Here is a 72,089-nt window from a genome sequence, read left to right as displayed (position 1 = left end):
AGTCAAATATCGGCCCAAGGTATGGATCCGGTTTGTTGTAGCCCTTAGGCCCCCGCAGGGACCTGCACAGAGCTGAAGTTTTACGTGACCAACCACCATAGACACTGGCGAAAAAATTGAGGTGTCTCCCATATGGGAGGGGTTATATAGGGGAGGAATTCTCCTTAATTGGGGTTAACCAGTGTCCAATCACCAGAGATGCCTATATAACCCACTATATAATGAAGCTCCTGTGTCCCGTGATTTATGATCAAGAAAAGAGTTTTTGAACAAACCAACATATTTTTAGAATCCATGTTTTTTGTTTGACAGTAGAAATATCCTTTTTTGGGTAACTTACAAAGTTCAACTTTGATAAATTGAAGGCAATAACAGACATTAGTATGTCCAAACTGTGTTGATCTTGCCTTCATCAGACGGGGTGATGTCACCCTGTGAATGCCAAATTTTGAAGATGCACACAAATTGTGAGTTAAAATGGGGATTTCCCTCCTAATCCCATGCCTAATGTCAACATGTGCTAGCTCCCATCATGGGGGATCAATGGATTTGTTTTGGGGGTGTAACCCCTTCCTCTCAGCTACTTTAGTTGCGAGGAAGGGGTTGCATCCTCAAAACACGTACATTGATATACCGTGATGGCAGATAGCACATGTTGACACACTGTGTGCATCTTTAAAATCTGGCTTTCAATATATTTAAAAAAGTTAGAAAAATAATAAAAATATAAACTATTTGAATAATTTTGGTATGTTTTAGATTCTGCCTAAAACATCAAGGATGTTTTTGAGACTTTTTTCACCATCATTGATGTCTTCCTTGATCTTCTGTAAATCCCTATTGCACACCATGATCTCCCAGATGAGGACGTGTGCACTTGTGAAATGAGCTTCTTCTTCCACAACATCCATATCACCTAAAATTAAAAAACACACCATGTATTATAAATATGCAGGCATACATATATTACCTGAAGCTGTGGTCTCAGACACTCACCTTTTGTGATCACTATTTTGCCCAATTCATAAACCTCTGCTTTTTCCACATCCTCTGGTTGATTTTCCCTTCTTCAGGAGTAGTGGGGTCCCTGGTGTCCTCTGAAGTCCCAAGTATTTTCTCCCCTATGTGAATAAAAAAAAAGATATACTTAGCACACAGATATTTACGGGCAGAAATAGTAATTTGAAACATTGCTTGGAAATGTCGTCCAATTGTCTGTTTTGGCAGAGTTCCAAGCTGAAGAAATTATATTTTTCCCTTTCTTAAAGCTGGAATACTTACATTTTTTTGTATCACACATGTAGAGACCCCTAGTATCCACTGGAGCACCTGTGTGGGACACCCTAAAAAAAGTTTGTTCTGGTGTCCCACACTAGTGCTCCTGTGTCCAGATGTGTAAACAGCTGCTGAGTGTCCTCTCCTTAAACTGAATCAAGTTTGAATTGCATTCTAGTTACAGACCCATCTAGACAACAATGTACTAAACTTCTTTTAATACAAATAGGCATGAACAAATGTAGTACTAATACTTTGTTTGCTTACTAATACAATATCTGCCAAAGACATTGTATTAGTAAGCGAACGAACGATTACTGTGCCCATGAACCTGAAACTTGCCATTTCAAACTGTACAACAAGAAAGAAAAGCACATGGAGCAGAATGAACTTAATAATAATAGAAGGAACACACAACAAAATATTTACTTTTTTTGTAGAACTATATTGATTCTTCTGTACTGATCCTGCTCCCTCAATTTGAGGTCTGACCATCTTTTCCTCAGTTGATCCTAGTCCTCAGTTGCATCGTACGTACGATCTGTGAGCGGAGGATGGAGTAGTGCAAGCGCCGATCGTGATAACGAAGGTACAATTTGAACTTGGGGCATCAGTGGTCTATACTGCTTCTAGATTGAGGCCTATTTTGGGACAAGATTAGGAGAGTTTAGCCTGACATTAGGGTTTGTCTTGTGTCTTGCAGAGAAAATGGATTGCTTCAACGATCATGACTTTATCCCTCATTGATAAGTGCAGGGAGCTGCCCGGTCTGTGGCATGCAAAACACCCCTTTTGTAATAAAAAAAGAAAGATGAAGGCTGCGCTGGATCAATTGCTGGAATTTGTGAAGCCGCAGGTCCCCACGGCAGACATCCCCTATTTGAATGCCAAAATTGGTGGCATGAGGCACACTTATATTAGAAAGAGCAAAAAGGTCCAGGATTCCCAGAGATCAGAAGCTGCAGCAGATGACATTTATGTCCCCAGGCTGTGGTACTATGACAGACTGCGTTTTCTGTCAGACCAGAGTTAAATCAGGCCATCACTCTCCACTCTTCCTTCCACTCTTCCTTCCACCCCAACTGAGGCTTCTGACATCCAACCTGGGCCTTCCACCCAGGAAGAAATGGAGGAGCCCTCTTGAGTCAGGTATAGCATTGTTCAACATATTTCTTGTCATAAAATGAATGATGTCAACTAGATGTTATTATTGATCACTAATTTCTGAATTAACAAAGTGTTTTACATATCAATAGACAGTAGTGGCCAAAAATGATTGGGACAAGTGTGAAAAATGCTGGGGTCAGAAAAATAGTCTATTATATTTATTAACATTCAATTTGCAACAGTCATGAGCTGAAAATTGTGTGTGATTGATGACCAAAAAACTAAAACTATGTCCCTTCTTCATACACAGGAAAACCTCAGCCAGGAGGAGGCTGTGGAAAGTGGCAGCCAGGAGGTGGCCAGACCCAGTAGCCTGACTGAATCCCATGCCCCTCCCATCTGCCTTAAAAAAAAAGGCCCAGGAAGGGGAGGAACCTGAAGGAGGCAGCACTTGGGTTAATTTGGCAGGCTACTGCGGCCCTTAGAACCCCCCAATCTTCAAGAGGACTATGCCTGAAAAATGCAGGAAATGGAGGAGGGCCATCGCCTCTTCTGTGAGGAGGTGATCTTACAAGCCCTAAATAAGGGCTTGTAAGAAAAAGCGATGTTTGTGAGTTCGACCATCGTCCTCCTCCTCCACCTCCTCCACCTCCTGCCACAACTCCAGCACCAGAGCCACAGCCTGGGTTCAGTCTGGTCTGGAAAAAGACGCAGGCTGTTGTAAGACCACAGCCTGGGGACATACATGTCATCTGCTGCTGTTCCTGATCTCTTGTAGAGTCCTGGACTGGATTGTGCTCACTATTATATGGACTCCTCAGGCTACCAATTTTTCCTTTAAAATAGTTGATGTGTGCCCTGGGGTACAAGGGCTTTGCCAACCTCACCAGTTTATCCAGCGTTGCCTTCCTCTTTATTTTGTTAGGACCCATAATAAATGTCTATTTTTTTTCACAAATACTTGCCTATGTGTTTTAGCTCAAAAAGGACAGTTTGTTTGTGAGTAGGCAGGTACATTTCAAAAATACAATGTCAAATTAACAAGGGACACCAACACCAAACAACCAAAAGTACAAGATAATAATGGTGTTGTGGTAACTTGACACACAAAACGACAACAAATTTTATGGAGATCACTAGAAAAAAAAAGGGAGATCTTGATAAAAAATGTTTTAAAAAAGATCACAAAAATAAACGTAAGTTTGACTCGAACATCGGCTGTTCGATCGTTCGTCGAAGATCGAACACTATGGGCCTTTCGCGCCAAATTCGAGTGGCGCGTCATGGCCCATAATGCACTGTGTCATCGCAGTGGTTTGCTGGCTGATGATTGGCCAAGCATGCACTATGACCCGCATGCTTTAGCCAATCACAGCGCCGTAAGCAAACAGCCATAATTGGCCAAAGGCAGGGTGCTTTTGGCCAATTATGGCTCAGAGGGTTAAGTACACGCCCAACATAAAGCTGCCTGCATGTCAGCCCTGTGTAGTGTGTTGCTGGCATTATAGAGAGATAGAGAGAGAGAGAGTGTCATTTCATTTACTTTGAGCTGGCAGTTTATTAGTTATTAGTTAGGTAGATCTCACTGCAGTCCGTTCTTGCTGTACTATTTCTAATCTACTTCAGGTAGGCATTTGATCCAGTTTAGCTATATCTCACTGCAGACCATTCATGCTCTACTATTTGTAATCTACTTCAGGCAGGCAGTTGATCCAGTTTAGCTAGATCTCACTGCAGACCATTCCTGTTATTTTGTTCCTAATGTACTACAGGCAGGCAGTTCATTCAGTTAGCTGCAGTATATTTAGTTCTGTATCCCGTGCAGCTAGCTCTCGCTGCACAACGTTCCTGTTGTTCTGTTCCTAATATACTACAGGCAGGCAGTTCATTCAGTTAGCTGCAGTATATATTGAGCACTTGTCAGGGCTGGCTTAGCCCTTCCTTCTCTGGGCTGGCTGCTCAACTGTCAGTTAATTGCCAGCTCTCATCTCTCTCCACAGTTACCAGCTGTTCCTGATCATGCTCGCCTGACCTGCCTACTTAAAGCCATCTAGCTCACTTCACCTCTGCCTTCGCCTTGGTCACATCACAAGAAACCATCTCCTGCATGTTGCCTGACTCGTTTGTTCCGCAGAGTATTCCTGCATTAAAGGTCTTCCGTGGTCTTCTTTCCACTTGGGTACAAGTCCAGGAGGCTTTGCGTCATGCTAATGATAGTTACAGACTCCATGCTGACCGCAGACGCCTGCCTGCGCCTTCCTACCAGGTTGCGGACAGAGTCTGGCTGTCATCTCGCAACCTCCGGCTTCGTGTTCCCTCACTGAAGTTTGCACCTCTGTTTATTGGGCCTTTCCATATCCTTCGCAGGATTAACCCAGTGGCTTATGCATTGGACCTTCCTCCTAGTATGCGCATCTCAAATGTGTTTTATGTCTCCTTATTGAAACCATTGGTCTGTAACCGATTTACTACCCCGTTGCCACGTCCTCACCCTATTCAGGTTGGGAACCATGAGGAGTATGAGGTACAATCCATTGTTGACTCCCGTAGGTTCCGTGGGCGCATACAGTACCTGGTGCTTTGGAAGGAGTACGGTCTGGAGGAACGCGCCTGAGTTTCATCCTCGGACGTACATGCCCCTGTCCTCCTCCGCGAGTTCCATAGATGGTTTCCCCTCAAGCCCGGTGGCAGCCACTTGGGTACAAGTCCAGGAGGCTTTGCGTCATGCTAATGACAGTTACAGACTCCATGCTGACTGCAGACGCCTGCCTGCGCCTTCCTACCAGGTTGGGGACAGGGTCTGGCTGTCATCTCACAACCTCCGGCTTCGTGTTCCTTCACTGAAGTTTACACCTCAGTTTATTGGGCCTTTCCGTATCCTTCGCAGGATTAACCCAGTGGCTTACGCGTTGGACCTTCCTCCTAGTATGCGCATCTCAAATGTGTTTCATGTCTCCTTATTGAAACCGTTGGTCTGTGACCGATTTACCACCTCGGTGCCACGTCCTCACCCTATTCAGATGAGCATACAGTACCTGATGCATTGTAAGCGGTATGGTCTGGAGGAACGCGCCTGAGTTTCATCCTCGGACATACATGTCCCTGTCCTCCTCTGCGAGTTCCATAGATGGTTTCCCCTCAAGCCCGGTGGCCCTCCGAGGGAGAGGGGTCATTGAGGAGGGGGTACTGTCAGGGCTGGCTTAGCCCTTCCTTCTCTGGGCTGGCTGCTCAGCTGTAGGGATGAGTTTCGTGTTCGAATCGAACATACGTTCGACTCGAACATCGGCTGTTCGCCCGTTCGGCGAATTCCAAACATTATGGGCCGTTCGCGCCAAATTCGTGTGGCGCTCACGGCCCACAATGCACTGCGTCATCGCAGTGCATTGCTGGCTCATGATTGCCCAAGCATGCACTGTGACCCCGTATGCTTGGCCAATCACAGCACCAGCAGCGAGGAGAGCCATGATTGGCCAGTCATAGCTCAGGCTGTGTAGTACACACCCACACTATATAAGGCCGCCAGCGCGGCGGCCTTGTGTAGTGTGTTGGCGTCTGAAGCAGTTAGTGGGTGTTCTGTGTACCTTCAACACAGTATACACCGATCGTTATCGGCCGATTTTCGATCTTGCTGTTGTGTAGTGGTTGTTGTCTGCGTGCCCTGATCGCAGTATACACCGCTATATTCACCTCACCTATATAGCTAGTGATCTATCTTTTATAATAGAGCTTGCAGTCAGTAGTGTTAGGAGCTTGTGCGTGCTGTCTGCGTGCTCTGTACCCAGTACACACCGCTATATCCACCTACATAGCTCTTCTCTATTTGAGCCCACTTGCCATCTGCAGGAGTTATTGGAAGTTGTGTGTGCCTCCAGCACAGCACAGTATACATCTGTATATACCCCTTTATCTCTGGTGTTCTATAATAAAGACATCTGCAGGAGTTAGTGGGTGTTTTGTGCCTCCAGCACAATATACACCTGTATCTACCCTTTATTGCTGTTCTCTAATAGAGCCATCTGCAGGGCTTAGTGGGTGTTGTGTGACTCCATTACAGTATACCCCTTTATCTCTGGTGTTCTATACTAAAGGCATCTGCAGGAGTTAGTGGGTGTTGTGTGCCTCCAGCACAATATACACTACCCAACTGCTGTTTTACCCAACTCCCTTCAGGCCATTACCATGTCTGGAAGGCCAGCAAGGAGAGGCAGACAGGCGCGAGCCAATAAAAGAGGGCAAGCAGGCTCTGTGTCTAGAGACAACAGTGCTGATCGTGGACGCGGTGCATTGTCATCAGCACGTGGCCATGGGACACGCTTGTCCTTCTTTTCGGCAGCTGGACATGTTGAACCGCAACATGCCAACGACTTGGTAGAGTGGATGACCAAGCCCTCTTCATCCTCCTCATCCTCTCTCACCCAGTCTCAGGGTACTAGCAAAGCATCTGCCAACGCATCGTCTTCCCTCGTCTCAATGTCATCATCAGTGACTCCTTCCCTAGATCCACCACGTCCGCCTGAGGAGTCTCCAGAACTCTTTGAGCACAGTGTTGGGTACATGCTCCAGGAGGATGCTCAGTGTTTTGTAGGCTCTGATGATGACACTCAGCTAGAGGAAGGCAGTAGCGTGAATGCAGAGAGAGGGGATGCTCAAGAAGGACAGCAATCTGGCAGTCATGTTCCACAAGCTGCAGCATATTGCCAGGTTTGCTACAGCGATGAAGAGGGAGGGGATGATGAGGGCACTGACTCCACGTGGGTGCCTGGTAGGAGAGAGGAGGAGGAGGAGGAGGAGGCACATGTCCAACGAGGCAGGATGCCCTCCGGGGGCCAGCTTAGGGGCAGCACACCGACTGAATCACACCACAGAGCTCCGCCTGTGCAGGGCGCTGCCTCTGCACGTTATTCTAAAAGTTCTTTGGTGTGGGCCTTTTTTGAGACGAGTGCATCAGATCGCACCGCTGCTATTTGCAACATATGTCTCAAGCGTATCTCGCGTGGCCAAAACATCATGCATCATGCCATGCAGCTCGTTGGCAAGCGTACCTCAAAGACCCACACCAAAGAACAAAGCGGACCTCTCCTTGCTCCTCATCAGCTGGCATCTCCAACCCCACTAGACCTTCAGTCCTCTCTGAAACCTGCTCTGAGAGGAATGAAGGTGTAGAATTAGGTGTGTCACAGCCAAGTGCTTCCGGGCACTCTGCTAGCAGTACACCCACGTCCGATTATAGCAGGCAAATGTCCCTGCCCCAGCTGCTGGACCAGCGAAAGAAGTTCACTCCCAGCCATCCACATGCCCAGCGGTTGAATGCTAGCTTGGCTAAATTGCTAGCACTTCAACTGCTGCCTTTTCAGTTGGTAAACTCGGCCCCCTTTCGTGAGTTTGTACAATGTGCGGTTCCTCAGTGGCAGGTCCCCAAACGCCACTTACCGGCATGTGGAAGGCCTCGCTGGACAGGGCGGTCAGCGGTAAGGTGCATATTACCGCTGACTCATGGTCCAGCAGGCATGGACAGGGACGTTACCTGTCTTTCACGGCCCATTGGGTCACTCTTCTGGCAGCTGGGAAGGATGCAGGACAAGGTGCAGTAGTGTTGGAGGTTGTTCCGCCACCACGCCTCCAAAATGCTACTATTGGTTGTGACACACCTCTCTCCTCCACCCCCTCCTCTTCTTCTTCCTCCATGGCCTCTTCCAGTGCTCTGTCCTCAGAACCAGCGGTGCTCCGTAGGCATTCCAGGGGCTACGCAAGCACGCAGGCAAAACGATGCAATGCTGTGCTTGCGCTGGTTTGTTTGGGGGACAGGAGCCACACTGGGGCGGATGTTTTGTCAGCTCTGCAGGGGCAGGCCGAGAGGTGGTTGACGCCACGCCAGCTTAAGCCAGGAATGGTGGTTTGCAACAATGGCACCAACCTCCTCTCCGCCCTCCGACAGGGACAACTGACCCATGTGCCCTGTGTAGCTCACGTCCTTAACCTGGTGGTGCAGCGGTTCTTGGGCAGGTACCCCGGCTTACAGGATGTCCTGAAGCAGGCCAGGAAAGTCTGTGTGCATTTCCGACGATCATTTAATGCCTGTGCTCGGCTGGCTGAGCTCCAAAAGGAGTTGAACCTGCCCAATAACCGCCTTATATGTGACATGCCCACCAGGTGGAACTCAACGTTTGCCATGCTGCAGCGGCTGCACACGCAGCAGAGGGCCATCAATGAGTAGCTGTGCGACTACGGCACCAGGACAGGGTCAGGGGAGCTCGTTTTTTTCTCACCACACCAGTGGGGCATGATCAGGGATGCATACACTGTCCTGTCACCGTTTGAGGAGGCCACAAGGATGGTGAGCAGTGACAGTGCATGCATCAGTAACACTGTACCTCTTGTCCACCTCTTGGAGCATACGCTGCGTGGAATAATGGACAGGGCACTTGAGCCAGAACAGAGGCAGGAAGAGGAGGACTTCCTTGCCTCTCAAGGCCCCCTTTATCCAGACAGTGTTCCTGCTGTGCCACCCATCACACAGGAAGAGGATGAGGAGGAGGAAGAGGAGGAGGAGGATGGTTGTGTCAGCATGGAGGTGGAGGCTGGCACTCAGCATCAGCAGCAGCAGTCTTGTAGGGATGATTTACAGTCCCAAGAAACCCGTGGACTTGTACGTGGCTGGGAGGAGGTAGCTGCGGATCATGTTGCCCTTAGTGACCCAGAGGACTCCGGACCGAATGCCTTTAGCTAACCTACGCTGCATGGCCTCCCTGATCCTGCAAAGCCTGCGGAAGGATCCTCGTATTCTTCGGATCAAGGAGAGGGACCATTACTGGCTGGCCACTCTCCTTGATCCATGGTACAAGGGTAAGGTTGCCGACCTTATCTTGCTATCGCAGAGGGAGCAGAGGATGAGACATCTCCGGGAGGCCTTGCAGAAAGGTCTGTGAAACGCGTTCCCAGAGACTGGGAGGTTACAAACTCCTGGTCCTGGACAACGTGTTGCTGAGGCATCGGTCAGAAGGAGAGGTGGAGAAGTAGATCGTCTGACTGATGCTTTCAGACAATTTTTTAGTCCGCAGCCCCAAGGTATGATCGGTTCCAGCAACCATCGCCAGCGTCTGATTTACATGGTGCAGGAATACCTAGGGGCAAGGTCAGACTTGGACACCTTTCCCACCGAAAATTCTCTGGCTTACTGGGTCTTGAGGATGGATCACTGGCCAGAGCTTGCACAGTATGCAATTGAGCTACTGGCCTGTCCTGCAACCAGCGTTCTTTCGGATTTACATGGTGCAGGAATACCTAGGGGCAAGGTCAGACTTGGACATCTTTCCCACCGAAAATCCTCTGGCTTACTGGGTCTTGAGGATGGATCACTGGCCAGAGCTTGCACAGTATGCAATTGAGCTACTGGCCTGTCCTGCAACCAGCGTTCTTTCGGAACGCACCTTCAGTGCTGCTGGTGGCTTTGTTACCGATCACAGGGTGCGCCTGTCCACTGAATCAGTTGATCGACTGACCTTCATCAAGATGAATCAGTCTTGGATCACCCACAGCTACCAAGCACCTGAAGCTGATGTAACCGAATAATTTTTTTTGAAATATCACATCCCTTCAAGACTGCCTATGCTGATGCTGAGTGACTGTCCTGTTATGTTGATTGTCTATCCTCTTCCTCCTCCACTGATATGTTGGAAGAACATTTCTGGTTCTGGGTGATGCCATCAGCCCAATTTTTCTGCCCCTGTTTAACAGGGGCGTTTAATTACAATTTTTGATGCAATGCTTTTCAGCAGGGCTAATTCCAGCAATAAAAATAGAGTATATGGGAGAGGTTGCAGTGTGGTGGCACCAGCACTAGTGCCTAAGGCCCAATTTTTCTGCCCCTGTTTAACAGGGGAGTTTAAGTACAATTTTTGATGCAAAGCTTTGCAGCAGGGCTAATTCCTGCAATAAAACTAGAGTATATGGGAGAGGTTGCAGTGTGGTGGCACCAGCACCAGTGCCTAAGGCCCAATTTTTCTGCCCCTGTTTAACAGGGGCGTTTAATTACAATTTTTGATGCAATGCTTTGCAGCAGGGCTAATTCCTGCAATAAAACTAGAGTATATGGGAGAGGTTGCAGTGTCGTGGCACCAGCACCAGTGCCTAAGGCCCAATTTTTCTGCCCCTGTTTAACAGGGGCGTTTAATTACAATTTTTGATGCAATGCTTTGCAGCAGGGCTAATTCCTGCAATAAAACTAGAGTATATGGGAGAGGTTGCAGTGTCGTGGCACCAGCACCAGTGCCTAAGGCCCAATTTTTCTGCCCCTGTTTAACAGGGGCGTTTAATTACAATTTTTGATGCAATGCTTTGCAGCAGGGCTAATTCCTGCAATAAAACTAGAGTAAATGGGAAAGGTTGCAGTGTGGTGGCACCAGCACCAGTGCCTAAGGCCAAATTTTGCTGCCCCTGTTTAACAGGGGCGTTTAATTACAATTTTTGATGCAATGCTTTGCAGCAGGGCTAATTCCTGCAATAAAACTAGAGTATATGGGAGAGGTTGCAGTGTCGTGGCACCAGCACCAGTGCCTAAGGCCCAATTTTTCTGCCCCTGTTTAACAGGGACTAGTAATTACAATTCTTGATATAATATTTCACAGGAGGGCCCGTTCCTGTGCCCACCCAGAGTAACTGTGAGGACTTATAGTGTTGTGGCACCAGCACCACAACCACCAAAGGTCAATTTTTTTACCACTGTTCAACAATGGCATGTAATTACAATTCTTGATATAATCGTTCACAGCAGGGTGCTCCAGCGCCCACCAAGAGTCACTTTGAGGGCTTACAATGTTGTGGCAAAACCAACACCTTGTTCCGCCATTTCTGCAGAGCATATAGGGCAGGTCCCTACTTTCAAACATCCAACTTACAAACATCTCCTACTTACAAACGGAAGGAGACAACAGTAAGTGAGATGAAACAAATTATACAGGGGTGATAACCCTTCCCTATGTTTTCCAAAAAGCTTAAAAATAGTTTTTTTGACTGGAGCTACACTTTAAAAATGTACCAGTTGAAAATTACAAACAGATTCAACTTAACACAACAAACCTACACCTGTCTTGTTTGCACCGCCTGTATACTGCTGTTCTGAGTATATAGGGCCTGGGGGCCACACGCATTTACTTTTTTTAATATGGGTACAGGGTTCCCCTTAATATGCGTACAAGACCCAAAGGGGCTGGTAATGAGCAGGGAGGGCTACCCATGCCATTTTTCTCAATGATTTTCAACCATATTGCAACCAGATATAACATTAATACCGCAAGCAGTTTTAAATGATGTTATTTCCGTTTAATGTCATTTTGTGCAGGGACTGTTCTAAACACGGGAAACACGTGGCACTTAACAGGCATACTACAGACACCCCCCAGGCACCATATTTAAAGGAATATTTCACTTTTTTTTCACTTTAATCGTTATTAAAATCAGTGTTCCCGCCAAAACGGCCATTTTTAAAAACATTTTAGGCATTGACCCATGTCCCCTGGGGCAGGAGCCAGGTCCCCAAACCCTTTTTAGGACAGTATCTTGCATATTAGCCGTTAAAATTAGCACTTTTAATTTCGAACGTTCGAGTCCCATAGACTTCAATGGGGTTCTAAAGTTCGTATGAATTTGGGTTCCGTTCGAAAGTTCTGGTGCGAACTGAACCGGGGAGTGTTCGGCTCATCCCTACTCAGCTGTCAGTTAATTGCCAGCTCTCATCTGTCTCCACAGTTACCAGCTGTTCCTGATCATGCTCGTCTGACCTGCCTACTTAAAGCTATCCAGCTCACTTCACTTCTGCCTTTGCCTTGGTCACATCACAAGAAACCATCTCTTGCAGTTCTGTTTTAAGACTGGCTTGCTGACATCCCTTCTGGCTCCTTATCCTGCTTGCTGTTGCTCTACTTGTATCCCTGACCTCTGGCCTGGCTGACTACCCGATCTGGTTATTTAACTCTGGCCTGGCTGACTACTCTGGCTATGCTTTGACTACACTTTTTCTATTTACCTTTTTTTATTAATAAACAAGTTGGAAGGCTGGCCGCAGGCTAGCCTGAATTTGTGGGAGGAGTCTGAGGGCTTTAAATCCCTCCTCCTCCATCAGAGCCTTCGTCGGCTCGTTTTCTGGGTTCAGGAGGGGGTGGGCTGACATACGTCACTTCCGGGTCTTTGCCGAGCTGCGATCTGCTGCAGCGATGGCGGTGTGTCCGCCTGCCCACCCACCTTGCTTCCCCTGGGTACTGCGGTGTAGGTCGGCTGCCCATCAGCTCCTCTCTCCCGGGGCAGATCCGGTGGCGGGGGGGTCCGTATGCTCGTCTAGCTCCATGAGGGAGCCGCCGGCTGGTGCCTGCCGGGGGGATGTGTGTTCCGGTTCCTCTCCCCTTACAATTTTCATGTGTGCGTTGTCTGCCTGGTACTGGGGGGGTCGGCTCCATGAGGGGGCCACGCCGTCCGCCCGCTTCTCTCGCTGTTCCGCTGGGAGGGGGGATTCGGCTGCCCGCCAGCTCCCCTGTCCTGGCTCCACGTGGGGGCCGCCCGCCTGCTTCTCGCGCTGTTCCACTGGGAGAGGGGGGGATTCGGCTGCCTGCCAGCTCCCCTGTCCTGGCTCCACGTGGTGGCCACCCGCCCGCTTCTCCCGCTGTTCCGCTGGGAGAGGGGGGATTCGGCTGCCCGCCAGCTCCCCTGTCCTGGCTCCACGTGGGGGCCGCCCGCCCGCTTCTCCCGCTGTTCCGCTGGGAGAGGGGGGGATTCGGCTGCCCGCCAGCACCCCTGTCCTGGCTCCACGTGGGGGTCGCCCGCCCGCTTCTCCCACTGTTCCTCTGGGAGAGGGGGGATTCGGCTGCCCGCCAGCACCCCTGTCCTGGCTCCACGTGGGGGCTGCCCTCCCGCTGTTCCGCCAGGAGAAGGGGGGTTTTGGCTGCCCGCCAGCTCCCCTGTCATGGGGGGTCTGGCTCCACGAGGGGGCCGCCCGCTTCTCCTGGTTTCCGCCGGGGGTGGGGGGGTTTTCGGCTGCCATCAGCTCCCCTGTCCAGGGTAGATCAGGTGTCACATGGCCACCCGCCTGTTTCTCTCGTGTTCCAACGGGAGAGGGGGCTTCAGCTGGCCGCCGGCTCCCCCTCTCCCCTCGCATGTGCGGAGCGCCAGACGATTCTCTTGGTGGGGGGGAGGGGGAGGTGATCGGCCGCCGCCGGCTCCCCCTCTCCCCTCGCATGTGCTGAGCACCCGCTGTTTCTTCCAGTGTGTGGGGGGGAGGGGTTTGGCCGCCCGACAGTTCCTCTCTCCCCACGCACTCTGCTTGCCTCTGGCGGCCTCCCGCTGATTCTAGGGGGGTTGAATCGGCATCTATCCCCACATCCGTGCCGCACACCTGGTGGGGGGGCAGTGTTCGGTCCCCTCCTGCTCCTCTCCTCTGGCTCCACCAGGAGGGGGGCTGTCGGTGCTCTGGGGGTGAACGGTCACTGACATCTCTGCTGCTGTGACAGAGGATGTCAGTCCACCCACAGCAATCATTATTATGGCAGGTCTGCCAGGGTTGCTGCTGTCTTGTGTATTTGCTTCTTTGTCTATGTCGATCGCAGCCTGCGTTCTGTCCAGGTTTCGGTCGTAAGCGTTTTTTGTGCAGCATTTTCGGTCACAGCGTTTTCTGTCCAACATTTCTGTCAGTATTTTCGGTCACAGCGTTTCTGTCCAGCATTTTCTGTCATAACGTTTTCTGTCCAGCATTTTTCGGTCACAGCATTTTCTGTCATAGCGTTTCTGTCCAACTTTCAGTCGTAGCGTCACCCTACACCCACCACTTGCCAGCCAGTTCACCTCCCGGGAACTCTCACCATGCTCCATGGAGGGGATGCCCATGCTTCCCGGTTTTCACGGGGGGCACTCACCCACCTGTTCACCCATCGGCATTCTCGCACCCCCCCATGTCCAGGCACCCCTTTTCTGTCACGGGGGTTTATCACGGAGTTCGGCTCTAGGTTTCTGTCTCTGCGTTCTTCTGTTATCACGTTCTGTCCAGGGGTTTCCGTCATATCGTTCGGTCCAGCATTTCTGTCAGATCGTTCGGTCCAGCTTTTCGTTCGGTCCAGCTTTTCTGCCATATGGTTCGGTCCAGCTTTTTTCCGGCTTAGCATTCTGTCCAGCATGTCCAGCTTAGCGTTCTGTCCAGCATGTCCGGCTTAGCGTTCTGTCCAGCTTTTCCGTCATAGTGTTTCTGTCCTGCATTTCTGTTGTATCGTTTCTGCCCGGGATTTCCGTTGTAGCGTTTCTGCCCGGCATTTCCATCGTAGCGTTTCTGCCCAGAATTTCTGTCATAGCGTTTCTGCCCAGCATTTCTGTCGTAGCGTTTCTGCCCAGCATTTCTGTCGCAGTGTTCTGTCCAGCATTTCGGTCATAGCGTTCTGTCCGGCATTTCTTTCTGATCCATACGGGCTGAGGTTTGTTTTCATTTTGTTTGTCGTCCCATAATTTTCTCTCCCGTATAACACACATCATACGGTGCACGCTCATTTCTTTGCATTTGTATGGCTACCCACCACGGTTTGTGGGTACACTAGGCCGGAGGGTTGTTTGCTACCTGTCTGCTTTTTGTCATGGCGTTTTGTACGTAGCATTTCTGTTAGCTAGGGCTCATATCCTGGTCTGTCACGCCTATGGACCATATGGGCTGAGGTTCGTTTCAACTGATTGCCGTTCCGCAATCTTCTCACCCGCATACCATACGTCATACGTTGTATGCTTATTTCATCACACTTGTACGTCTACCCACCACGGTCTGTGGGTACACTAGCCCTGAGGGTTGTTTGCTATCTCTGTTGTTCTGTCATAGCTTTTCCGTTCGTAGCTTTATTGTCGTTCGTAGTGTATGTTAGCTGGGGCTCACATCCAGGGTCTGTCCCATCTACGGTCCCATACGGGCTGAGGTTTCCTTATTAATTGATTGTCGTCCCACAATCTTCTCGCCCGTATACCATACGTCATACCTTGCATGCTTATTTCTTCACTCTTGTACGTCTACCCACCACGGTCTGTGGTACACCAGCCCGGAGGGTTTGTTTGCTATCTGTCTCTGCTGTTCTGTCATAGCTTTTCGTTCGTAATTTCATGTTGATGTTCGTAGTATGTCTGTTAGCTAGGGCTTACATCCAGGGTCCGTCACGTCTACGGACCCATACGGGCTGAGGTTTCGTTTTTAATTGATTGTCGTCCCACAATCTTCTCGCCCGTATACCATACGTCATACGTGCACGTTCACCATACCTTTACTGCTATCCACCACGGTCTGTGGGTACCTCAGCCCTGAGTGTTCGTTTTTTAATTACCTGTCTTGGTGCTGCAGGTTGCTCTGGCTCGCTCACTACATACACTAGGGTTGTGTCATTTCTGCACTTACATCCTCATACTTGTCAGGTACATAGGGGTATGGCTGTTTCGTGTGTTGGTTGTCTGTTCTCTTTTCGCTTGTTCTGTTTTCTCTGTTTAGGGTTTTGGGGTGGGTTGCGGAGGAGGCACGTTCATCCCTCCACCGTCGCATGGGGGTTCAGTGCTTGGTAGCACCCCATCTTTAGGGGTGAGACCATTCCAAACTCTTAGCTCAGTTATCGCCGGGGTACCCCTTTCCCAGCCTCAGCTGGGGGGGCAGTATTCAGGTGGTTATTCCCAACTCTGTTCAACCTCTTCCATCCACCAGTGCAGCGCATGTTTCGTGCAGGATTCTTCAACCAGGTTCATGCAGTTTCTCTATGCCCTCTTATTTGTTAGTCAGGATGGTGGGGTTCATAACCGCTGAGGTTTCAGCTGCGGCTCCTGTTCTTCTTAGTGCGCCTTCAGGTGATGTTGGAATTTCTCACAGTGGCTTGTTGAACTGGGGGCAGTGTGGTCTCGGGTAATCAATCTGACCATGGTTCTTTTCCAGATTTTGCGGTGGGCTTCTCACAAGGCAGGATGGTCTCATAGGTTTATGTCTCTGGCTTTTGCTGGGTATTGCTTTAGCAATTTGGCCTCATCTGCCAATTCCATGAAGTATCTATCAGGTGTCCAGTTTTCTGGACCTACAAACTCCTGTCAATCTGTCAATTTTTGCAGCTCATCCTCTCTAAACCGTCAAGGGAGGGAAGTCGGGGATGTTCTCTTTGGCACGGCTACCAGTTACCGGCCAGGTTTTCGTGGTGTTTCAGACTTCCTGTCTCCTTCCCTTGGCAGTATCCCAGTTAGTGCTCTAGGCAGTTTCTCTCTTACCGCTTACATCTTCCCCTTCATTGGTATAGATGGGTAAGCTAGGGGTTTGTGGTCATATTTCTGTACCTTAGTCTTGGTGTCAGGTAGTAAGTTGGCCTCTTCTGCATCATTCCTTGGGTCTGCGCTTTCTCATTCCTCTCACTACAGTTCGTTCTCACGTCCAGGTTGCTTGCCAAATCAGGCTGGTATCCTAACCCCTTTTCTGTTATTCATTGGGTTCCTGGGCAATTTTTTGTAGGTCCCGCAAGGGGGTCCTTTCCTTACATCAGGTTCATGGGGCGCTGGAGATCCTCCATGTTAGCAGCCACATACGTAACCCCCCTTTTCTGTAGTCAGCCAGGCATTCGCATTTTCCGGACTAAACGATTGTTGCGGGCCTTCTTTGGAGCTTTCACATCACACCTACTTTGTGTCTTTTTGCCCTCTTTTAGGCATACTGTCCAGCCAGGGCAAGGCACACCTCAGGCCTTGGTAGTTAGGGTCATCATATTTCCGAATGAAGACTCTGACTACAAGTTGGAAGGCTGGCCGCAGGCTAGCCTGAATTTGTGGGAGGAGTCTGAGGGCTTTAAATCCCTCCTCCTCCATCAGAGCCTTCGTCAGCTCGTTCTGGGTTCCCACCCACCCATTCCCCCATACTTTCATCATTTAATTTACATTTTATACATATTCATTCAGGTTATGCCCTCTTTAAGGTATACTGTCCAGCCAGGCCAAGGCACACCTCAGGCCTTGGTAGTTAGGGTTATCGTATTTCCGAATGAAGACTCTGACTACAAGTGAGATTTAATTGTACTTCTGTCTCAGACTGATTCATGGTTTCTGACAGTACTGTATCCTGCACAGCTAGATCTCACTGCAGTCCGTTTCTGTTGTTCTGTTCCTAATATTCTACAGGTATGCAGTTCATTCAGTTAGCTGCAGTATATTCAGTACTGTATCCTGTGCAGCTAGATCTCACTGCAGACTGTTCCTGCTCTCTTCCTAATATACTCCAGGCAGGCAGTTGATTCAGTTAGCTGTAGTATATGGCATGGACAGAGCTAGCTGTAGTACTATCTTTCATGGCACACTGGGTGACCCTGCTGGCAGCTGGGAAGGATGCAGGATAGGGTGCAGTATTGTTGGAGCTCGTTCCGCCACCACGCCTCCAAAATGCTACTAGTGGTGATTCTGACACACATCTCTCCTCCACCCCTCCTCTTCTTCCTCCATGGCCTCTTCCCATATAGATTTGTCCTCAGAAACCAGCGGTGCTCCGTAGGCGTTCAAGGGGCTACGCAAGCACCAAGGCAAAAAGATGCCATGCAGTGCTTGAGCTGCTGTGCTTAGGGGACAGGAGCCACACTGGGGCAGAGATTCTGTAAGCTCTGAAGGGGCAGGCTCAGAGGTGGTTGATGCCATGCCAGCTTCAGGAAGGAATGGTGGTTTGCCACAATGGCACCAACCTCCTCTCCGCCCTCCGACAGGGACACTTCACCCATGTTCCCTGTTTGGCTCACATCCTTAATTTGGTGATGCAGCAGTTCTTGTGCAGGTACCTGGGCTTACAGGATCTCCTGAGCATTTCTACTGGTCATATAATGCCAGTGCTCGGCTGGCTGACCTCCAAAAGGAATACAACCTGCCCACCTAATCTGTTACTTGCCCACCAGAGGGAACTCAACGTTGGCCAAGTGGCTGCACACGCAGCAGAGGGCCATCAATGAGTACCTGTGTGACTATGGCACCAGGACAGGGTCAGGGGAGCTTGGCTTTTTTTCACCACGCCAGTCAAGGATGCATGCACTGTCCTGTCACCATTTGAGGAGGCCACGAGGATGGTGAGCAGTGACAGTGAATGCATCAGTGATACTGTCCCTCTTGTCTACCTGTTGGAGCACACGCTTCGTGGAATAATGGGCAGGGCACTTGAGGCAGAACAGAGGCAGGAAGAGAAGGACTTCCTTACCTCTCAAGGCCCCCTTTTTCCAGACAGTGTTCCTGTGGGCCCACCGATCACACATGAAGAGGAAGAGGAGGAGAAGGAAATTTGTGTCAGTATGGAGGTGGAGTCTAGCACTCAGCATCAGCAGCAGTCTTCAAGGGATTGTTTACAGTCCCCAGAAACCCGTGTACTTGTACATGGCTGGGAGGCTATGGCTGTGGATCAGGTTGTCCTTAGTGACCCAGAGGATTCCGAACCGAATGCCTCAGCAAACCTACGCTTGATCCTTTGAAGCCTGTGAAAGGACCCTTGGATGCGTGGTATCAAGGAGAGGGATCAGTACTGGCTGGCAACCCTCCTTGATCACGTTACAAGGGTAAGGTTGCGGAACTTATCCATGCAGAGGGAGCAGAGGATGAAACATCTTTGGGAGGCCAGCAGAAAGGTTTGTGCAACGCATTTCCAGAGCCTGGGAGGTTACAATTCTTGGTCCTGGACAACAAGTTGCTGAGGCTTCAGTCAGTCACAGAAGGAGCGGTGGAGAAGGTGGCAGTCTGACAGATGTGTTCAGACAATTTTTAGTCTGCAGTTCCAAGGTCTTATTGGGTCCAGCAACCATCGCCAGCATCTAATTTACATGGTGCAGGAATACCTAGGGGCAAGATCTGACTTGGAGACCTTTCCAACTGAAAATCCTCTGGGGTACTGGGTCTTGAGGATGGATCACTGGCCAGAGCTTGCACAGTATGCAATTGAGCTACTGGCCTGTCCTGGATTCAGCGCTCTTTCGGAATGCACATTCAGTGCTGCTGGAGGCTTTGTAACCGATCACAGAGTGAGCCTGTCCACTGACTCGGTTGATCGGCTCATCTTCATAAAAATGAATCAGTCTTGGATCATCAGCTACCAAGCACCTGATGCTGATGTAACCAAATAATTTTTTTATGAATATGAGATCTCTTCAAGACTGCTTATGCTGATGCTGAGTGACTATCCTGTTATGCTGAGTGTATATCCTATTCCTCCTCAATGTTCATGTTGATAGCTTGTAAGAACATTCTTGGTTCTGGGCACCAACACCAGTGGCTAAGGCCTAATTTTTCTGCCCCTGTTTAACAGGGGCATGTAATTACAATTTTTGCTATAATATTTTGCAGCAGGGCTTGTTCATGCACTGAACTAGGGTATCTATGAGGGGTTGCAGTGTTGTGGCACCAGCACCAGTGCCTAAAGCCCAATTTTTCTACCCCTGTTCAACAGGGGCGTGTAATTAAAATTTTTGCTGTAATATTTCACAGCAGGGCTTGTTCCTGCGCTCAACTAGAGTATCTGTGAGTGGTTGCAGTGTTGTGGCACCAGCACCAGTACCTAAAGCCCAATTTTTCTGCTCCTGTTCAACAGGGGCGTGTAATTAAAATTTTTGCTGCAATATTTTGCAGCAGGGCTTGTTCCTGCGCTCAACAAGAGTATCTGTTAGGGCGTGCGGTGTTGTGGAACCAGCATCAGTGCCTAAAGCTCACGTTTTCTGACCCTGTTCAACAGGGGCGTGTAATTACAATTTTTGATCTAATATTTCACAGCAGGGCCCATTCCTGCGCCCACTAAGAGTAACTGTGAAGGCTTACAGTGTTGTGGCAACACCACCACACCACTACCAATGGCCCAATTTTTTTGACCCTGTTCAACAGGGGCATGTAATTACAATTGTTGATATAATATTTTACAGCAAGGCCTGTTCCAGCGCCCACCAAGAGTAACTGTGAGGGCTTACAGTGTTCTGGTACCACCTACACCTAAGGCCCAAATTTCTGCAGAGTATATAGGGCAGGCCCCTACTTTCAAACATCTGACTTACAAACGACTCCTACTTACAAACAGAGGGAGACAACAGGAAGTGAGAGGAAATCTACCCCTAGGAAGGGAAATTCTCTCCTGTAATGCCTCGTACACACAACCAGACTTTCCGGCATACTAGGTCCGACGATCTTCCTGACGGACTTTCGGCGGAGTTCCAACAGACTTTCCGAACGATCAAACTTGGCCACACACAAGCACACAAAAGTCTGATGGATTCGAACGTGATGATGTACGACCAGACTAGAATAAGGAAGTTCATAGCCAGTAGCCAATAGCTGCCCTAGCGTCATGTTTTGATCCGTCGGACTAGCATACAGACAAACTGATTTTTTGACCGGATTCGAGTCCATCGGAAAGATTTGAAACATGTTTTATATCTAAAGTCCATCTGATTTTTAGAGAGCAAAGGTCCGATGAAGCCCACACACAATCAAATTGTCCAGCGGATTCGTTCTGTCGGACCTTTGCTGTTGAAAAGTTAATATGGGAAAAAGGTGTCTCCTCCACTGATGCTTTATCCCCAATCCTTGTTTCCCTAAAAACCCCAAATTTTCAAAATCCAATTGTCATTGGGACAGAAAGTGAGGGGAAATCTTCTGAATAGGGGCACAGGCAGCAAAACAAATGTTACAAGGGGGATGATAGCCCTACCCTATGTTTTCCAAAAAGCTTAAAAATAGATTTTTTGGCTGGAGCTACACTTACAAAATGTACCTGTTCCAAATTACAAACAGATTCAACTTAAGAACAAACCTACAGTCCCTGTCTTTCTTGGGACCGTCTGTATACTGCTGTTCAGAGTATATAGGGCCTGGGGGCTCCACGCCTTTTCTTTTTTTAATTTGGGTGTGGAGTTCCTCTTAATATCCATACAAGACCCAAAGGGCCCAGTAATGGGCTGGGGGGTTACCCATGCCGTTTAGTTCAATAATTTTCATCCATATTGCAGGGACCCAACATTACATTACAGCCTTAAGCAGTTTTACATGACTTTTATTTCTTTAGAAATGTCATTTTGTGCAGGGACTATTCTAAACACAGAAACTATAGAAACCCCCCAGGTAAGATATTTAAAGGAATATTTCACTTTTATTTTTTTCACTTTAAGCATCATTAAAATCACTGTGCCTGAAAAATGTCTGTTTTTAAAACTTTTTTTTGCATTGATACATGTCCCCTTGGGCAGGACCCGGGTCCCCAAACTGTTTTTAGGACAATAACTTGCATATTAGCCTTTAAAATTCAGACTTTTGATTTTTCATGTTTGAGTCCCATAGACTTTAACAGTGTTCGAGAGTTCGCGCAAACTTTCATTCTGTTCTCATGTTCTGGATGCCAATCGAACCAGGGGGGGTATTCGGCTCATCCCTATTTAGGAGATCACGAGAAATACTAAAGAAATCAGTTTGTTAAAACTCTTTGGGAATATCATCAGCAAAACAATTTCATTATTCTAGCATTCTAAAGAAGAAGAGAATGTGCTGCATTAAAGGATTAAAAACTTAACAGCGTCATGAATGTGCTATCTCCATGATGAATGCTAGTTTTACCAGACCGAGCGCTTCCGTCTCGTAGTTGATTCAGAGCATGCGTGGAATTTTGTGCATCGGAAATTGTGTACACACGCTCGGAATTTATGACAACGGATTTGGTTGTCGGAAAATTTGAGAACCAGCTCTTTTGGTTTGTCCATATATTTGGGGCAATTTTTCCTTCAATTCCTCACAAACCTCCCGTCCACTAACCATCTTATCTAGATTTTTGACATCTACACCACATTCTTTAAGTATATAACCAGACATGTTGCTTCCCACTGTTTTAATATGAAGCTGATGAATGTCAGTAGCAGAAGCCTCATATGCTTCCTGTGCAGCACTAAGTTTGTTTGCAAACCCAATTGGATTCTTTCTAGGTTCTTCCAGTCCCTCTAATATGGCTCTCATTTCTTTGGGACTAAAAGGTACATGCCATTTAAGTTGAGACATACTGTCAACAGCATTACCTTCAAAAACAAATTGGGTTCTGACAGGATAAACTGCAATAGATTGCTCTGTGCCAGGGGCAGAAGGGGTTGTGTCTCCCTTCCTTCTCTCTTCATCTTGCTGCCACAATTTGGAAATTATGGTTTGCTCCGGAAGTTCAGACTCTGTCTCTCTTTCTCTGGCCAAAGCGTTGAGTTCAGAGAGATCTAGTTTTGCATAGGTGCCTTATGATTTATGCCAATCATCTGTTGCTAGGATACGAGCCAAATCCCTCTTTGTAGGTTGATATGGGGCTGTTAAACTTCTGCTCTCTACTATATTGCCCAGCTCATCTTTTGTGTGTTCCATGTAATCTAATTCTTGTGCTTTTGTGTCTAGACCCCTTAAAGAGGAAGTAAATCCTCCCCCTCCAATGCTACTTTTTAAACAAGCCAGTAGCAAAAGATATTCTAAAACATTCTGCATCATATTTCAGCCCCAATTGCATAATCCTTACTTTATTCCAGCTTTTTAAAAGTTTGTTCTTCCTGTAATAAGACAGGGCCATCTTAACTGCAGTCCTTAGTGTAATATACTTCCGCCCTTTCAGCTGCAATCTCGCACATGGACATTGGGTAAATGAGGAGAGAATGAATGAGACTGTAGTCTTGCGATAGCTCGGGCTGAAATCTCATGCATGGACATAGAGTGTATGAATGAGACTGTAGTGCCACGATATCTTGGGCTGAAATCTCATGCATGGACATAGAGTGTATGAATGAGACTGTTGTCTCGTGATATCTCGGGCTGAAATCTCGGGGAGCGGATATGACAGACACGGCATTCTAATGGCACACTCCTTAATGGGAGAAGCGTGCCATGAATCGAGGGGAGAATAATACAGATAACATGGCAACGGAGCAAGTAAGATGACATTTACATACAGCATCAAGCAGTTCTTTTAATGAAAAATTAGATGGGCAAAAGTTATGGGGGAAGGTTTACAACCACTTTAAAGCCAAACTGGCAGCCACATAAGGTGGGAGGGGGGTCCTCCTCTACAGAGTCTTCTGACTAAATGTAGTCAATTTGGGCAGTACTTTTATTAAACATCTCTGTCAAGCCAGTTTTATTTGCTACTTTAGCTTCTGTCTCCCATGTGCAAGCTATTCTCCACGATCCTTCACTGCACAGTAGTGGGCCATAATCGTGCAGAAAAGTTTGCCATACTTGTAAATCAAAAGTCCCTTCAGATTTTAAAGGTTTAGCTTCCCTTTCCCTTTGTCCATCCTACCCATTTATCTAGGGGCTCAGCATAGGCAGAACTATAAATAAATAAATAAAGTCACGCTACAGACTTCCCACTCTGTGTGTGACTAAGACAGATGGAAATTGAAATAAAATTAAAGTTACAAAAACTACTGTGAATTATTAGACGTGAGATTTACAAGGGTTAGAGCTGCCTTTGCCTAGATCCTCCACCCCCTAAAGGTGGGGGGGGGGAGGTTTGAATGTAAAAAAATTAGATAGTGGGCTATGGCGCTAAAACCCAATGTGGCTCCAGAAGACGTCACTCTGACGAAACGCGTAGGGCGTGGCTACGTACGTGCACCCTTCCTATAGCCAGCAGCAGCCGGCGGAGTTTGTTTTTATCTGTTTACAAACGTGAACTGTTTTCACTAGTAAATGTGAGTAATTTTCTTTTATATAATTAAATAAAAAGCTGTTCAAACGTACTGCACCATGGATATGTTTTTCTTCCCTCAATGTATATAACAACGGAGTGCATATAAAGTGAAGAGTGAACATTCCCCCAGCTCACAAGCAGCAGTATCCAGTTAGCAGCACAGTGGCTCATACTGTGAAAGCCCATCCAACCCCACAGGGGTACATGATCTGGTGAGAGCATTCACATTAACACAACACTGAGTGGTGCACCGGGGACGAGTGTTTTCTCTGCATTGAGGATTGGCACTTTTGCACTAGTCACTTTACTTTGTTACCACTACCTGGAACATTACTGTATGGGACTTTCCAGCGATCCCAGAATGCGATTTTGAAAGTTTTTTCTATGCACAAGGAAGTTCTTTGGGATTAATTATTTTGCACAATCTCTCGAATGTTTTTTTGGGATTAATTATTTTGCACAATTTCTTGAATGTTTTTTTATGAATTTTTTATGATTTTTTTATGAGTTTTGATATTATTATTATAAGCAAATTATATTTATGGGTCACAGTAGTGTCAGCACGTATTGCATTTTTCTCTTTTTAAACATTTTTTTTTTTTAGCCCTGAAATATAGTTTTGTATTGCAACACTTATAAATTAATTTTGTATATATCTTTACGGATAGACCTTTATAGGTTAAATACACATTGGGTTTTAGCGCCATAGCCCACTATCTAATTTTTTACATAGGCAGAACTATACCTTCGGTTCATATATTCTCTAGCGCTCATCTTGCACTGGGCATTTTCTGAAGGCCTCTCACCCTTCATTCCCTTATTTAATTTAATGCCCAGAATAGTCTCCACATATCTATGTGGATATAAGGGGTTTATGACAATAGGCAAAATACTCATTAAGAGACCCTCCTTGTCTGTTCTCTTCTCTGTGGGTTTTATCTGACCCTACCATGCGCCTCTGACCCAGGTCGCCCAGAAGGAGTCAATGCAGGGAACTGCAGAGGATTCTCCCTATCCACACACAGTCCAACCCATGAAGGGGGACACAAACACATTCATACACACATGTTACATAACCAGAAAGGTCAGAGAATGGTCTGGTTTCCTTGAGAACCGACAGATAGGATACATAGGAAAGGCAGAAATATAGCAAGCTTAAGGACAGCTTACCTAACCAGCATTTAGAGGTCTGCATGCCCGATGATGAATTCCTTCTGGAGACACTGCCAAACTCCTGTCTGGCTCACCAAAAACTGTTATGAAATTACTGCTGGTTAATACTGCAGCTGCAGGAATAGATTCACAGGATGCAATCATTGTGTTTAAAATATCCATTCAGTGCCAAAATGTATTATTACATGTTATTTTATACATAGATAAGAAAGCGCTGGTGTGAGATGTTATTAAAAACTAACAAATAGAAATGTTATTAAAAGTTAACACATAGAAATATTTTATTCAAAGATAGTGAATAGAACAATTGCAAGAGTAAAACCTTGAGAGGGAAGGGGGAGTAGAGACAGAGTGAGAGCTTCTAGCAGAAAATGTGTCTGTGTGTTAAGTGAAGGTTATAGAACACATTTCAACAGTGAGAACAAAATGGAGTCTCTTGTGCTTAAATGAACAATACAGTGAATGTCCATGTCACTGTAAACATGGCAAAAAGAGAAAGGATGAAAAAAAACCTGACAGATGTTCTAATCCTACTCAATTTTATCTAAAAGTAAAAAGATTTTTCCTTTATTTATACTTACGTTACATGTATAATTAAGAAAGCAATTTCTAAAGTAGTTACATTTTGTACTCAGTTAGCTATTGATTAATGCGGAAAGTTTGGATTTGAAGTGATACCCTTTATTGGCTAACCTGAAGCATGCGCCTGTGAGCCCTCCATTCCGGCAAGAAGCTCTGAAGTTTTGGCATGATACGTCTCACCTTCAGACGCATGCGCCGCTGACATCAGCAGCTGCATGCAGGGTGAATATCTCCTAAACCGTGATGGATTTCCACCCCTCCTTCTCCTCCTTGAGCTGAGAATTCATCTGGCAATGCCCTCCTATTGGCTACATTCAGGGCCAATGACTGGGAAACTAGCAACTAGATGATTATGGGGCATGTAGTCCCGATACCAGCAGGCCCGAGGATGATTCCTTGAGAGGACTGCAGCCCCCAGCATGCCGAGTGGGAGTGGGAAGAGGAAGAGAGAAGACGAGGGACCATGAGGCTGTCGGGTGGAGGGAGCCAGTGATTCTATTATTATCCTCCAAGGTAAGAACTTACCTCCAGGTGGGGGGAGCAAGGCGGATGAGGGTGGCAGCATTCAGGTTTCCATAGAGGTACAACGCCAACACCAGCCATTTCCCCTTAAAATTTTGGTAGTGCCCCTCCCGAGATTAGACTCTGGATCCGCCGCTGCCTGAACAGGGCTAACCATAACAATATAGTTATTGGAGAGCTAAACCTTAGGCCTTTTTCACACGGGCACCTCCATTATAGCGATTCCACTTGCTCAGCGGGGTATTGCTCCACTAATCCCCGCTGAGCAGGCTGATGATAGGTCTGTCTCTGCTCACTGTCCTGCTCTCCTTTATAAGGAAATCGAGTGAAAACTGACCGTCTGTCCATGGAAAGTAGGATCACCATCCATCATTTGTAGACAGGATCGGATCAGATAGTGGTGGATGTCATAGGAGAGACTCAAGGGTCCAATTAGGTCCGCCTGAAAAAGTGACAAGCAGACCTGATCGGACAGCCTGTGTGAAAGGGGACTTAAGAGACAGAACTCAAAGAGGGAAGAGGGTAATAGAAGAAGGAAAAAAGAAAACAAAATGGGGGGGGGGATGAGGGAGAGGAGGGATGGATGAGAAGGGAGGGGATGAGGGAGTGATCTCCTCCCCCCCACAGCCAAGATTATTAGGACCAGACACTTCCACATAGGGGAAACTTAAACAAAGAACTTTTGAAGCAGAGGGGGAACCTGGTACCAGAGCATTAGAAATTTATACCCCCTTTCTTGAAATCTGGTGGCAATGGTGGCCCTGTGATCGACATAAAGAATATGTTTCTTCTGTTTTTCCGTGAATGTCTTAACCAGGTCTCACTCCACTTTTGAAAGAATGGAGACATCAGGCGGGTTAGACAGCAAGGTGTAAGAAATAGAAAGTGCGTGTCTCAAAGAGGTAGGGGGGAAACAGTGTTGTTCAAAAGATGTTACTGAACCACAAACACTGATCACATCTGTAGTCAAGAAAAGTCTGATTTGTAAGGCCCGTCGAAAGTCCAGGGCCAGTGACACCGTAGAAATAATCTCCTCAATTGAACACCACCTGTTCCCCCCGAGAGAGTGACAAGTTCGGAATAGGTTGTCCTGAAGGAATTACCTAAATATCCCATCTGATAAGCTAGGAGGAAATTCATTAGCCCCTATCATTGGGGACATAGGGGCAGGGCTTTATTTTTTTCGGCGGGAACACAGGGGAACGCAGTTCCAGCACCTCCAGCACTGAATGTATGTAATGGCAAGGGGTACTGGGCCATGTTGGGTGGTCTATTGATGATGGCTGCTGGGGGTTATCGTTGCTGGCTGCAAGAAATCTGTTTTACTGCTTTTCTGGTTATCATTAACAAATTCCATACAAATTATTTAGCACCACAAAATGATACTTGTCATTTTGTGTATTCTTCAAAAGGGGCTGTACAGTGAAGTGGATAGGGAGTGGAACAAGGGACAGGGATAGGTGGGTGGAGACAAGTGGTGACTCAGAAAATTCCTGTAGATATTCTCTGAGAAAAAAAACCCTGCATAGTGGCATATGTGATTGATGAGCCGTTTACCATTGTGCTTATGTTAGCTCTCAGCCAAACTGGCAAGGCCTCAAATGGCTAGTGTCATGTCTGATCACATGTGAAGCGCCATAGTAACTGCAAATCAAACAGTCCCTAAGATGAGAGCTTCTTTAGCTGTGAAAGATAGGAAGGTTTAATTCTGTTGCGAATGGTTTGTCAGAACCCTCTAACTGCCACTTTTGCTAGACATCTTCATTTGTCAAAGGAAGTTAAAAAAAAATAACAGACTTACTTGCAGAGATAACTGATAATAAATTATGTTACAGAAGTGCCTGAGAAAATCAAAGACTGTTGTGTTAAAGTGGTGGTAAAGGCTGAAGGTCCCCTCTCAGCACCCCCCCCCCCCCCACACTTAGCTAAGTCCAAACTTGGTCCAGTGATGTGAGAGAGAACCGAGGCTCTCCTGGGTCTCTCCCTCCTGATTGGCTGAGACAGCAGTGCCAATCACAGCCAGTGAGGCAGGAGAGGGGATGAGGCTTAGCCACGCTCTCTATGTCTTATGGACACAGAGAGCCAGCTCAGGAGCAGGCACGCTATACTACCACTTGGCAAGGAGGAGGGGCCCAGAGCACCAGCAAGGGACGTGGGAAGAGGAGGACTGGGGCTGCTCTGTACAAAACCATTGCACAGAGCGGGTAAGTATGACATGTTTGTTTGTTTATTTTCCATTACAATTACTTTAAACTCCTTGGCAGTATTCCAGAGTGTGGCTCAGGGAGAAATTTCAGCACCATTAATGGTAACCCCGAGCCACACTTGGGAATGCATCGCTGGATCCTGGAAGAGGTGACTTACCTTGTCCCTGGGATCCCGTGATGTACTCCCGCTGTGTACGGTGGCCGGACCTTCCGCCCTTCCGCCCGATGCTTTGTGTGTTCCGGCTTCCCTTCCCTGAGAGCATCACGGTGCAGGGGGTGGAACCGGATTCAAAAAGTATAAACCACAACACACACAATATATTGTAATATTATTGGATTGCATTACTGAATAAAATAATTTGAACTCAGTTTGCCCCCCAGTGCTTTGTCCAGTGCCTTTGCCTGCAGTTTTACTGTACTTTCTGCCTGGAAACTGGAAAAAGACCATGGCATCAAAAAAGGGCACCTCTACCTCAAAAGCGGTTTATGACATGCTGGAAAACAGAGATAGCGATGCAGAATCACTTGCAGAATTGAGTGATAGCGATTCGTGGGAAGTTCGTCATCAGACACAGAAAGTGATTTCAGCGACGATCCTGCGACTGACTTCAGTGATGTGCGGACTTACTATTGACTGCAGTACAGATCACGCAGAGCCCCCAAGATTCCCATTTACTGGTAAACCTGGTATCAAAGTGGATGTTGAAGATGACAACCCCTTGGCATACCTCCAACTATTTTTGTCCAACAAGGTTATTGAAAAAATAGTTACGGAGGCAAACCGGTACCAGGAGCAACAAGCTGCTACACATCAGAGGTTTTCAAGGTTCAGAAAGTGGGAACCAGTGACCAAAGAGGACATTTGGACATTTCTGAGCTTAATAATTCTTCAGGGAGTGGTGGGGAGAAGTGGTATTGGACAACCAATAAATTATTAGCCACTCTATTCGTTGGGACGGTCATGTCAGAGTACAAATTTTCCCTGATAATGAAGCATTGGCACTTTGAAAATGAAGAATTTGACAAAACTACTATGTACCAGATATAGAAATCAGCATAGACAAAAGTCTAATGGCCTGATGAATCGAGCACTGGTTACATTTGAAATTATGTCCTATACACTGGGAAAGGAACCAAATTCAACCAAAAATACAGTAATTATGGAATGGCAACATCTTCAGTTCTTTCATTGATTGAGCCATTGCTAAATCAGGGCTATTGTGTAACTACAGACAATTTTTACACATCTCCTGAACTCTATTGCCCCGTACACACGAGCGGACTTTTCGACATCCAAACTCCGACGGACCGAGTCCGTCAGACTATCCGATCGTGTGTGGGCTGCAACGGACTTTAGCTTCGCAAAAGTCTGACGGACTTTAGAAATGAAGCATGCTTCAAATTTTCCCGACGGAACTCCGCCGGACCCAGTTCTGATGTAGAAGTCCGCTCGTCTGTATGCTGTTCCGACAGTCCTAAAACGACGCATGCTCTGAAGCAAGTACGAGACGGAAGTGCTCGGTCTTGTAAAACTCCAGTTCGTATTGGAAGTAGCACATTCGTCATGCTGCAAATTCTGTGCTCGTTTAAATGTATAGCGCATCTTCTTTATAATGCTAGAAGAACGAAGTCTTTATTTATAATGCTAGAAGAACGAAGTTGCTTTGCTGCTCATATTCACTCACAGAGTTCTCACCAAACACATTTCTGTTTTATTTCTCCTCATCTCATGGATGATCTTGTTTTTATTTTAAAGCCCCATCTCAATATATTTAATTTTTTTTTTTTTTTGTTTTTATTTTTGATTACTTTTTTTCCTCCATATTTTTGGTAGAATTCTTTACCATTTTTTTTATTGTGATCTCCATATTTAATTATTCTGTCAAGTAAAAAAAAAAAAAAAAAAAATTGGTAACTTGACCGAATAATTAAATATGGAGATCACAAGAAAAAAAATGTTCAAGAATTCCCAAAAAAATCTTGATGAAAAAATTACTCAAAAAAAAAAAAAATAAATAAATAAAAAATGGTGTTGACTAATTTTTGGCCTCCATATTTTTGGTAGAATTCTTTACCATTTTTTTTATTGTGATCTCCATATTTAATTATTCTGTCAAGTAAAAAAAAAAAAAAAAAAAATTGGTAACTTGACCGAATAATTAAATATGGAGATCACAAGAAAAAAAATGTTCAAGAATTCCCAAAAAAATCTTGATGAAAAAATTACTCCAAAAAAAAATAAAATAAATAAATAAAAAATGGTGTTGACTAATTTTTGGCCTCCATATTTTTGGTAGAATTCTTTACCATTTTTGTTTTATTGTGATCTCCATATTTAATTGTTCCGTCAAGTTAACACCAAAAACTTTTTTTATTTTTTTTTCATTACCACAATAACCTTTTTATTTTTATTCTGGTGACAAGTTACCACAATAACATTTATATTTTGTTTATAACCTCAAGGAGGTTAGTGTCCCTTGTTAATTTCACATTGTCTTTTATAGAAAGGTATTTGACCAAAAAACACATAGGCAATTATATTTTCAAAAAAAAATATCCATTTATTCTGGTTGAACAAACAAAAAAATGAAGGCAACACTGGAGAAAATTGTGACATTTGTGTAGCGTTTTGGCCCCAGGGCAAACGTGAAACTCTGTGTAAAAGAAAATTCAAATATTACGAAATCCAATATGGTCCCAGAATCCCAGACATCAAGAGCAGCATCAGATGGTATATATGTCCCCAGGCTGTGGTACAACAGGCTGTGTCTTTTTGGTCGGACCAGAGTGAAGCCAGGTCATCACCTTCTTCTCTTCGCTCCACCCTTCACTGCACCCTTCCCTGCAGACTTCCCTGTAGCCTTCCTGGGAGGCTGTGTCTCCGGTGGTGTACTCGTGGCAGGAGGAGGAGGAGGAGGAGGAGGAACAGGAGGAACTTGCTCCACAATATTGCTGTTGGCCGATAATTCTCCACTCAGCCCCTTCTGTAACGCCAAGAAAATGAGCCTTTCACAGTGGAGACGTTGGCCCATCTCTAATTGGTGGAGACGGCTGGCGATGTAGCAGCCATAGGCCTCTTCTGCGTCAGGGGGGCTGTTTAAGACATTAGTAGCCTCTCTAATTAGGCGCAGGGATTCCTCCTGTGCCAGCGTATTTTTTTTTGCCCTTTTTGATGGAAGACGGAGGGGAGGCACTTGTGATGTTGTCATGCTTCTACTAGGCCCGGCCACCTCCTGGCTGACAGAGGGCACGGCCTCCTCCTGCCTGCCACTTTCCCCACCTTCCTCCTGGCTGAGCTCCTCCTGTGTATAAAAAAGGGACATTGTTTTAGTTTTTTGTTCATCAATCCTAAACATTTTTCAGCTCCTGACTTCAAAATTCTGTTAATACATATAAAAGAGTATCATTATGACACCACTATTTCTTGTTTCTGCTGGTGACAAACATTTGTGGCCACTACTGTAAATTGATATGTCCAAATTTTAACTATTTTTTAACATCAATAATAGCGTACAAATTCGAATAACATCTAGTTAACATCATTAATATTATGAATATCACTATTTTTGGTAAAAAAATACCTGGCTCCAGCTGGGTGCATCCGCTTCTTCCAGGATGGAAGGCTCATCAGCCTCTGCTGAGGTGGAGGGAATGCTGCAGGGAAGGGTGGAGGGAAGGGTGGAGGGAAGAGTAGAAAGCGACTCCCTGGGTCTACACCGGTCGTCCAGGAACCGTAGCTTTTCAAAGTACCACAGCCTGGGTACATACACATCACCTGGTGCTGCTCCTGATGTTTTGGATTGTTCGATTTTCCTCTTTTCCTTTCGGTACATGTTTTGCAATATTTGAATTTTCTTCTCCACAAAGTCCACGTCTGCCTCTGGGATCCAAGTCTGCACAAATGTCAAAAATCTCTCCAGTGTTGCCCTCCTTACTGGTTTATTAAAATAATCCTTGTGCTTGGCATGCCACAGATTTGACATCTCCTTATATTTGTCGATAAACAGACTTAAAAATTCCGGATCCCTGAATTTTTGATTCATTTTTCTGAAAGACAATACACAAGCCAAAAAACATAATGTTAGCTCAGACTCTCCTAATCTTAGCCCAAGATAGACTCCAGGATCTGCCACTTATTTGGGGAAATGGTTTAAACTTACCTTCGTTTTGCTTGCTCCCAACTTCTGTTCCTATTTTCGCAAACGAACATACGACATGTGATTTTTGTCGTTATATACAGTGCGTACGCGTAGAACTACGCCTGCGTTGCCCGCCCCTGACGTTCTTTTAGTCAAGTTCTTGTTTTCCCGCCCTTTCTGCGCACTTACCGTACGTACGACGTGTGATTTTGTCGTAAGATCCAGTGCGTACGCGTAGAACTACGCCTGCGTTGCCCGCCCCTGACGTTCTTTTAGTCAAGTTCATGTTTTCCCGCCCCTTTCTGCGCACTTAACGTACGTACCACATGTGCATTTTGGCGTAAGATCCAGTGCGTACGCGTAGAACTACGCCTGTGTTGCCCGCCCCTGACGTTCTTTTAGTCAAGTTCTTGTTTTCCCGCCCTTTCTGCGCACTTACCGTACGTACGACGTGTGATTTTGGCATAAGATCCAGTGCGTACGCGTAGAACTACGCCTGCGTTGCCCGCCCATGACGTTCTTTTACAAGAATATTTCCCACCCCCTTTTCTCTACGGTGCGCAGTAGGAGAGACATGGCGGAAACACAACAGGTGCTTGATATTAACGACTCCAGTAGTCACGAATCCCCGGAGCCACAAACGTCCCGATCTGGAAAGAGGAGATTTAAGGCCTCAAATATGGCATTTCAAGAGATGGTGGAGATGGTGGCAATCTTGCGAAGTAAGGATTATGATGGCAAGTATGGACCATACACCCATCCGAACTTGCGCAAGGCCAGAATCATGGCCAAAGTAGTTAAGACCCTGCATAATCGTTTTGGGGTACGACGGTCAAAAGACCAATTGAGGAAACGGTGGTCCGACCTGAAATTGAGGGAGCCGGATCAATACAGAAGGATCAAGAAAGTTCTGAAAAAAAGTAAGTACTTGTCGTGTGTTCCTATTTTATGATTATTGCATACAGATCCATATGCTTTACCTTTGTACAATGTAAAAAATTGCTGCTTTCATGTTGTATACAGTAAAAGAATCGTATCGTTTTAACAAACCCTCGTAAATTGTTCGTGGCAAACCTCGTTTATGATACAGGGTTTGAACAGCATTTTTTGGCTGTGTAATTTTTAGGACACAACAAATGATTAGGACATTGTGGTTTAGATGTGTTTCAAAATACAATGACTAGAAAAGAACATTCAGTGTAATTGAAGGAGAGGACACTTGGCAGCTGGGTAAAAACACATCTGCACTCATGAGCAAAGGTGTGGGACACCAGAGAACATTTATTAGGGTAAACCACACGCCACACGGGGTTCCCTGGTATACTTGGGTGGGGGGGGGGGGTTGGGCATGTGTGAACCTTGGCACAAAAAGCAAATTATTTGATTTTTGGGCAAAGTGAATTGATTTATCATGTCTTCACATTTTGCATCTCTTCATAAACCGACAATTGTACAACACTTCTAATCAAGGTTTCATCTTCCTAGTTCTGGCCTTAAATATCTATGTGCTAAAGTATACCTTTTTGTTTGTTAATTTCTCATAGGGGAGAAAAGCCTCACAAAGCAGGATCCCAGGGACCGCCACCCTTGCCAGCAGGAATGTGAGGTTAGCCCCATCCCCCCCGTGGATGTGCATGTGGAGGAAGGAGAGGTGGAAGAAGGAGAGGAGATGGGCACCCCACCAGGTGAGTGTCTGACACCACATCTTCAGGTAATCGATGTATACCTGCATATTTCCAAACACATGTTTTTACATCTATTTTAGGTGATGTTGTGGTTGTGGAAAGCGACACATTTCCAAGCACCAGTGCCCCCCCCGAGGATGTCGAGGAAGGAGAGGTTGAGGAAGGAGAGGTGGAGGAAGTAGGGGAGATGGGCACCCCACCAGGTGAGTGTCTGACACCCCAGCTTGTTGAAATCCATGTATGACTGCATAATTTTTGACCAAATGTTTCCCATCTATTGTAGGTGATGTTCTGTTTGTGGAAAGGGCCCCATTTTCCAGTGACAGCGCACAAAGGCTGATTGGCCAGATAATGGGCTGGAATGGGGAACTAGATGACATGCGAACTAGCCTGGATCTCATGAAGACTCAGATTGACAATATGCAGCTGGAAATGAAGAACATGATCGATATTTTGGGGAGAATATAATCCATTTCTCCATAATATCGATCATGTTCTTCATTTCCCTTGTTTTAGTTCAAAGATTGTTACTTCACCAATTTTTATGCTTGTGGCTGATTGTTGTTATACATTTTTCATATTTTTTATAGAAAAAAAAAAAACCACAAAAAAAAAAAAAAAATGTTTTTAAAAATTTAAAAAAAAAGGAAACAAAAAATGTTTGGCAAAGAAAGTTAAATAAACCCAAAAAAAAATTTACATCACTAAATATTCAATGGCACATGTGAATGTGGCCAAATTAAAATTTTGAATAATCAAGAATGTGTGGCGTATTCTTTCAATGCTTAATACCAGTTTGGGAAAAGGGATTTTGTGTATCCAGTGACAATGGGCCTTATTGAATTTAATGAAAATACACTTGGCACTACAAGTGCACTAGGATAACATAGGAGACAGCACAAACCAAAAGCAAGCAAGAAAACACATTTCAGATTTGAGGTTCTTTTATTATTTTCCTCTTTTTAAAAATTAAAGATTGGGTGGCATTGCAATGGCCCCCCTACCGTTAAAATAAGTCACATATCTTTCGCGAACTTCACGTGCACTTTGGGGGGCCAAGCCAGTACGGCCAGTATCCAGGCCTGTCATGGATTCTGGACCAACTCCAGCCTCCGGCATTATTCCGGATAAATAAGTATTTGAGTATTTGTGTAAAAAATTGTGCAAAATGCAGCACGTAAGTATGACATAGTTCAGTTTGTATTCCGCTAGGTTTAGAGCAGTCAGAAATACACGGAACCGGCTGGCCATTATTCCAAATGCATTTTCCACAACTCTTCTCGCTCTGGCCAGCCGGTAGTTGAAAACCCTCCTCTCCGGGGTGAGGGCTCTTTGGGGGAATGGCCTCATGATGTGGTCGTCAAGAGCAAAAGCCTCATCAGCAATGAATACGAAGGGTAGTTCCTCCACATTCTCCGAATCAGGTGGCAAGCCCAGGCCACCTGTCTGTAGACGGCGGTAGAACTCCGTCTGGGCGAAGACTCCTCCATCCGACATCCGGCCATTCTTCCCCACGTCCACATATAGAAATTCAAACTGTGCCAACACCACCGCCATTAACACAATACTGTGAAACCCCTTGTAATTAAAAAAGTATGACCCCGAATGGGGTGGTGGCACAATGTGGACGTGCTTCCCATCTATCGCACCACCGCAGTTAGGAAAGTCCCAACGGGTGGCAAAATGGGATGCCACAGTCTGCCATTCCTGTGGCGATGAAGGAAACTGGGGAGGCAAAAAGCAGAAAAAAAACAAAATAAGTACTTTTGCACATTAAACATTGTACATTACAACACAAACTTTATTTCACGCTTCTGCCTAGTCACATGACACCGATCGTCTGCTCCCTGTCATTGGGAGCAGTGATCAGGGTCATGTCACTGTTAGCCCATCCCCCAGACAGTTAAGAAAAACACTCACCCAGAACACACTTTAAACCATTCCTTGGCCCCCTTGTGCTTAATAAAACACCTTCACTGCATGTGACATTTTTACAGTAATCAAGACAATTTTTGACAGCATTGATCACTGTATTAATGACAATGGTCACAAAAATGTATGGAAATTGGCCAATGTGTCCGCCATAATGTGGCAGTCACCAGAAAAACAAAAAAAAAAAAAAAACGGTTAGCAACGCCATTACTATTTTCAAAAATGGCAAGATTTTACAAATGCCAGCAAAATAGACCATATTTACGAAACGATTGAACTTTTAACCAAAACAATCAAGAAACGCTTAAATTGTGATTCATTTTAACACATTTTTGTTTACTAAAAGACTACGTATCAGCATCAAATGATGTCCAAAAAAATCATGGTGATATATTTTTGTGCCTATCTTTCTTTAGAGCGAAAAGAGAGAAAAAAATGCATATTTAGAAAAATGCATTTTGGGTTTGTTGGTGGTTAATCACCAAAACTAAAAAAGCAGAGGTGATCAAAGACAACCAAATACAAAATCTCTTTGTGCTAATAAAATGAAGATAATTTACTAGGAGGAGCCATGTTACAAGGACGCACAATTGTCAATTCAAACAACGCACTGCCAAATCACCCAAAAAAGTGATGAAGGTCAGGAAGGGGGGAAAATCATTCCAGGGTTGAAGTGTGTTAAAAATACAATATATAATTCAACATTAATTTAAGGACACACAGACTCGTTGGAATTATATTAAGTGTGTGTGGGGGGGGGGATCCAGTTAAAGGACACACAGACCATTTGGGATACTATTAAGGGGGTGGGGGGATTCAGTTAAGGGGACACAGACCATTTGGAATAATCTTTAAAATGTTTGGTTTTAGGATAAAGCAATAGAATGGAGCTGACAAAAGACATTTTAAGTGACTAGACTAGGTGGATATGGGCCTACCATAGCATGTTGGTGAGGTTTAATGAAGGCAAATATGCATGAAAAACAAAAAAGGAGCATTAAAAGATTGCAGCATGCATGAGGACAAAGGGGACATTCACAGCATATTGCAATCATGGTAATTAGAGATTGAGGAAAGAAATACAAGGCATTAGCAAACATTAAAGACAATAAAATGTGATGTTAAATGCTAAATCTTACCTTAATATAGTCCTCCTGCAGGACCTGTATAATGGCAGAACAGGTCTCTGGGATAATGATCCCCAGAGCCTGGGGGGAGATGCCTGTCGAGAACTTCAGGTCCTGAAGGCTTCTCCCTGTCGCCAAGTAGCGCAACGTGGCGACGAGCCTCTGCTCTGGAGTGATGGCTTGCCGCATGCAGGTATCCTGCCTGCTGATATAAGGGGTCAGCAAAGCCAGCAGACGGTGAAAAACGGGGTCCGTCATCCGGAGATAATTCCTGAAATCATCAGGATTATTCTCCCGGATCTCACGAAGCAAAGGCATGTGCGAGAACTGGTCACGCTGGAGCAACCAATTCTTCGTCCATGAACTCCTCAACACCCCGTCCACGGACTGTTCTTGGGTTGCAGAATGAACTACAACACCAAGCGCAAGCAAAGCACGAACTCGACGATGAGTACGTACACGCAACATGGCTTCAAAACGGTCGGATTGTCAGAGCGAACTTAACAGACGTCACTGAAGAACAGCAAGGCCTGTGAAGAGCGAGCTGAAAGTCAGCGAGCGCAGTTAGATCGCACTGCAAAATACAGACACGAACTGACTACACGCACTAAAAAACAGATACAAACCTCACAAGCACAAACTGAAAAGCAGTGAAAAACGGTCTGAAAAATACGAGTCTGAAAACCGCGAATCGTCTCTCACCAAACTTCTACTAACACGAGATAAACACGAAATTAGCAGAAGGAGCCCAAAGGGTGGCGCACTTGGTATTGAACTTCCGTTTTATAGTCTCGTCGGACCTGGTGTACGTCACCGCGGACCAGACGGGCGGACTTTAGTGGGATCGTGTGTAGGCAAGTCCGTTGCGTCGGAACTCCGGCGGAACTCCGGCGGAACTCCGGCGGAAACTCCTTCGGATTTAAGTCCGCTCGTGTGTACGGGGCATATGAGTTCTTTCTTCAAAACAAAAGGGATGCCTATGGAACTGTTTTGGGCTAACTGGCGTGACATGCTGCCAATCTTTGGCAATAAGAAGCTCAAGACAGGAGAAATGATTGCCTGGCAGAAAGGCAAAATGATGGCACTGTGATGGCGTGACATATAAGATGTGTGCTTAATGAACACCTCCACTGTCATGGTACACACAAAAGGTGGGAAAGACATCATGAAACCACAAGTGGTGATAGACTACAACTACACCATGGGAGCAGGGGTCAAGTCCTGGGGAAAAAAGTGTGGAAACTCCCACCCAAGATCCACTACCCCACAAAAAAAAAAAATTATACGTTCATATGCACGAACGCTTGAAAAGTGGTATTTTTCATCCAATTTTCGTAGTGTATGAAGCCTAACTGTTAGTACATAAAAAAAAAGCAATCCTCAATAAACATAAATACGGTAATTCTCTGAATAATCGGTATTCATTCAATTGTGCTTCCATGCAAATGTGAACATCCTGTTCTGATCTTTATTGGGGAAATGTATTTTGTATATAGAGTGTTTATGTGGTGAGTTTACACTTTTCATTGAACAGAGTTTGGATAACACAGGGTTAAACGGAAAGGTCATAAATTAACTGCACATTATCTGGACAGAATGCTTGGGGAGATAGTGATGTGTTCCTGCTTAGGAGATGTATGTTAGCTTGGGGGGGCTGCAAACCCTGCAGGGCTCCAACACACTCTCGCTGCTATTCCAACTCTTCACATATTTCCACATAAACTTCCCTTCTGGAATTAAACTTTGCCAGGTATTGTGCTCAGCTTACCACCCAAACTGATATTCCTCCCTCGGCTCACCCCTCTGCCTGTATGTCCTCTGAGCAGAATAGCTGATCTACCCATCAGCTAGACCTAGACCTGATCTACCCGTCAGCTAGCTGTGATTGACAGGTAAATTGAAGTGGAAGTTGTCATGGGGCCCTCTACTGGCAATGCTTGAATGGTCAGGTGTGCGGCACTTACTATTGCGAGCTGTGTTGGCAGCTGCTGGTATAGCACCTGCCACACAGCTCGCATACTTAAAAGTCTTGCAGGAAACGGCTGCTAAAGGGAACTGAGTTCCTGTTGTGGAAAAAGTACAGGAACTCTGTTCCCATGCGTTCCCGCAGGACTTGAGCCCTGCATGGGAAGTGTTGACAGAGCCTACCAGGCAATGACATTTTATCTAGCAACAAAAAAAGTATTACAAGAAGATCTTCAGGCATCTTCTTGAGAAATGCTTGTGGAATGTCTTCATTCTACAAAAAAAAAAGAGTAACAAGCCCGTGGTTCATGCTGACTTTGGAAAGTTGCTGACCTGATCTTTCCAAACCACCAAACACCAAAGGCTGTAAATAGAGCTAATTGTGCTGCTGGTGTTGTCAACCTGGAACGCCCGACTGGTCGTCACTTCATGGACCACATCCCACCAACTGAAAAAAAGTCAGCACCCACAAGGATCTGCGTGGTTTGTTGTTCAAAGCGTGATGACACTGGAAGGAAAATCTGAAAGAAAACAAGTTTCTATTGTCCTGATTGTGATGTCGGACTTTGTGTAGTCCCAGGTTTCAAAATTGACCATACCCCAGATGTTTACTGAAGCAATATGACTAGTAATATTGCACCCTTGTTTGGCCCAAAAAAATTTCAGTGTTTTTGATTTGATTATATTATTGACAAAAATTTAGACAGCTTCAGGGAATACCTGGGTAATCTTTCTGTAATGATGAATCCAAATCACATCAATAAAGATGAGGATCCCACTTAGGGCACATGCCCACAGCAGTTAAAAAAAAACAGCTGCTTTTACAGGCATTGGAGCTTTTATTTCAGCTTCAGCAGAAGAAGCTTGTGCTTTTTTGTGTTCTTGTGCACGTTTTTTGAGCTTCTTTGAGCTCCTTTGAGCTTTTTTGAGCATAAATGTTTTTTTTCACAAACCCTTCTATGGGCACTCTTCGGATAGAAGTCACCTTGAAGCAGTACAGGAAACTTTTCTAAAGTCTGAGAGACTTCAGTAATGCATCCTCTGGGACTGTGACATCATTATGGGCGGGGACATCATCCGGCGATGTCCCTATATAAGTCGCTGCACGCCGCGTCCCTGTCATTGTGGCCAGAGACAGCGACGAGTCAACAGCTCAAGAAGAGAAGAACAGAAGAACAGAAGGCAGCAAAGACAGCGGCGACAGCGGTGACAGCGGTGATAGAAGACCAGGCCACCGCTTGTAAAAGAGCTAGAAGAAGGCGCGGAGGCCCGGCAAGAAGAAACGAAGAGGGGGACAACACCCCCGAAGAGGGGGACAAGACCCCCTAAGTCGGAAGAAGACCCCCGGGCGGCAACGAAGAAGAAAGCCGGGCTCCTCCGCTAGTAAAAGAGCTAGCAGAAGATAGCAGGGGAGTCTGGCGAGAAGACCCCCCAAGACGGAAGAAGATCCCCGGAGCTGTGCAATAAATTATTTTTAACCCTTGTGTGTTGTGTTTTATTTACATTTTTTTTCACAGGTGAATGGGTAGGAGTACATTGTACCCCATACTCATTCACATAGGGTGAGGGGCTGGGATCCGGGGGCCCCCTTATTAAAGCCCCCCGCCCACAGACCCCGACAACCAACGGCCAGGGTTGTCGGGAAGAGGCCCTTGTCCTCATCAACATGGGGACAAGGTGCTTTGGGGTGGGGGGGGCCGCGCAGCCGCCCTTCCCCAAAGCACCCCCCATGTTGAAGGCACGTGGCTTGGTATGGCTCAGGAGGGGGGGCGCTCGCTCGTCCATATTCCCTTTCCTGATCAGCCGGATAACGCGCTCGGATAAGGGTCTGATATGGACTTAGGGGGGACCCCCCCGCCGTTTTTTTCGGCGTAGGACTTCCCCTTTAAGTCCATACCAGGTGACGGGGCCAGCGACGTGTCAATTTCGTCGCCCAAGGTGGCGACATTGACTTCCTTCGCTAGTCCCCACTACCTGGAGCCGCGCTCAAAATGAACGGACTTTCCTCCGTGTGTGTGGGCAAGTCCGTTCATTTCAAAAGTACGGCGGATAGTCCGGCGACTAAGTCCGCTGGACCTAGTCCGCCGGAAAAGTCCCGCGTGTGGGCAGGACCGCTCGTTCGGACAGTCCGTCGGACTTTATGACGGTTTGTCCGCCAGATAGTCTGATCGTGTGTACTTGGCATAAGTCTCATTTGACCACAGGACATGGTTCCAGTAATCCATGTCATTAGTCTACTTGTCTTCATAAAACTGTTTGCAGACTTTTTTGTGCATCATCTTTAGAAGAGGCTTCCTTCTGGAATGATAGCCATGCAGACCAATTTGATGTAGTATGTGGCATATGTTGTGGGCACTGACAGGCTGCCCCCCCCCCCCCCCCCACCCACCCTTGCAACCTCTGCAGCAATGCTGGCAGCACTCATACATCTATTTCCCAAAGACAACCTCTGGATATGACGCTGAGCACGTGCACTCACCTTCTTTGGTTGACCATGACAAGGCCTGTTCTGAGTGGAACCTGTCCTGTTAAACTGCTGTATGATCTTGGCTACTGTGCTACAGCTCAGCTTCAGGGTCTTGGCAATGTTCTTATAGCCTAGGCCAGGCATGTCCAAAGTCCGGCCCGCGGGCCAATCGCGGCCCGCGTTCCGGTTTCGGACGGCCCGTCTGGTCATGTTCACATATCTATCTTTTGTGGCCCCCAACGAATCCCCGATCGCCGGGGGCCACAAAAGATAGATATGCTGGCTGCCATAGAGGGGGCAGGACGAGTGCCGTGAATACAGGACAGCGTCCTGTGTAAAAGGAAGTCCCATCCTGTGCTGCCATTGGACAACCGTTTTGTCCATCACAGGAGGCGGGACTTTCAATTAAAGAGGCCGTCATAGAAACAGGAGTTTCTCCTGTATGTCTGTCGGTGCTCGTCCCGCCCCCCTCCCTGTCTCCTCCAACGCTGCAGAGGGACATGAATCAGGCTGCACTGATGGCAATGGTGAGTCTGCATTCATGGAAATGTGTGGGCTGCATTCATGGAAATGTGTGGGCTGCATTCATGGCAATATGGGGGGCTGCATTCATGGAAATGTGTGGGCTGCATTCATGGCAATATGGGGGCTGCATTCATGGACATGTGTGGGCTGCATTCATGGCAATATGGGGGCTGCATTCATGGAAATATGGGGGCTGCATTCATGGCAATGTGTGGGCTGCATTCATGGCAATGTGTGGGCTGCATTCATGGCAATGTGTGGGCTGCATTCCTGGCAATGTGGGGGCTGCATTCCTGGCAATGTGGGGGCTGCATTCCTGGCAATGTGGGGGCTGCATTCCTGGCAATGTGGGGGCTGCATTCCTGGCAATGTGGGGGGCTGCATTCATGGCAATGTGGGGGGCTGCATTCATGGCAATACGGTGGAGGCTGCATTCATGGCAATACGCTGGGGGCTGCATTCATGGCAATACGGGGGAGGCTGCATTCATGACAATACGCTGGGGGCTGCATTCATGGCAATACGCTGGGGGCTGCATTCATGGCAATACGCTGGGGGCTGCATTCATGGCAATACGCTGGGGGCTGCATTCATGGCAATACGCTGGGGGCTGCATTCATGGCAATACGCTGGGGGCTGCATTCATGGCAATACGCTGGGGGCTGCATTCATGGCAATACGCTGGGGGCTGCATTCATGGCAATACGCTGGGGGCTGCATTCATGGCAATACGCTGGGGGCTGCATTCATGGCAATACGCTGGGGGCTGCATTCATGGCAATACGCTGGGGGCTGCATTCATGGCAATACGCTGGGGGCTGCATTCATGGCAATACGCTGGGGGCTGCATTCATGGCAATACGCTGGGGGCTGCATTCATGGCAATACGCTGGGGGCTGCATTCATGGCAATACGCTGGGGGCTGAATTCATGGCAATACGCTGGGGGCTGAATTCATGGCAATACGCTGGGGGCTGAATTCATGGCAATACGCTGGGGGCTGAATTCATGGCAATACGCTGGGGGCTGCAGATGGGCACTGACCCTTATTTTGCTTCACATGTCTTTATTTAAAATGTAAGATTTTTTATTTTTTTTCCTGAGACTTCCTTTTTAAAGTTAAGGTGTGTGGTATAAGCCGATTAAATACAGTATATCCAAATAACACACCCGAGCTCATCTGTTCACCACACACAGCACAAAGGCAAGAGAATTCTTGTTGGGCCGTGTATTAGTGCTCGGATGAACACACTTAGACTGAATTTTAATGGTTTAAAGAATGTCAAGCAAAATGGTCGGCCCTCGAGCATGTTCACTTCATCAAATCTGGCCCTCTTTGAAAAAAGTTTGGACACCCCTGGCCTAGGCCATCTTTATGTGGAGCAACAATTCTTTTTTTCAGATCCTCAGAGAGTTATTTGCCATGTTGAACTCCCAGTGACCAGTATGAGAGAGTGACAGAAATAACACCAAATTTAACACACCTGCTCCCCATTCATACCTGAGACCTTGTAACACTAACGAGTCACATGACACCGGGGAGGGAAAATGGCTAATCAGGCCCAATTTGGACATTTCCACGTAGCGGTGTACTCACTTTTGTTGCCAGCAGTTTAGACAATAATGGCTGTGTGTTGAGTTATTTTGAAGATACAGTTGTACAAGCTGTACACTCACTACTTTACATTGTAGCAAAGTGTAATTTCTGCAGTGTTGTCACATGAAAAGTTATAATAAAATATTTACAACAATATGAGGGGTGTACTCACTTTTGTGAGATACTGTATGCTTTTGGGACCCTTAGGTCCCTTTTCAAGCTTTATACAAGACACAAATATTCATTATAAATATACACAAAATTGAAAGAAGAAGGTTGGAAAGTCTTTTCTGCAAAAAATAAATAAAAAAAAACCCTAGAATTTTTTTTCTAAAGTTCTGCTTTGAGAGAACCCTTTTACTGCCACTGACCTAAGGCTTACATTGGAAGCAGCGGAAGGGTTTACACACATTTAGCATGCATGTACTAAAGCTGGTTGTTGTCTGCCAGAGTCTGTTAAGCCCCCTGCCCGCAGACCCCGGGCCAGGGTTATGGGCAAGAGGCCCTTGTCCCCCCTGCCCCAAAGCACCCCCTCATGTGAAGGACATGTGTCCTGTTATGGCTGGGGGGGGGGGCTCATTTGTCCCCTTCCTTTTCTGACCTGCTAAACTGCTTGCTCAGATAAAGGTCTGGTATGGATTATGGGGGGGGGGGGGGGCCATGCCATTTAAAAAAAAAATATTTAGGCGTCCCACGCTGTTTTTTTTTTTTCAGATTTTTTTATTGACTCTTCTTTTTTTACATTCAGTTGTCTGGGAACCCTGCTGATAGCTGATGATATGCATTTTCAACATTATTTAAGGGGAAACCTACCCCTTTGTGAATGGAGCCCAGTGTCTTCTGTCCTGGCTCTTAAAGGGCTTGTAAACCCTTGTGTTTTTTTGCATTAAGGTGAAAAAACTTCTTCTAGTGACCGGCCCCCTAGCCCCCCCATTTTACGCCCTGGAATTTCTCACGGCGGAGATGCACTCTTCCTCTGCCTGGGGTTCTTGGCTCTTGATTGGATAAATTGATAACAGTGCAGCCATTGGCTCCCACTGCTGTCAATCAATGACGCAGCGCCAACTCTGCCATTCTGCATCTATGGACGCAAATGCTGGACTCCGGAGGTACCCCCCTCCCCCCCGGAAGAGCGCTTATCCTAGGTGGTTATACAATGCCGGAAGGAGCTACCAGTGCCACTGGGGGACCCCAGAAGAGCATGATCAGGCCACTCTGTGCAAAGCAAACTGCACAGTGGAGGTAAGTATGACATGTTTGTTATTTAAAAAAAGCACAAAGCTTTACAATCACTTTAACAAACCTATGTATATGCTTTTCTTAGACACGGAAAGAGCACTGCATTCTCCCATTTTAATATAAAACTATTTCTGCATTGGCTTTATGTCATGTACAGTGACATGATAGAGAATTAGATGGGGACAAGGGAGACACGGTTGGCAGCAGGGAAACAAAGGCATCCGACACACCTGGAAAAATAGGCTAAGATTCTAGCATTGCATCAGCAAGAGAGCAACGACTGTATACAACAGAGGCACCAGGGACAGTGCTCTTCACTCAGTTGTGTATGTACATTGCTATTCATTTTTTATAAAAACATAAATACACATACACAATGAACCTGCGCTACAGCACACAGCAGCATACTGCAAGGGGTGATGTGAATTGCGTTGCTGTACTGGTGCCCATAGATGGGCTATGATAACACAGATTTCCACAATGTAATATGATGTGAATGAGCTCTAGTGGTTTTTCAAAAGCAGAATGTAACTTTAATGACACCGTCTCTTTAAAGGTCAGTGGAAAGACAGAGAGCTCAGCCGAACTTTTTTTCTGAAGAAAGACAGACTATGGACTTTAACACGATTCACAGTAACATTAGTGGCGGATAGCTTGTCTTGAAACAAGTAGGAACAATGAAGGCCTGTTAAAATACTGCACTAGCTGCTGCTGTTATATACATTCGTATGAGTATCTGCTTCTTTTCAGTATGGAATTCAAAGCTGAGATTGGTTGCAAGTTTCCAGCCATGGAAATCCATGTATGAATTGACCTTCATATTTTGTGGAGTAGGTAGTTTCTTCTTAAGCCTTTAAAAAAACAAAACGATATTCATATATATATATATATATATATATATATATATATATATATATATATATATATATATATATAAAAGTTTAGAGTATTTTGTGGTATGGTGACTAAACCACATTACTATTGCCTGCCTGATTGAATATAGACATAAACAATTGGCTTAGTGCATAAAAAATGCCTTTGGTAATTTCATTGTACATATTTTCCTCTCTTCTATATACTGTATCATATATCAGGTTTGAGAATATAAGCTTTATTATTATCTGTGTAAATGTATTATGAAGTTTGGATTGATTGTTGACTGTGGGAAGATTAAATGGTAACTCCACTTTCCTGGAAAAAACATGGCAAATAAAAACACAATATACATTAACCTATACAGTACAATTGCTACACATGCCATATTATAATTTAATGCTATAAAAAAACTTGGAGGCATTATGTGCACCAGCAGTGTACAGAACTTCCTCAGTGAGATACTTCCTAAAGGTTAATTATTTTTAAAGGGATGCAGACACTGCAACTTTTCTTATCAGAAGAGTTCATACGTGATTTTAATGAACCAGACCCTCCCACTTAGAATCAGTAAGCACTGGACATGGTCAACAAACAACAATGCAGTTTGCTAAAATCCTTGCAATGTACATTACATAACTACCATGTCTCCCCAAAAATAAGACCAGATTTAATATTAATTTTGGCTACAAAAAACACACTAGTGCTTATTTTTAGGGGATGTCTTATTCATTTACGCTATGTACAATAATCTATATTTATTCAAATACAGACATGTCTTCTTCTATATATTATATATATATATATATATATATATATATATATATATATATATATATATATATATATATCCTGATCCTTTAAAGCATGATAGACAACATAGTGTTTGTGCTGTGTCATTTATCCCTCTCTTTGTTCTAAAAAAACATGCAATAAAACTATTTTTTTTTTTGTCCCCTGTCTTCTCTCCCCCTCATAGCTCAGAAGTCAGCATTATGAAATTCTGTAATCCCAAAACCTTGGTTAAACTCCTTGTAAAATTATGTAATCCATTCTGTAAAAATATTATATAATGCACAGTGTCTCCTCGTGCAATGTTATTGTGGAAAATACCTTATTTACAGCACTGCTGGGTGCTCATGTGACCCGCTGGAGTTCTTCTTCCTCACTCCGAATACTGCAGAGGGAGGGGCCAAAATCCCAGCTGACGTCAGCCCACTGGGAGCACTGCAGACGGAGGGGCCGCTGATGTCAGCCGGTAGAAGAGGAGAAGATCCCTGGCGGGTCACGTAAGCGCCCAGCGGCCTGTAAATAAGGTATTTCCCACAATAAAGTTACAAAAGGAGACACACTGCACATTATATTGTTTGTTTAAAAAACAGATTACATGTTTTTACAAGGGTTTATTTTTGGGGTAGGGCTTAGGTTGCAGTCATCCCGAAAATCAATGCTAGGTCTTATTTTTGGGGAAACGGTAAATGGTCAGGTTGAAAAAAGACACTAGTCTAACCAGTCTAACCAAGAAAAAAAGATAAAGAAAAAAAACCCCACAAATCGCCTCTATATACATAATCCTATACCCACAAATCCTTCCTGATCCCCCACAAGGCATTTGGATATTCCCTGGATCAGCTTCCTTTGGTGTTTTTAGTTCTAAAATTTTTATCATTATATTTTGTGCATTTAGGAATACATCAAGCTTTTTAAAACAATCTACTGAGATTTTCAGAACCAGTTCTTAAGGGAATCTATTCCACATTTTCACAGCCTTTATGTATGTATTTGATCACCCATAGAGGATAGATTTTTTTCTCAACAAAAGTGGCGTCACTCTTTAAAGCAGTATTAAACCTAAAACCAAAATGTAATTTATTGCAGTTTACCAATCCTTATATGTGATGTCTGCACTAGTTTTCTTTTTTACTCTTTACCCCCGTTTTTACTTGGTGATCTGACAACTGACAAAATTTCTGTATGAAAGTGTCTACACTTTGGATGAGAGGTAGTAACAGATACATTTACACAGCAGCACTGTTAGTCGGGGGGTTGTGTGTGATGTGCTAGCAGATTTAGCTACACTAAACAAACTGAAGCCAAATTCAATCTAATGCCACATACACACGATCGGAATTATGGTCGGAAAAAGGTCTGATGGTTTTCCCAATGGAATTTCCGAAGGAATTCTGCTTAAACTGTCTTGCCTACACATAGTCACACCAAATTCCGACTGTCGAGAACGCGGTGACGTACAACACATACGATGGGACTAGAAAAAGGAAGTTCAATAGCCAGTAGCCAATAGCTTCCATCTCGTAGTTGAATCTGAGCATGCGTGAGTTTTTGCCTGTCGGAATTGCATACACACGATCGGAATTTCCGATAGAAAGTTTTCAATTGGGAAAATTGAGAACATGCTCTCAGATTTTTGCTGGCGGTAATTTGGCCAGCTAAATTCCAATGGAGCATACAGACGGTTGCATTTTCCGATGAAAAGCTCTCATTGGTCTTTTGCTGGCCAAAATTCCGATCGTGTGTACGTGGCATAACACTTTTTCAGTAGTTACAGCAGCAGTTTTGTTTTGTTGTTATTTTACATAAATAAATAAAATCTGATAATTGTAAGCACTCATGTCAGGTTTGTCTCAACAATCTAAATGCCACATCTGCGGGACAGTTTGTTCTTTTACAAAACAACAGAATTACTGGCTAGTCCACTGGGTGAAAATGAAAGAAAGTCTAAAAAAGAAAAATAATGAAGCCATCACATCTAAGAATTGGTAAACTAACATAATAATTGCTTGCTTTTGGGATGAATACCACTTGTGTATCACTGTAATTCTTATACCACAGTAACATTTTCATGTTTGTTTTTCATTATCCTCATTATTTTTAGGAACAGATTTCCATTACTGTAGTCAGTATGCCACCTTTCATGCCCAAATCAACATAAATCTGCTAGGATCACATTGTTTACAAATAACATTTAGGGTGAATTCACAACTTTGCACATTAAAGTGATATTAAAACGGTTGTAAAATGCTGAACATTTTTTTTTTTGGACCCTGCAAGATAATGTCATAATGTGCTAGTGTGCATTGTATACTAGCACATTATGTTAAACTTTCTGTACCTTAAAACAAAGCTCTCCTGCTCTGAGATGTCAGAGCTGCAGGCGCTCCTATCTTTACCCATCTTGCTTCCGGGTTTACGTACTCCGGCTCTGTGACTGGCAGGAGCCATGTCACTCCCGTGCGTGCGCACGAGAGCTGCTGTTCATGGCACAGGGTTCTGAAGGAACAGCATGGGTGGATATTTGGTTCTTTCCAGGACCTAGCTATAGTCTGTTTTGTGGCAGTATAAAATGACAGAATTCGGATTTAGAATACAGTCAACCAGATTCTTTTTCAGAAGGGCTTACACTGGATTTTTTCATATGAATCTATTTAGAATGGTATAGATTACCTGATAAGTGCAAGATCAAAAATCTTCGGGCACACTCACAAAATACACTATATTGTCAAAAGTATTGAAACGCCTGCCTTTACACACGCATATGAACTTTAATGGCATCCCAGTCTTAATCCGTAGGGTTCAATATTGAATTAACCTACCTTTTGCAGCTATAACAGCTTCAAGCTTCTGGGAAGGTATTTAAACAATGGAAAATTTTTGGTGGGATTTTAAAGGTGCCAGGCAAAAAAATGCTTACAATACTCCAAAATGTAAAAAAAGTATAACAAAATGTATTACACAAAAGGACAAATTTAAAAACATTGGCTGTACATATGATATGCAGATACACATACACATCTAAACAATAGATGGAAAAAGTGGTCACTCAACAATAGCATGGAGTACCTTATCCCGACATGTTTTGCCTCTTAGGGCTTCCTCAGAGGACATTTTTTTGAAAGTTAGATGTGATACTGCATAAGACAGAGTACAGTTAGAAACAATATGACTTATAATATGAACAGCAAAAAAGATAAATATGCTGCTGGCAGCCATGCTCAATACCCATCAACCACCCATGGAAAGATCTTTTACCTGCGACTAGATGTTCAGCCAAATGAAAAATGGACACTGAACAGACAGGCTGACCAAAAACAGGGCCCAGAACAGGACTAGACAGCCGGTATCTGTCCAAAGAAATATTAAAGTGTAAGCAAGGACCTAAGCAAAAAAGTAGAATCACTAATATAAAAGGGTGTAGGAAGGTGACAAAAGAAGAGGGGAGGGGTGGGAGAGGAGAGGGGGAAGAGCAAGGAAAAGGGGAAAAGGGAAATGGGAGGAGAGAGAAAGAAGGGAGAGGAAGGGAGAGGAAGGGGGTGGAGGGAGAAGAGGGGGAGGAAAAGGAGGAGGGAAGAAAGGGGGTGTAGGGGTGTGGGGAGGAGGGAAGGAAAAGGGAGGGAATGTGAGGAAATAGTGGTGGAGTGGGGGAAAGGTGTGAAGGACAGGGAAGGGGGAGGGGGGAGGGGAGGAAGGGAAAGAGAAGAGAAATGGGGGAGAGGAGGAGGGGAAAAGGGGAAAAGATGGAGAATTTAAAAGGGGGGAGAAAGAAGGGAAGAGGGGATGGAAAAGGATAAATTAAAAGATATAGTGAAAAGTCCCGGGAGGGGTGATAGTAAAAGTGACATAAGTGGAACAGTGTGTAATAACAGTGTAAAGGTGTGATGTGTAAAATATGTGGATAAATTGGCTTGGCTTAGCATACATTTAGCCAAGATAGATCTGTAAGGAAGCCAAGTGTGCCTAGATTACGGAGTGTTGTCTGTTTAAAACAGTATATATGGTAATGAATATCTGTCTCGGATTGTACTGTAAAAATAAATAAATATGAAAATGAAGATTGAATGCATACTGCATGAGTCAGTCTTCAAAAATGAGTTTAAACCAACCAGAGGGTTTACATTATAATTAATACAGATACATATTAGGTCATCCAATATATAGAAGAAAACCCATTCCCTGTTTACAGATCTTCTGTCCCCCCTTCAAAAAGCAGGAGTGTAATTTAGACACAGACGGCAACAGGTAAAAAAAAAATGGTAAACCCACAGGTAAAGTGCATTATAGTTAAAAACAAAACTAGCAGATGCAGCAGCACTAAAAAGGATCAGAAACGAAAAGAAAGAAACACTTGATTGTGTAAATTTACCTAATGGAGAGAGATGTCGTAGCATGGCAGCCCTGGAGTGTCTAACAGTGTGATGTTGTGGGGGGAGTGTTTTTATGTGTGCCCGACAACACAACTAGTACAATAGTAATAGTACGCACTGTTAGATGAACATAAAGTTACAAATTAGTGCATGAGAATTTAGTTGATTAGAAAATTATAAAGATATGGATAAGGAGAGGGAGGGGTTAGAAGGATGCAGGGGATGAGAAAGAAAGGGGAGAAAGGGGAGGGTAAAGAGATGGGGTAGCAAGATAAAGAGTGGGGAAGGAGGGGGGCTTGGGAAAAAAGGGTCTGGAAAAGAGGGTAAGATATGCCAGAGAGGGTTAGCGACGGGTAATCCGTTGAGTGTGTTAATAAACTGCTTGATTACAGGAAGGGTTTGAAACTGACGGTCTCGTTTAGGCCAGGGTATATCATGGCCGTGAGGCCATGTATCCATCTGGTCTCGAGCTTTAGTAAAGCACGGTCTACACTACCATCTCTGGCATTCAGAGGTAGATGGTCAAGGGCGGAGAATGAGATCATTTGGGGGTCAAAGTTGTGGTACAGACCCACATGTGTGCTCACTTGTAGGTGATTACTGGATGTGGTTTGATATATTTATTGATCACAGGATATGCTGAAAGTAATGGCCAGAATTCTTTAAGAATTTCACAAATTTCTTGATGTTGCTTGCAATAGGGGGTTGTAATTCTAATGCATTCTTTGGCTTCCCTGTTGTTGTTTGAGTAGATCAGAGACCTTCTCTCTTGTCTTTGGGTTTTGTTAAAGGCCTTCTTCAAACAGCTATGACTATAGCCTCTGTCACGTAGTCTAGAGTATAGATCATGTCCTGCTCTATGAAAGTCCCCATCATTGGAGCAATTCCTTCGTATACAAAGGTATGCTCTTTTTTAACGGAGCTGGATGGGAACTTGTCGCATGCAGTATGATATTTCCTGCTGACGGTTTTCGAAACAGAGAGGAGCCCAAAGAGCCATTGCTATTAAGAAAAATGTCAAGGTCTAAGAAGTTAACTTTAACAAGGTCACAGTTCATGGTGAACTCAATATTGTATTGGTTGTTTCCAATGGTGTTCATGAACAAGTCCAGTTCATCTTTCGTGCCAGTCCAAAACATCAGTACATTGTCTATATATCGATGCCAGGCAGCGACGTGCCCAAGCAAAGTTGGCACGTCATCCCTGGAAAAGAGTTCCTTCTCCCACCCCCCTGGGTACAGGTTGGCATACGATCGGGCACAGTGTTTTACCATCGCAACCCCCTGCACATGGAGGTAGTGTGAGGCTCTAAAAACAAATACATTACGTGTAAGAATAAATCTTAAGGGGTCAACTATAAAGTTATTATAGTTGTTGGCTAGTTTGGCCCTCTCTTTTCAATGACCTTCAATCACAGATAGACCTTTTTCATGAGGAATAGTATTGTATAAGCTTTCGATATCGATAGTTACCAGCCATGTGTTGGGAGGGAGAGTAACACCTTCAAGATTTTTAAGCAGATCCATGGTATCTTTGACATATGAGGTAAGTGACATTATATGTGGGTTAAGTTATTGGTCTATGATACTGCTAGAATTTTCAGTTAAACATTCACACCCAGATAAAATGGGCCTGCCTGGTGGTGATATTAAAGATTTATGAGTCTTGGGAAAGGCATAAAAGGTTGGAATTTTGGGATTTTTCTTTTAATGTATCCTTTTCCATCCCCTCTTCCCTTCTTTCTCCCCCTTTTAAATCCTCCATCTTTTCCCCTCTCCTCTTCTCCCACTTCCCTTCCCTTTCTCCCCTCCCCCTTCCCTGTCCTTCACACCTTTCCCTCACTCCTCCACTATTTCCTCACATTCCCTCCCCTTTCCTTACCTCCTACCCACAACCCTAAACCCTTTCCCCCTCCTTTTCCTCCCCCTCACCCCCTTTCCTCTCCCTTCTTTCCCTCTCCTCCCATTTCCCTTTCTCCTTTTTCTTTGCTCTTCCCCCTCTCCTCTCCCTTCCATCCTCTCTTTTTTCATCACCTTCCTACTCACCCTTTTATATTAGTGATTCTACTTTTTTGCTTAGGTCCTTACTTACACTTTAATATTTCTTTGGATAGATACCGGCCGTCTAGCCCTGTTCTGGGCCCTGTTTCCGGTCAGCCTGTCTGTATGCCATTCAGTGTCCGTTTTTCATTTGACTAAATATCTAGTCGCAGGTAAAAGATCTTTCCATGGGTGGTTGATGGGTATTGAGCATGGCAGTCAGCAGCATATTTATCTCTTTTGCTGTTCGTATTATAAGTGATATTGTTTCTAACTGTACTCTGTCTTATGCAGTATCACATCTAACGTTCAAAAAAAAAAACTCCTTCAAAGCTAGCCATCTTTTTTGAATGGAGTTTAAACCTTTAACATTATAGGTTAGAAATTTCAGTGCCATAACAACTTAATCAGAAGAAAAGGTATTACATACTTTATACAGCATACAATAAGGGAGGGATGTCTTAGAGCCCTGTAAAAAAGTACATGTTAAATATCAGAAAGATACATGCAACAGAGGTAGAAAAGTGACTGAACGGTAATGACTTTATAAAAATTAGCAGGCTCAGGTTGAAGAAAAAAAACTGAGGTCATACAAAAAAGAAAAAATAATGGGAAAGAAGAAAAAAGAAAGACTGAATTCAAAATGAGAAGTAGAAATTTAATGTCCATCAAGTAGAAACCTGGATGGCCGGGCGCCACCAGGAATCCCAGGTCTAAGCCATGGGTCAAGAGTGGAGACATGGAGATCTCCAAACACAAGGACCAGGAGGTCTCCCATCACTCTCCGAAGCAAAAAATTGCCCGTAATTAAAAATAAATAAAAATCATAACCTGTTATCAAAAACTGATCAAACCAGGGCAGCTGTGGTATATTCGGCCGCCCACCACCCGGGCCAGGGGATGCGTGAACCCATTAGAGTGTTGTTGACCACCCAAAAAACATGAACTCGGGGTCAAGTAAAATGGTGTACTCAGAGCAGTCGTTAAAGAGAATATTCAGGTCGGAAATCTTGAGGCATAGCGTTTCAGGGGTGTGAAGTTCGACTTGGATGGTTTCTGTCTCACCGGGGTCCAGATACAGCTCGGTGCCATCGGTGGTTTAGGTGTAGCTGGGAGGGGTGTACGAAGGTGTCACTTTCTTCCAAATCCCATAGAGAGTATTGAATGCCTTCCTTGGATGCAGAAATATGGAAGGGGAAACCCCAGCGGTAAATTACTTTGTGGGATTGAAGATGCAGAGTTAGTGGGCGAAGATTCCTTCTTCTCGTTAAAGTATTGGGTGAGAGGTCGCTGAATATTTGGATCTTGGATCCTTTGAATTCAATTCTGGATTGATTGCGAGTGGCTAGGGTAGGAGCTTCCTTACTATCATAGTAATGAAATCGAACAATTACTTCTCTTGGGTTGGCCCCTGCTGGGGGTTTTGGGGCAAGTGACCTGTGAGCTCTGTCCAAACGCCAGTCTATGTCAAGGATATTAGGGGCAACCACATTAAAAAGGCTTAAGTGATAGCCACCTGTACCATCTCATCAAATTTATATTCTAGGGAGTCAGTGCGTTCCCCCAGTAGGTCAATCTCCCCTCTCAATTCTTTGACTACTTTTCCTACCTCCTGTGCGATGTTATGGGTGATAGCCTGGAGTAGGGAGTGTAGTTTAGCATCTAGTACCTCCAATATCAGCGGGGGGAGGCCCCTGATGTAGGAGTGGGGGTAATGTCAAAAAGTGTACTAGTGTTCAGCTCCGATGTGGTTTGCGCACCTTTGAGAGCCCCAAGGCCGTGGATGGTGGTCTGCTTAGAAAACGTTCCATCGCAGAAGAGGTCTGAGGTTTAATGGCTGTGGAGTAGTTGCGTCTTTGATCCCAAATTTGGGTCATAGGGTGTGCAGCCATTCTGAATAGCTGAAGAGGGGACTCCCGTGTATGTTGAAGCTTAAAAAATAGTTAGCGGGGGTCTCGGAGAGATGGCGGGAGACCGCGGCACCAGTCTCACCCATCTGCCATGTCTAGAAGCTGTGCATGTGCAGCGTTGTGCACTATGTAAGCAAGCGCACAGGAGCTGGTGGCGTTCAAATCGTACTTGTGGCTATGGGGGGAGGTGGGTCCCTTTAAATGCTTGATTCTGGTTCGCCAGAGAGTGCCTCTGGATCAGCAAGCGTTCGGGATTTGTGCAATATTTCTGAGAAGTGAGTGTAAAAAACAGTTCAGCAAATTGTAAGTTAGGCCTGTAGGGGATAGAGCAGCTGCAGCCTCACTGTTGCTGGGAGTAGCAAGATGGCCGCCAGGTGTGTGTTATAAAGATGAGGCCTTGGGCGTTCCAGGGGGTGTTAATAGCATGAAAGTCTCTTTTAATGCAGACCTGAATCACCCCCCCTAGTGAGCTGGCTATTTTAAGTGGTCAGTGATGAATTAAACTGGAGTAGGAGGGATGGGAAGGCACTTCTTAGGCCTAAGGTTCAGCAATATGGCCACCACTCACCTGAGACCTGGAGAGATTGAGCCCAGCAGGCCTTCTCTGTCATCTGTCCGGCAGCCTGTGTCCCATCCTCCCTGGCTGGGGAAGCCGCCGGAGGTGTTGTCAGGGAGGGCTGCTTGGTCCTGCAGAGCGCTGCATTGAGTGTGGTGGATGTATAGGCCAGATTGGCCGCAAGATGGCGGCGGCGCGTCTGCTGCTGAACCCGACCGCAGACTGGGAAACTGTGTGGCCCAGGGCACTCGATATCAGCGCCGGTCTGTTCCAAATGTTCCCAGGATCAAGGATGAGCATCCGGGAGTTTTTTTTGGTGGAGTGCCGGCCCGGATGGCTATGGATTGAAAGAGGCTTGACGGAGCTCCACAGCGGCGCGTCTTTCCTCCTCCACTGCCACGCCTGATACTATCCGATTATTATAGAGTATTCTATGGAAATGAATCTCCATAGGTCAACAAGTTTTTATTTCTGCTTCTTTAGGACTTATAGGGGAATAGCAGTGGTAACTAAAGAAAAAAGTACACTTTTCTTCAATATAAAGTAGTGAGTGCACAGCTTGTATAACAGTGTTAATTGGTTGAACCCAATTAGCCATTTTCCCTCCCCAGTGTTATGCGACTCATTAGTGTTACAAGATCTCAGGTGTGAATGGGGAGCAGGTCACTAGAAATTCAACATGGCACCTCATGGCAAAAAACTCTCTGGGGATCTGAAAAAAAGAATTGCTCTACATAAAGATGACCTAGGCTATAAAAAGATTACCAAGACCTTGAAACTGAGCCACAGCATGGTGGCCAAGACCATACATCAGTTTAACAGTACAGGTTACACTCAGAACAGGCCTCGTCATGGTTGACCAACAAGTTGAGTACACATGCTCAGCATCATATCCAGAGGTTATCTTTGGGAAATAGATGTATGAGTGCTGCCAGCATTGCTGCAGAGGTTGAAGGGGTGGGGGGGGTCAGCCTGTCAGTGCTCAGACCATACGCCGCACACTGCATCACATTGGTCTGCATGGCTGTCGTCCCAGAAGGAAGCCTCTTATAAAGATGATGCACAAGAAAGCCCGCAAACAGTTTGCTGAAGACAAGCAGACTGAGGCCGCGTACACACGCGGGGACTGTTCGCCCAACTTTGTCCGTCAAACAGTTTCAGCAAACAGTCCGCTCAAAATTAGCATGGACGGACATGGCCACACACGACGAACGAACAGTTTGCTGAAACCGTGCGCGATGACGTGAACGGCACGTACGACGGGACGAAAAATACGACGTCCTATACACTGCATTATAACTTTCGGCGTGTAAATCCTTTCTGAGCATGCGCGGAACTTAGTTTGACGAACAAGCCTACACACGAGGGGACTGTTCGCTGAAACAAAGTTTCAGCGGACAGTTTTACGGAAATTCCGAAAAACCTTGTTCAGCGGACTGTTCGCTGAAACTGTCCGCTGAAAGCCCACACACGAGCGGACTGTCCGCCGAAACACTGTTCAGCGGACAAAGTTGGGCGAACAGTCCCCACGTGTGTACGCGGCCTAAGAACATGAATTACTGGAACCACACCCTATGGTCAGATGAGGCCAAGATAACTTATTTGGTTCAGATGGCGTCAAGAGTGTGTGGCGGCAACCAGGTGAGGAGTAAAAAGACAAGTGTGTCTTGCCTACAGTCACTACATGGTGGTGGGAGTGTCATGGTCTTGGGCTGCATGAGTGTTCTGGTGGCAATGGGGAGCTACAGTTCCTTGAGGGAACCATGAATGTCAACAAGAACTGTGACATATTAAAGCAGAGCATGATCCCATCTCTTCAGAGATTGTGCAGCAGGGCAGTATTCCAATATGAACGACTCCAAACACACCTCCAAGATGACTACTGCCTTGCTAAAGAAGCTGAGGGTAAAGGTGATGGAGTGGCCAAGAATGTCTCCACACCTAAACCCTATTGCGCATCTGAGGGGCATCCTCAAACGGAAGGTGGAGGAGCGCAAGGTCTCTAACATCCACTAGCTCTGTGAGGTTGTCATTGAGGAGTGGAAGAGGACTTTAGTGGCAACCTGTGAAGCTCTGGTGAACTCCATGCACAAGAGGGTTAAGGCAGTGCTTTAAAATAATGGTGGCCACACAAAATATTTACATTTGGGCCCAGTTTGGACATTTTCATTTTCACTTAATTCATACAATCTGTACACTCACTACTTTACATTGCAGCACAGTGTAATTTCTTCAGTGTTGTCACATGAAAAGATATAATTAAATATTTACAAAAATGTGAGGGGTTTACTCACTTTTGTGAGATACTGTATCAATATATAAAGAAATGCATTACTTTGTGTCTCTTATATGTACCTTGAGTTAAGCTTTAGCCACCACGTGGGGGAGATAGAGCAAAAAGAGAGAAGGAAATTGAGGGAGAGAGAGACAGAGAAAAAAATGAGAGGGGAAGGCAAGCGAGAGAAAGAGGGTTCATAAGAGAGCAAGAGAGACAGGCAAAGAAGGAGCATGAGAATGAGAAAAAACAAAGCTTTAAGTAGGCTTGAATAATTTGTGTCTATTTACATTACAGTACATATTCAATACATTTTAAATATATATTTTGCATTCCTGCACTTTTATTCTGTAAGTATAAACTTTTTTTTTTTTTACAGGGCATGGAAGGTTTTGGAAGAATTTCTGCATTAAATACCAATGCTGTTATTGTGGTGAGTATGTTTGTCAAAAAGATAGTAGTTTAAAAGGGCACAAAATATTCTTAGTTTAGTGGGAGGTGATGGAAATACTTTATAGACTGAAGAAGCATTCTGTGGCTAAAACAACTGGTAGGAGTGAAACTGTGAAAGGAAATAGATGCTTATAAAAGCACATCTTCTCAGACCAGCAGTAACATTGAAAATTGAGAATTGACAAAATAAAATAACACACATCTGTCAATAAATTGCAAAACATAATGCATGTCTTTCAATGAATTGGGAGAGCCCCAGGCTGTAATAAAAATATCAAATGCATTAGCCTCACCCCAGGTACACATTTACTACTGCATATGATTGAAATGTACAAATGTACTGAAAATTTTTATAGCAAACATAGACATTGCAGTATTCCACCAATCCATACTACTTAATTTACCTTTCCTAAATTTGTATACAATCTACTGATCCTTGATTGCACCTGGGAAGGAAGCTGTGCTGACCTTAATTATCCATTTACATGTGAACAATGATTTTTCAATTTTCCTTGCAATTTTCCTTGCACATGAGTGGGAATTCTTTGAAAGGTGAATTTTTACTTTCACTCAACTTTTATGTCTTGTATTGCCTCATGGATTTTCTCTTTAATTTATTATTAAGAGATTGCGATCCTTGATTCACTATGAGTGCACTACAAGCTCAGTTTGTGCAGTACACAGGCATCCAATCAAGTTGTTTTGATGACATTACATGTTACTTCTGATTTCACAATTCTTTTTTATTAGTAGGTATGAGCATTGAAGTTAGAGCCGGTTCACACAGGGGCGACACGACTTCCAGGACGACTTTGTGAGGCAACTTGGAGACGACTTGAACACGAATTGGGGCGACTTACAACACGACTTTAAGTCGCCCCAGGCCAGGCTACTTTTGCCGTGGCCAATCAGACAATGAGCTCTGAAGGGGGAACTCCAGGCCTAATTTCTGAAAAAAAATTGGTGTGGGTTCCCCCTCCGAGAGCATACCAGGCCCTTAGGTCTGGTATGGATTCTAAGGGGAACCCCCTACGCCGAAAAAAACGGAGTGGGGGTCCCCCCCAGATCCATACCAGACCCTTATCCAAGCACGCTATCCGGCCAGCCAGGAAAGGGGGTGGGGACGAGCGAGCGCCCCCCCCTCCTGAGCCGTACCAGGCCGCGTGCCCTCAACATGGGGGGGTGTCTTGGGGAAGGGGGCCGCGTGGCCCCCCCACCCCAAAGCACCTTGTCCCCATGTTGATGAGGACAAGGGCCTCTTCCCGACAACCCCTCTCGGAGGGGGAACCCACGCCAATTTTTTTTCAGAAATTTGGCGTGGAGTTCCCTCTTGAGAGCTGATAATTCTGTCAGAGTCGCCTTCGTATAGATGGAGATCCGACTTGGAGGTGACCTCCATTGAAATCAATGGGTACCAGTTGCCTACAAGTCGGATTGAAGTAGTACAGGAACCTCTTCTGAAGTCGGAGTGACTTCAGTAGCGTGCATTAAGACGGCTCTCATTCACTTACATTGATTTTTAAATGTTGTCCGACCTGAGGCGACTAGGGGCGACCTGAAGTCGGATCTGAGTCGCCCCTGTGTGAACCGGCTCTTAGAGATGCCTATGACTGGAAGATTCGTGCAAAGTGGATAACCGCAATTTTTTTTCAATAGTCCATCATATGGTTTATAAACACCTTATATGGACTGTGTGCATGCTTTTTTTGCTATATACAGATCCGTTGTGGTTCTATTTTGGGATACATTAGTTGATTCTTAAAATCACTCCAAAGTAATTCAGTGAGAATAAGCTCAAGACTCTGACATGGCCGGTCTGGTAATTTACACCTGTAATATGGATTCATAAAATGTTGCATGGCCCAACTTGTTCTGAATTTTAGATCACAGACACCTGATTTTTTGCTGTAGAATATCCTGATAAAACATGGAATACATTGGTTGCTCAATTAACTTAAAAAACTTTAGGGGTTAATTCACCTTTGCTTGTTAAAAAGGCCTCTGCAGCAATTAATGTGTCACTCCAAACAATTGTGAAGTTGTCTTTTGCAAGGTGGCTTTAATATATGTCAATTCATAATATGCTTTATTTTGTTTTAGATGTACATGTATAATTTACTTGGTGATGAGGAATGAGCTCTCAGATTTTATCCAGAAATATTAGTTTACAAAAATGATATTGTATTTTTATTGAGACAGAAAACAAAAAAAGTGCACAGATTTTTTTGCACAGTTTTCAAGACGTTTTGATAGATCACAATTTCAGAGGAAGAGACCAGACAGTGTATAGTCACAGAATCACAGTGAGGCCACATCATTTTAAAGAGACTGTATCCATAATACCGCGTACACATGGGCGGACTGTATGGCGTACTTAGTCCGTCTAAACACATTTCAGCGGACAGTCCGCTCGTGTGTGGGCTTCAGCGGACTTTTTCAGCGTGCAGTCTGGCGTACTAAGTATTTCAGATTTTTCGAAAATTCTGTCCGTCGTACTTTGGTTTCAGCGGACAATCCGCTCGTCAGTAGGCTAGTTCGACGGACTAAGAATGGCGCATGCCCAGAAAGGATTTACACGGCGGAAGGGTGCTTTGCTGTGTATTGGACTACCTATTTCTAGTCCCATCGTACGTGCTGTACACGTCATCGCGCAAGCTTTCGACGGACTGTTTGTGCATCCGTGTGTGGTCAAGTCCGTTCAGTCGAAAGTATGACGGACTGTCCGTCGGATTGTATGACGGACTAAGTACGCCATACAGTCCGCTCGTGTGTACGCGGCATTAGGAATAACTCACTTAAATCTGTCCAAACCAGAGTCTAGTAGACATCCCGGGTATGATAAAGTTTGAAAAATGAAATCATAAATTATAATATAATAATTAACTATAAATAATTATACCAAATAAAAATATAACAATAATAAAAATGATTCAATAATGTAATCAAATCAAAAACACTGAAATTTGCTCAGTTGCAGAATTGTCACTGTCATTACTTTTCAGTATTTGATGACGGATCTCCCCACAAATCGCTATCGATCAATTCTGCTAATGATTCTAATTTATTATCGCTGTTTTCTAGCTGGTCTAAAACCATTTTTGATGCAAAGGGACAGTTTTGGTTGCTATGGACAATCTCCAGTTTCCAGGCATAAAGAACAGTTTTTATATTATAAAACTGCATGCAGGACACTGGACAGAACACTAGGGACAAAGGGGATGTGAAATAATTACATACAGCAATGTAATCTGTAAGATTACATTATACTGTATGTAATGTGTGTGAATTTGGAGCCGTTCTCCGTCCCTGTGCGTCGCAAAGCTTGCAGGGAACGGAGATCGGCTCCGTGATAGATCGAGCGGAGGACGGCTCACTCGTACAGCGGGGGGACATTGCTGGATCCAGGGGACAAGGTAAGTAAACTCTCCCTGGATTCAGCAATGCGGTCACGAGTCTGGCTTGGGGTTACCGCTAATAGTACAAAATTTTCACCCAGAGCCAGGCTTGGGAATACCGCCAGGGGGGTTAAATGTTGTTGTTTTATAGCACCATTAACCTCTTACCGACCAACCACAGCATTATACTGTGGCAGGTTGGCTCCCTTGCGCGAGCAGTCATAGCTATACGTGGGCTCACGGGGTTAGGGTAGCAGGCACAAGCACTCCGCTGCACAGTGGAGGTGCAGATGCTCGTGGGCGATGGTCTCGATGACCACTGGCCATGAGTGATCGTGAGAAGGAGAGATAAAATAGGGATGAGTGTGTGTAAACACACACTTCCCTGTTCTGTTCTGAAAGGAGTGACAGATCGTGTGTTCCTATTAGCTAGGAACCACTATCCATCACTTCTTCTAGTCAGCCCCCTCCCCCTTCAGTTAAAATCACCTTCCAGGGAATGCAGTTAACCCCTCCATCGCCCCCTAGTGTTAACCCCTTCATCGTCAGTGACATTTTTACAGTAATCAATGCATTTTTATAGCATTGATCGCTGTATTAATGCCAATGGTCCCAAAAATGTGTCAAAATTGTCAGATTCTTCTGGGCTGAAGTGGATACTGAACAATACTGGATTTACTATGCAGGAAAAAATTATTGATTTTTATAGCTGAGGAATAGGGATGAGCTTCGTGTTCGAGTCGAACATACGTTCGACTCGAACATCGGCTGTTCGCCCCGAACATCGGCTGTTCGCCCGTTCGGCGAATTCCGAACATTATGGGCCGTTCGCGCCAAATTCGCGTGGCGCTCACGGCCCACAATGCACTGCGTCATCGCAGTGCATTGCTGGCTCATGATTGGCCATGACCCCGCATGCTTGGCCAATCACAGCGCCAGCAACGAGGAGAGCCATGATTGGCCACAGGCAGGATGCCTGTGGCCAATCATAGCTCAGGCTGTGTAGTACACGCCCCACACTATATAAGGCCGCCAGCGCAGCGGCCTTGTGTAGTGTGTTGGCGTCTGAAGCAGTTAGTGGGTGTTCTGTGTACCTTCAACACAGTATACACCGATCGTTATTGGCCGATTTTCGATCTTGCTCTTCTGTAGTGGTTGTTGTCTGCGTGCCCTGACCGCAGTATACACCGCTATATTCACCTCACCTATATAGCTAGTGATCTATCTTTTATAATAGAGCTTGCAGTCAGTAGTGTTAGGAGCTTGTGCGTGCTGTCTGCGTGCTCTGTACCCAGTGCACACCGCTATATCCACCTACATAGCTCTTCTCTATTTGAGCCATCTGCCATCTGCAGGAGTTATTGGAAGTTGTGTGTGCCTCCAGCACAGCACAGTATACATCTGTATATACCCCTTTATCTCTGGTGTTTAGGGATGAGCTGAACACCCCCCCGGTTCGGTTCGCACCAGAACTTTCGAACGGACCCCAAAGTCGTACGAACTTTAGAACCCCATTGAAGTCTATGGGACTCGAACATTCGAAATTAAAAGTGCTAATTTTAACGGCTAATATGCAAGATACTGTCCTAAAAAGGGTTTGGGGACCTGGCTCCTGCCCCAGAGACATGGGTCAATGCCTAAAATGTTTTTAAAAATTGCCGTTTTGACGGGAGCACTGATTTTAATGACGATTAAAGTGAAAAAAAAAAGTGAAATATTCCTTTAAATACGATGCCTGGTGGGTGTCTGTAGTATGCCTGTGAAGTGCCACGTGTTTCCCGTGTTTAGAACAGTCCCTGCACAAAATGACATTAAAGGAAATAACATCATTTAAAACTGCTTGCGGTTTTAATGTTTAATGTCATTTTGTGCAGGGACTGTTCTAAACACGGGAAACACGTGGCACTTTACAGGCATACTACAGACACCCCCCAGGCACCATATTTAAAGGAATATTTCACATTTTTTTTCACTTTAATCGTCATTAAAATCAGTGTTCCCGCCAAAACGGCCATTTTTAAAAATATTTTAGGCATTCACCCATGTCCCCTGGGGCAGGAGCCAGGTCCCCAAACCCTTTTTTAGGACAGTATCTTGCATATTAGCCGTTAAAATTAGCACTTTTAATTTCGAACGTTCGAGTCCCATAGACTTCAATGGGGTTCTAAAGTTCGTACGAATTTGGGGTCCGTTCGAAAGTTTTGGTGTGAACCGAACCGGGGGGTGTTCGGCTCATCCCTACTGAGGAACAGCTGCAGAAACATTTCGCATATTTTCTCTGGCAGCCACAGCCGCTCTTCCTTTCAACGGCAGGAGGATCCAAGTCCTGTTGGCCATGAAAGGGGATACTGCCAGGCTCTGGAAAAGATGTTAAAAGATTCTTCCACAGCATGTCCTCCAGATGTTAAATTTTTTGCTCTCTCTGATGGCAGAATGAGCTCTTGATCCTGGGGTGCTTACACAGACATGGGAGTATGAATCCACCATGCACCACAAACCTACAGAAGTAGAACAAAATTTGTCCTCGGGTTCCTCAGGTATGTCTCCACAAACAATTCCCAGAGCTTAATTTGGGTAGTTGAACTGTACCCCTAGAAGTCTGCCCCATGTCCTCCTCCTCTACAAAACCAGCACAGCAACCCCCCTCTTCCCTGTGCTCCTCCTCTTCCACCTGCTGTTGTACCTCCATTGCCAAATCTTTTAATCCACTGTGTGTGCTCCAGCAACACTAGAGGCAGTGTCACTGATGGTTATATCATTATGACTGATTATTCTGGTTGCCGTTTCTTAGCCCTTGTACACACGGTCGGAGAATCCGTCTGAGTGTGTCCTATCGGACCCTGTCGTCGGATAATCCGACTGTGTGTGGTATGCATCGGACTGATTCCGTCTGAATATCCGTCGGACCCAATTTTCAAACATGTTGGAAATATTTCCCGACCAACTGGGCCGGTCGGACATACTCCGATCATGTGTAGAGAATTTTGATCGGACTAAGTGCCACGCATGCTCAGATCAAATTCCTACATCAAAGCTATTGGGTACAAGCCTGAATTTAGTCCCATCGTAACGAAATTACGTCATCACGTTCTGAAAGATCAGATTTTTCGCCAACTTTGTCCGACCGTGTGTATGCAATAGTTTCGGACAAGATCCGATGGACAAAATCCGACGGGCAAAATCCCACGGATTTGGTTGTGGAAATCTCCGACCGTGTGTACAGGGGCTTAGACCTCTTGCACATGATACTCCTGTTTGAGCATCTACTTTTTCAGATTTTTTTGTATGTATTTTTATTGCATTTTTCCACATATGCGTTTGCGCAATTTTCATGAGGTGTAAATTAATGAAGAATATACGGCGCTTGTTTAAGCACCTGTGTACATAGGCATATTACAATTAATGGGCTGTATTGTAGCTCAGTGAAAAAAAAAACTTTATTGAGCTTTTTCAAGCTGCAGTGTGCAAGAGGCCATATAGTGGCAATATAGTACATGCATCCTGAATGAGAAGCCACTTATATGGTTAAAAATCCCAAACCTGTCCTTCTGTCATACTCGCACAAATACTTGTTGAAGACCTGCTGATGCAAATGCAGTCACTGCAACATGGCCAAGGTTGAGTTTTTGTATGTGGGCGTATCAAATATCAGGGGTTTGCAGCCAACTGAAAGACTAGCTAGGTATGACTACCTCAAGTGGCTACACACGCTTTTGGCCTGCCTCGTAAAATAATCTATGCCAAGGTAGCTGATTAGCAACTGCTTTACCACCAGGTTGAGGACATGTGTGAGGTGCTATCTTTGTCACTCACAATCTTTCCTGGCACAAAATAGTGTGGGATTAGCTGCCTCTGGGCTTGGCCCTGCAGGGCTAACAGACTCTCTGCCCCAGTATGGCTCCTGTCCCCTAGGCATATAAACTGCAAAACAGTGTGTCAGTGTTTTGCCTGAGTTGTTTCATAGCCACTTGGTTGCTTGGAGGGGGGACTCTTGGTTCTGACAATCCACCAGAAGAAGACATTAAGGGAGAGAGGGTGAAGGTGACTAATTTGTCACCACCCACAAATTTCAGGATGCAGGGCAGCACCAGCAGCTCCGGTTACCTATTGGGCTGCGAAGAGGATATGATGGAAGTGCTGTGAGGTGCGCCTCCTGATCTTCTTGTAAGACTTGCATCCCCTGTCCCTTGCAGTTGCATGGAGAATCTACCATACTGGAAAGTGAAGTGGAAAGAGAGATTGTGAAGGAGGAGTAGGAGTGCGGGCTTCTTGCTGTTGACTAGTAGCATTCCTCTGTTGCTCTCACCAAACTTTGTGGTGAGCAATCATGTGTATCTGCATACATGTGGTGCCTAAATGACTAACAGATTTACCACAGTTGATACGCTGCTGGCAGAGTTTGCAAATCACAACTGTCTGCAGCTATGGGAAGCAAACCTGGGGAAACCAGTTGCCTGCATCCATTAAACAGGGCCAACCGGTGGAATAGTTGAGCTGCTTCCTCACTGATGCTCCTTCCTCACTTGCCTACTATACTATTTCTGGCACAGTTGGATACCTCATTATCACCAACCGCCTAATCGCTGGAGTCAATTTGCCAGTAAACTGAAGCTAAAACACAGAAAATAAGTGCCTCACTCTATATATAATCTGTAAACATTCAGGCGCAGTAATCAATAAATAAAAATTAAAAAATGGGTGCTAAACAATAATTATTTCTATATGCAATCAATAACTCATTAGCTTCTCTTATAGCTAGTCCACAATTCCCTCCTTGAACAGGACAAAAAAGTCAGCTGTAAATAAACACACACAACTTTTTGACAAGTCCTTTATTAGAAAATTTAAAAAAATTAAATAATAAAAAAAAAAAATGAAAAATCTTTGTGAATTCTGTGTTAATCATGATGAATTTCAACCACAAATCACTGAATTAAAAAAAAAACATTGATATGCTGACCTGTCCACTCATGCCACACTCCCGCAGCTAATAAAAATTAGCTGGAGCTATCATTAGGTTTATACCCAAGGGGGCCAAATGTAGGCATTGACATATTTGGTCTATGGCCATGGCTATAATTGGTCAGTGATGCCACCACCATACCAACCCTTTGCTTACATGGCCAGTGAATAGGGCTAGTGATGTCACTGGTTGTTAAGGACTTGGTGGGCATGCTCCCATTGAACCTTAACTTGATCCCTTTGGATTGAACCTTAAGCTCACCCCTAATAATTGTCAGGTAGGTTGGTCATCTTGCTGAAACCAATAGGATAGAGTAAGTGTGCCTAGTTAAAGTGGGACTGATTCAAATGGTAGGGGAAAAGCTTTTTTTTTTTTCATGGGCACTTTACTACTGCTTTAAGTGGCACTCCCTAGATCATCCATCTAGGAATAGGGCTAAAGAAAAAAATGACCCACCTACCCCCTGCAAAAAGAGGAGGAATAGCAGGGAAATCAATAGAGAGAAAAAAAAAGGAGACTCCATATAGTATACTGTTGTTTGAGTAGTAGGATATAGAAAAGTAAAATGTTAAGTGTGTATTAGATCAAACTCAGATAAGAAAGAATGTATTGACTCACATCTGTTGAGGTTACGCACAGCCACTACAAGTGGTGTAAGCAAATTTAATATTAGGTAGATTACATTATGTAGCAAGGATCAAAAACACCCATCAAATGGCAGAGGTGCCCCAAAAAATTTTAATAGATATGGCATGGACGAATAGCAATTTATGTTGAAAAGATAGAATTATTGGACACGAAAAGGGCATATGGGACAATCTATTGGTTTATAGAAAGAAGATCTCAGAAGGAAACCAGATTAAAAATGGCGGGAGGGGCAAGCATTGTCCCCACCCACCATGTATGGGATGCCGGTAGACCATGTTTAAAATATCAGTTAAAAATACTTACCTTTGATTGGTCCAATCGAACAGCAACGGTTCCACCTATAAAAGAAATTAACATACGCCACAATTTGCAGGTTACCGGATCAAGAAGAGAAGGACTCATCTCCGGTGACTGCGCTATGTATTCCTTACTGCGTCAAATGATTGAACGGGCCGGAGCTGAGGACGGTGAATGATGGCTTCGGTCCTGCCTGTCTGCTCCCTCGATCACTTCTACTTCTGCCTCCTGCCATCCTCCTGCTCTGGCTTCCCATGCTGATGATCATATGGTTACCTCAAATGCTTACACCCATCTTCTGCCGGATGTTCCTGGGATGTCGGCTTCCTCTTCCTCTGGATTATGTTTACTGAAATCTCTCAATGATGTTTGTGAAGTGCTAATTTATCCATGTCATGGTTTATCTAGTAGTAGCTAGTCACATTCAGCTGGACTTGTTCTGTAATGTTGAAGATGTTTAATAACTTATGCACGCTACTTCTTCAGTTATAATGAGAAAATAACTGAGCATTTTCAACCCCAGTTCCAAAAATGTTGGGATGCTGTGTAAAATCTACAAAAAAAAAACAAACGAATACAATGATTTGCAAATCTCATGAACCCATATTTTGACAATAGAAAATAGAAAACATATCACATGTTAAAACTGACAAAATTAACTATTTTAACTGCTTCCCGACCGCTTTACGCAGATATACTGCGGCAGAAGGGCACGTACAGGCAGAATCACGTACCTGTATGTTGCCCTTCAAGAAGCAGCCTGCGGACGCACTCATGTGTCCACCGCGATCTCCGTCGGTGAGATTGCGGGTCCCACAGGCTGAATGTCAGTTAGGATACCCCGCGACCGTCTCACGGAGGGGAAGAACAGGGAAATGGTAATGTAAACAAGCATTTCCCAATTCTGCCTAATGATACTGACACTGATCACAGCTCCCTGTAATCGGGAGCGGTGATAAGTGTCGTGTCGCACACAGTCCCTCCCCTCCACAGTTAGAATCACTCCCTAGGACACACTTAACCCCTACAGCGGCACCTAGTGGTTAACCTCTTCACTGCCAGTCACATTTACACAGTAATCAATGCATTTTTAATTGCACTGATCGTTGTATAAATGTGAATGGTCCCAAAATCATGCCAAAAGTGTCCGATATGTCCGCCATAATGTCGCAGTCCCAATAAAAATTGCTAATCCCTACCATTACTAATAAAAAAAATTTTTTTCCCTATTTTGTAGACGCTATAACTTTTGCGCAAATCAATCAATAAACACTTATTGTGATTTTTTTTACCAAAAATATGTAGAAGAGTACGTATCGGCATAACCTGATATATATTTTTTGGGGATATTTATTATAGCAAAAAGTAAAAAATAATGAGTTTTTTCAAAATCGTGGCTATTTTTTTTGTTTATAGCACAAAAAATAAAAACCACAGAGGTGATCAAATACCACCAAAATAAAGCTCTATTTGTGGAGAAAAAAGGCATCAATTTTGTTTGGGAGCCATGTCGCATGACCGCGCAACTGTCAGTTAAATCGACGCAGTGCCGAATCGCAAAAAGTGCTCTGGTCTTTGCCAAATAATCCGGGGCTTAAGTGGTTAAGAAAAAAAAAGATAATTTTGAAATTGATGGCAGCAGCCACTCTCAAAAAAGTTGGGACAGGGCCATGTTTACCACGGTGTAGCATCCCCTCTTTTTTAAGTCTGAGAACTGAGGAGACCAGATGTTGGAGTTTTGGGAGAAGAATGTTGTCCCATTCTTGGCTGATATAGGATTCTAACTGCTCAACAGTCCTTGTGCTTCTTTGTCATATTTTTCATTTCAAGATGCACTAAATATTTTCAGTTAGTGACTGCAGGCACCCTAGTTAAGCACCCAGACTCTTCTACTATGAAGCCATTGTTGGCATGTGGCATGTGGTTTAGCATTGTCCTGCTGAAATATGCAAGGCTTTCCCTGAAAGATACACTGTCAGTATATGCTGCTCTAAAACCTGGACATGTCTTCTAGCATTGATGGTGCCTTTCCAGATGTGCAAGCTGCTCATTCCATAAGTGCTAATGCACCCCCATAACCATCAGAAATGCAGGTTTTTGAACTGAGCGTTGATTACAAGCCAGGGCATTCCTCTATTTTCTAGTCTAAAGGAGACGATGGCCATGGTTGCTAAAAAGTACCGTATTTATCGGCGTATAACATGCACTTTTTTCCCCTTAAAATCAGGGGAAAATCGTGGGTGCGTGTTATACGCCGATCCCCTGCCGTTTCTCAGATTCTCTGCCATTCTTTGCGGCTTTCGGCTATTTTCGGCCGCACTCGGCAGTTCTCGGTGGCTTTCGGAAAGCCAAAAACAGCCCAGAACGGCTGTGTGTGGCCGAAAATAGCCCAGAACGGCTGAGTGCGGTCAAAAATAGCCAAAAATAGCCTAAGCCTCCAAGGAAGACCAAGAGCTACCGAGCACCACTGAGATACACTCTGTATCTCGGTGGCGCCATTTTTAAACGGTAAGCCGGCAAAGACACTGACATGGCTGCAAATGACTAACAAGGCTAAATGGAAGGCTGCAAATGACTGGCAAGGCTAAATGAAAGGCTGCAAATGACTGACAAGGCTGCAATGGAAGGCTGCGAATGACTGACAAGGATGCATTGGAAGGCTAAAAATTACTGACAAGGCTGCAATGCAAGGCCGCAAATGACTGAAAAGGCTGCAATGCAAGGCTGCAAATGACACTGACAAGGCTGCATTAATGGGCATTTAAATGTAAGTTTTTTTCCTTAAACTTCCCTCCTAAAAGTTTTTTTCTTTAAAATTCCCTCCTAAACTTGGGGTGCGTGTTATATGCTGGCACGTGTTATATGCTGATAAATATGGTATGTCAAATTTTGAATAGTCAGACCACAGAACAGTTTTCCACTTTGCAACATACCATTTTAAATGAGCTTTGGCCCAGAGAAGATAGCGGTGTTTCTGGATCATGTTAATTCTTTGCATGATAGAGGTTTACTTTGCATTTTTGGATGTTCACAGATATTGATTTTTGGAAGTATTCCTGAGACCATGAAGTGATGTTCATCACAGAATTATGCCTGTTTTTAATGCAGTGTCACCTGAGGACTCGAGGATCATGGCATCCAATATTGTGTTTTGGCCTTGCACAGAGATTTCTCCAGATTCTCTGAATCTTTTGATGATATTATGTACTATAGATGATATGTTTAAAGTCTTTGCAATTTAAAGCTAAGGTACATTATTCTGCAATCGTTTGACAATTTTTAGATGCAGATTTTTTACAGATTGGTGAACCTCTGCCCATCTTTACTTCTGAGACACTCTGACTCAGAGATGCTCTTTTTATACCCAATCATGTTAATGACCTGTTGCCAATGAACTTAATTAGTTGTAAAATGTTCTTCCAGATTTTTGTTAGTACCACATACTTTGTCAGCTTTTTGTTGCCCTGTCCCAATCTTTTTGAGATGTCTTTGCTGCCCTCAATTCCAAAATTACCTGATTTTTTTCTTAAATTGGTACATTTTCTCAGTTTAAACATTTGATACGTTTTCTGGTTTTTATTTTGAATAAAATATAGGTTTGTGAGATTTGCAAATCTTTGCATTCTGTATTTATGTTGATTTCACACACTGTCCAAAATTTTTAATTAATTTAAATGTATATTTATTGAAAAAAGATTTTTGTACAGCAGATAAATTTGTACTTCCGATACAGACAATCAAGATTGACAATGCAATAGTAACAGGGAAAACCTCCGCAGGAGGGATATAAAATGTTAACATTTTAATACATCACGTCAAAAGGTAAGGAGAAAAGGACACACCACGAATCCACCGATAAAGATACGTAGATAAACCAAGAGTTGTATTTGTGGGAAGGGACGTAGAGTATGAATCCCAAGGTTAAACCTGAGAAAAACATTCCCGAAAGTAAGTAGCCACAGATTAAGGTGTTTTCTCAGGGTTAAACACGGAATTGTCCCACCTGTCCCATATTTTAGAAAACTTGGGTAGGGAGTCTTGTACCAGCACAGTCATATGTTCCATCCTGCGTATGTATGCAATGGCGGAAATTAGCTGCGAATGGGACGGAGGGGAGGGGGACAACCAAAGGGCAGGAATCACTCTCTTAGCAGCTAGGAGAATATAAGCTGTCAGTTTCTTGGCGTGTTTAGATAGCGCCGCAATAGGTAGGCCTAACAAGTAGTGTCTAGGGTCTAACGGGACATCTATCTCCAAAACAGATTGTAGTAGGGATTGGACCATAGACCAAAAAGGTATA

At 44.8% G+C, this 72,089-nt stretch overlaps 1 protein-coding gene across 1 annotated transcript; it reads right to left on the bottom strand.

Moving 5' to 3' along the window:
* Positions 1 to 31,119: 31,119 nt before the first annotated feature.
* LOC143963432 (uncharacterized) lies at positions 31,120 to 32,820 on the bottom strand. The gene is made up of 2 exons (XM_077473061.1): positions 32,127 to 32,820; positions 31,120 to 31,847 (listed from the first exon to the last, which is right to left on the bottom strand). The coding sequence occupies exons 1-2, from the start codon at positions 32,586 to 32,588 to the stop codon at positions 31,347 to 31,349; spliced, it is 963 nt and encodes a 320-aa protein (XP_077329187.1). The 5' UTR covers positions 32,589 to 32,820; the 3' UTR covers positions 31,120 to 31,346.
* Between the last annotated feature and the right edge of the window lie 39,269 nt (positions 32,821 to 72,089).

Source organism: Lithobates pipiens, unplaced genomic scaffold (assembly GCF_037356315.1).
Source record: "Lithobates pipiens isolate NorthernLeopardFrog02 unplaced genomic scaffold, aLitPip1_a1.2 Scaffold_8, whole genome shotgun sequence".
NCBI classification, from domain to species: domain Eukaryota; kingdom Metazoa; phylum Chordata; class Amphibia; order Anura; family Ranidae; genus Lithobates; species Lithobates pipiens.
This window is presented reverse-complemented; position numbering and strand designations above follow the sequence as displayed.

Bases quoted from the DNA above. Each gene is read 5' to 3' on its own strand.
- LOC143963432 (XM_077473061.1), bottom strand. From the start codon at position 32,588: ATGAATCAAAAATTCAGGGATCCGGAATTTTTAAGTCTGTTTATCGAC. The intron at 31,848-32,126 runs GTATTTTTTTAC...TTTTATACACAG, and splicing joins ATGCACCCAGCTGGAGCCAG to GAGGAGCTCAGCCAGGAGGA.